The sequence below is a fragment of the Primulina eburnea genome, chromosome 1 (assembly GCF_022965805.1).
Source record: "Primulina eburnea isolate SZY01 chromosome 1, ASM2296580v1, whole genome shotgun sequence".
NCBI lineage: Eukaryota > Viridiplantae > Streptophyta > Magnoliopsida > Lamiales > Gesneriaceae > Primulina > Primulina eburnea.
Window position 1 is genome coordinate 55511124 of NC_133101.1, and position 72089 is coordinate 55583212.

Genomic DNA, 72089 nt, shown 5'->3' on the forward strand with positions numbered 1-72089 from the left:
TTGTGATATCTATCTTAATTTTTACATAAACTCCCTTCATATATGTTGCAGTACTTTGAAGAAATGAGAAAACCAACGCCTAAAGTGGAGGTGATGAAGTACTTGAAGAGCCAACAATACACAGATGCTAAGGATTTCGCTGGCGAATGCGAGTCTGTTGTCATGATCGCCAAAGGACAGAGTATGATCAACCTATTTCACACCCCTTCAGACACCAAAAAGTTTTCGAACTGTTGTTTTGAGTTAAATCTATGCATGATTTGTGCAGGTGTACAAGGAACATGCAAATACGGGACTCGAGTAGATTACATACTATCTTCATCAAACGCACCCTACAAGTTTGTTCCAGGATCATACTCAGTCTTATCTTCGAAAGGGACATCAGATCATCACATTGTGAAAGTTGATGTGATCAAAGGAGATAGCAGCACGCAGCAATGCACGAGCACCAAGCTCAGGCAGCAGAGCCGACAAACGGTTAAGATCACACATTCCTCTTCTCCGTCAAAGGGTATATGGAAAGTACATTCTTGAGAAAATTAGTCCCATTTTCTTCTTCGATCGGGTGTCTATTGTTTCTGTTCCATGTTAGTTTAATATAATGTACAGAGATTGTATAATCAATGTAGCTCTTTTCTTTACAGAAATGCATTGAAGAAATACCATTACTACGATGAATACTTCCGGCAACGATTATTAAAACAAAATCTCTTCCAACGGGACGAAGCAAAGAAATGAGATTGCTCATATATAACGATTATTCCTGAATTTATTTGAACAAGAAAGTAATTATCAAGAACTACATCGGATGATTTACATTGATTCCTGTCTTCTTCCTCGACTATTGATTTTCTTGAACAATTTTTGAATGAAATCATGTCTTGATATAATATCAAGATTTCCTCCGTGGCCTCATATATTGCATTCCTTCTTACATATTTGTGATCGGGAGTCGGAGCACACAATTTATATATGGGTATGTAATAGCATTTTTAAAAATAAAATTTAATAAATTCTTCCCATAACTAAAAAGAGGATAATCCAAGGTTCCTTAATAAATTAATAATTATAACAATCGTAGTCTCTTTATTTTTGTCGACTAACTAACTAACTGAATGATTATTATTTGACTAGGTCTACGAACTCATAAATCTTTATCTGTGATACGGGTCAATCCTATCGATATTCATAATAAAAAATAATACTCTTAGCAATACAAAATAATTTTCAAGAGTCCGAAGAATTTACTTCTGCTAATCCAACGTCAATTTGTAGGCATGATGATATGATATGTGAGTCTCTTTAGTTTTGGTCCAAGAAAGCAAAGCACCATTTTTCAGACACGTCTTGATCGGGTTGGACTCGGATCTATGTGAATGGGTCGGGGAGTACAATAAATTTTTAAAGGTCCGATTCAAATCCGATACATTCATGATCACCATTTTAGATTATTTTATTTTAGTCGAAAAAATAATTTAATTGTGGTCATAGATATCTCATTAATTTAAAAAAAAAATAAAACATAAATATTATCTGGATTAAAATAGTAAACATATTATCGTCAGTATTTGCCAAATTTCAACTCTTTAAGGTAGATCAAATTGTGCATTCTATCATTATAGAAGGTTTGTCTTATTTAGCTTAACTAATTAATAATAGTAATAATATTTTATTACGATTATAATTATAAAACTAAAATTTCAAAATAATAATATTATCAAACAAATTACTATCATTTATATATATAAAATAATTATGATAATATTAATAATTAAAATAATAACTTAATGATCATGTAATAATAATATAAAAATATATAATATAATAAAATAATTTGTCACGCCCCGAGACCGGGGATATTCGACATCGGCGTTGTCTCACAATCACATAATTGCAAAACAACAAGCCTCGTAGTAAATCAAAATAACCAGTCTTTTTCATAACCAATGATCGTCTTTACAATGCGATAGAAATAAAATGCGGAAGCGGAATACATGATGATAAAAATTAAAGACAGAATAAATTCGACTGGTCTCAAATGGAGTTTTCTTCATTACCATCCCCAAAAGTAATCTTGCTCTTCACCCTCGATTTGTTCCTCGTTCTTATCTGGGTGGGGAATGTAAGGGGTGAGTATTTTGGGAAAATACTCAGTAAATGGGGCCGATCGGGCATAACAAATATCGAGGATATACATACGAACAAATTATCGAATTTTCAATACTAAGCATGTTGAATCAAATAATAGCAAAATACGAATGTAGCACTGAAAATCATCTCATTTTCTATGGTTTTTACTGATCAGTCCCCTATATGTTACTCCTCTAAGGGGCGAGGCCAAAGGAACGGTTATTATAACCCACCGCATCAGGGCCTAAACAAAGCATATCAAAGTTCGGAATTTCCTTTACCATTTCTAAATCAAATCATTACAGTGCATTTCAAATAATTCAACATGCTTTCAAATATTATAGCGGATATCGAACAACGAATAATTTAGGGAGATTTTATACCAAATGAAAACGAATAAATTATGCCGATCGAATTTTCAAAGTCCTATTTAATTTATTTCGAATTATATTATGCTCACTTAAAGAGAAAATAGGTGAGCCAAATCCTTTATATAACAATTAATATATTCAAAAGTCCACTTTAAAATAATCAAATAAGTGAACCATATTTATTTAAAAGGTATAAATATCAAGTGACACTTAAATAAATATAAGTGTGCAATTTTTATTTAATAATATAAAACAAAAGGAAACAAAGGAGAAAACCCACTTACAGATTTTGTTTGGCTTAAAACGTGATAGAGGGTGTAAGAAATCGGACGATACTCGGACAACTCTTAGTCTCACTCTCGGTTGGCTCCACTCCAATTAATATGACCGAGAAATGATGAGCTTGTGGGGAAGATAATGGCTACTGGTCCAGGGACAAACACTTGCTGTGGAAGGCTTCGGAAGTGGAGGAAATCAAGAATTCAAACCGCTGCGGCAAAGCTTCGAACTTGGGGCTGAATTCCGGCTTGAATCTTGATCGAGATAGGCTGTTATCACCTTTGGAAATGGACCGAATCTTGGTCTGGAAAGTGGGCAGCAATTTGTTTCGAACCGTTGCGGAATTCTCGAGATTTTGGATGGCTTGTTTGATCAAAATCCTCGGCTATTTCTGGACCAACTTCGGGCAGCAACTTGGCTCGAACGAATGAGCAGGAACTCAGTTACGGCTGGGGTATTAACAAAGACCTCAACTGGGCATCGAAACACTAATACAAGACTTCGAATTTGGCCAAGAAATTGACTCGAGGAAGCTATTTTCCCAACAACTATATTACCGAATTCTGTAGGTACGGGGATGGAGCTTTTTTCTTTTTTTTTTTCTTTCAGTATGTATTATCCCTTCGGTTCACCTATATTTATAGGCTTGAATGATCAGCTCCAAGGCAAGCTCCCATCACTCCAAGATTTCTGCTGATAGCTTAGTCAACGGGTGATTACGCTTTCCTCTTCCAAGCTGAATGTGGCCCTTTTCTTGGTTCAAGTTCACGTCCGAGACTCATGCTGCAAATGGAGTGATTGTTGGCTTCTTTAATTGCAATAGGAGAGTGATTTTTGGGTTCTGAGGATTTCCCCCAAGACTGGTGCCTTCCATAATGCACGGTCTTCACATAATTGTTAAATAATAATTATTAGAATATTTTATTTGAGGATAATTATTCAATAAATAAATACTAATTATAAAAATAAAATTAAGATCAATAGTTATATTAATTTCATGATAATGATAATTTTATAATAATTAATAGAGCATCACTATTTATAATTTGGTTATTTTTTAATAATAATAATAAACATTTTTGAATATTTTGAAATTAAATTAAGAAATATTTGACAATTAAAAATAATTCATTCTATTCATGTTTCATATTTTTTATATAAATAATTTGAATATTCGCCGTCGCTAATTATTACGGCGTGCGCTTAATGTACGCCGTTACTATTTAGACACGATTTTTAAAATTTTTTATTATTATTAACAGCGCACATAAACCTGCACGCTGTCGTCTATATGATTTTTTAACAGCACGCATAAATGCACGCCACAGAAATTCACTTTCCGCGGCGTGCATTTAATACACGCCACGAAAAATCACTTTTCGCGGCGTGCATTTAATGCACGCCGCGGAAAGTGAATTTCTGCGGCGTGCATTAGATGCACGCCGCGGAAAGTGGTATTCGCAGCGTGCTTTTAATGCACGCCGTTGATGACGTGCTGCGGAAAACCATTTTTCTTGTAGTGAATGAAATAAACATATCATTCAATTTTTTTTTATCATTCTATTTCAAAGTTGATTTCATTCATATCTTATTTTATTCCAGTATACCAATCATGGCCTAAATGGCCGGTTAAGAATCACATGAATGATATTTATCATGATAAATAATGAAATATATAAATATTTTATATTCATACAATGTGATTATTGTCTTTAGTGACTCATGTAATTTTAATTTATTAAAAAATAACGACATCATCTTTAATTGAATTAAAAATATACATCAATTTTTGAATAATATTTAGTTGTAACATATATAATTAAATAAAATTATTCATCATTTATCATCTGGAAATATTTGGATATGAATAATTATATAAAATAAATATTTTATGCATAAAAATTTAATATCTTGATTATTTGTATGAATTAAAATAACTGAAGAGTAGCCACAATATCTTCGATTGAATTAAACTATACATAAATTATGAGGATCACATTTGGTCAGAAGAGATATAAATTGTGATTAGTTATGTTTGAACAATAAAATTTATCTCACATGAAATTTTATTATGTTAATTAAAATTAATTATGATATGATATTGAATTATTTTAGTTTACCTACATGGATTAAAAACATATAATTAATTTAGGAATTTAATTGAATTAAAAATATAGTCAACATGAAATATTTATATCAGTTATTCTGCATATCATTATTTACATGGGTAAAATGTGGCATATGATTTAATGTTTCATCTAGTAACATTAGCATCTATTTTATTTATTTATCTTGCAAGCATTTGTTCAATTAATTACTTCGATATCAATTTGGTAATACCCAATATTCAAAATTATAATTATAAGGTGCGAAAGGGGAATGTTATTTTTCATTTGGGTGATTTAATGAACACCATATATACTATTAGGAAAGATTAATCACATGTCATTACCGAAACCAGCTTTTTATATGGTTAATTATCTTTATGAAAAGTTGGAGATATATATATATAATTTCTTCTCAAATTGTTTCACAAGGAGCAAGATTTTTACTGGGATCAAGGGTTCGATCAAATAGTATGATAATGTCCATTCAATCACAAGTACATTAATTATATAGTTTTCATTGATAAAGCTCACCAGTATTCGTGGATTGTGTGATTATGTCATGTACATTAGGGATATACAGGCTCGGGTTGAAGCTATTGAGGTTGAGATGTCTTAAATATTTCTAGTTCACGATATTTTGAAAACTCTAACTCGCCATTATGTCTCATTTAAGTTTTTTTTTTAAAAAACATGTGAGGTTAAATGATCAATAAATGAGTTTTTTACCATATGTGTTTAAGAAGATGATGAATTGTTATGGAAGAAAGATAATGTTTGAACATGATTACTCAACTATTTTTAGTTATAACCCAATATGATCCATATTAATCATAACATTAAGCCAGTGTTTGGCTGCCTTGATTAGGTGGGTTTATTTTTTTTAACCTACCTAATCACTCGTTTGGTACGTTTTTTTATTTAACCAAGTCAGTCCCTCCTATGAATGATTAGGTTATATTAGGTAGGTTAAAATAATACCTCCTCAACCCCTAAGATTATTTATCACACTCTTAATCCATCCAATTTTTCCAATTTTACCCTTCTCCTAAATCCAAACTCACCACCACTTCCTTCCACCGACCGCCCACTTCCAACCCCTGCCGTCGGCCGACCGCCGCCTAAGTGGATTGATTTTGATTCTATAGTTCATGTTATCAATATCGTGCAAGGGTTGCAAGCTCAAGGAAGTCAGTAGAAAGTGACTCATGGATAATCTATTTAGTAAACTAGATGATTCTCACATATGGAGATTGTCGAGACTTATATTGTGGTTTTACATTATTGTTGAAAATACTTGTAATTCCAAATTTATATAGAAATTTGATTTCAGTTTCAAGACTGATATCGATGTATTTAATAGATATTTCTTAGTTCTTAGATTTGTCATTTAGTTTATTGAATAAATATGATATTTTTGGAAGTGATATTTTGTCTGATTATATTTTTGTATTAATTTATAAAATTATATTTATTATGGCATGTTCAAGAAAATATTACATCCAAATTTTTATTGGATTTGACGCTTGCTTGGACTTTATTAAGGATGAGTAGACCATTGTGCTTTAAAAATGTTAAGAGAGATTCAAACATACTGGAGATCATGCTTCAGGATATCTGTGATATGGATATAGACTCGTGTGCCCATAAATATTTTATTATATTTATTTATGATTACTCACTGCATGTATATTTCTACTTTCTTCATAATAAGTATGAAGTGTTTGATATTTGATAAAACATATTAGGTAGAAGTAGAGTAGCATTGTCCTAAGATGAGATATGAATAAAAAGTACTATGGTAGATACTCTACAAGAAAATATATGATCAACAACACTCATACGATAACGGTTTTATAAAAACCGTTGTGTTTTTTCTTTTAACAACGGTTTTAACAAAAACCGTTGTCGCAGACACATCAAAATTAACGGTTTTTAAAAACCGTTGTCTAAAAACCGTTGTATATGAGCTTTTTTTTGGGCTACAACAATGGTTTTTTAAAAACCGTTGTCTAAAAGCTTTTTTTTTTGCTACAACAACGGTTTTTAACAACCGTTGTCTATGAGCGTTTTTTTTGTCTAAGAGATTTTTTTTTGCTACAACGGTTTTAATAACTGTTGTCTATGAGCGTTTTTTTTAGACTACGACAACGGTTTTTGTCGTATTTTTAAAAACTGTTGTCTATGAGCGTGTTATTTTGGGCTACAACAATGGTTTTTCAAAACCGTTCTCTATATAAATTTTTTTCAAGGGTCAAAGACACGATTTGTGTAAACCGTCGTCTTTCGGATTGTTTTTTAACTACGACAACGGTTTTTTAAAACATTGTCTTTTTTTAGTGTTTTATTTGATTAACGACAACGGTTTTTGAAAAAACTTTGTCATAGTTTCTAATTTTTTTTTAAAAAAATTTGGTTAATATTTAGCGACGGTTTTAATTTTAAATTTGCGATGGTTTTAACGAAAACCGACGCTAAATACAGCGACGGTTTTCGTACAACCGTCGCAAATTTAAATTAGCGACGGTGCATAAAACCTTCGCGTTGTTAAATTCGTGACGTTTTAAAAATACCCATCGCTTCATTTAGCGACAATTTTAATAAAACTGTCGCAATTTTAAATTAGCGACGAAACAACCGTCGCTAATTTAATATTTGCGACGGTTATTTAAAAACACTACAAAAAAAGGGTGTTTCAAGAAGCGATTTTTGAGGAGCACTTCTAAAACCGCTCGTGCAAACTGAACAACAAAATCGGTTTTACTTAAACCGTTTCTATTTCCTTACTTTTAGGAGTGGTCGCATAACTGCTTTATTAGCGCAATTTTTAGTACCGATTTGTATCAACCGCTGCTATAAATTGCTCCTATTGATTTAACTATTAGAACCATTCTGGAAACTACTCTGATTGAATATTTTTAACAGTGGTTTCACAAAACCCGTGTTGTGGACTGCCCTTATAGCTCTTTTTAGGATTGATTTGAAAATTGCACCTATCAAATACATTTATAAAACCGTTTTTTTACATTGCTCTTATTGATGTAACTATCAAGATCATTCATGAAATGATTTAGGAGTAGTTGTCATATTTAGCGACGGTTTTTGCAAAAACTGTCGCTAACCGTCGCCTTGTTAACAATGCGACGGTTTTAATGACACCCGTCGCTATATCTAGCGACCGTGTTATCAAACCGTCGCTACATTTAGCCACGGTCGCTAAATATAGCGACGGTGTTACTAAACCGTGCTATATTTAGCGACGGGAGAAGCCAAACCGTCGCATGCATTCACTTAGCGACAGTTTAACTAAACCTGTCGCTAAGATTAGCGACGGTTTAAGCCATACCGTTGCTAAATATAGCGACGGTCAGAGATAAACCATCGCATAATTTGAATTTTGAAAAATCCGCCATAAATAGCGATGGTCAGAGATAAACCGTCGCCAAATTTTCTATAAATACATATAATACCGATCCATTTTTTTACACCATTTCACCACACTTAAAATTTTTCTCTCTTACACAAGTTTACCACTTCACGATAATAATTTTTTTTTACATGATTTTAATTTGGATTTAATGTAAATTTTTTCCCTTTAATTTTTGGAAAACTTTTAAGTGTTAGTTTAGATCAGGAATTATGTTATCATAGTAATATTGTAAGTTTTTTTAGATTTATCAATTTTTTTTTTTATTTTACCGAAAATATTAGCGACGAAAATTATGATATAACTGTCGCTAAGTTAGCGACATAATGGATGAACAAGGTGTCGCTAATTTTAGCGACGGTTTATTATTTCCGTCGCTAAATTTGTAGACGACGGTTTTTTAATATGTCGCTAATTAGCGACAGTTTATCATAAATCTGTGGCTAAACTTGTAGGCGAGGCGACGGTTTCTTATAAACCGTCGCAAATTGTAGCTACATTTTCACATAAAAACCGTAATGGGTACTGGGTACGAGCATTATCAAACCGCACCTAAAATAAACAATAGAATCGGTTCTTCAACTTGTACCACCGGTTGAAAAACCTGCTTCTATAAGATATAATGTCATCAATAAGAGGAGCGATTTTGAAACCGGTGGTACAAGTGCTGGAGCGGTTCAAAACCGATCTTAAAATTTAAAAAAATCGCTTCTGTAAGAATATTTTTTTGTAGTGAAAATAGTCGCTAATAGCAACGGCTTTAGCTAAACCGTCGCTAATTTATTAAATTATAATAGTAAAATTTTTATTTATTTTACGAAAAACAATAGCGACGGAAATCATATGAAAAACCGTCACTAATTAGTGACGGAAATTATGTAAAAACCGTCGCTAATTAACGACAAAAAATTATAAGAGCAACCGTATCTAGTTAGCGATGGAAATCATATGAAAAACTGTCGCTATTAACGAAGGTTTTTTTTAATGAAAAACTGTCGCTATTAGCGAATGTTTTTTTTTAAAAAAACCATCGCAAAATTTAGTTTAACAACGATTTTTCAATGCTACGACAACGGTTTTTCACCGTCGTCTTTAGACAAAAACCGTTGTCTTTGAGCGTACCCTTTAACCACATGGCCTTTAACAACGGTTTACCAGACCTACGACAACGATTTTTCACCTTCGTCTTTGACGTCTACGATAATGATTTTTCACCGTTGTCTTTGAGTGCACCATTTAACCACATGGGCTTTAACAACTGTTTTATTTGACCTATGACAACGGTTTTTAACTGTTGACTTTTGCTTTTTTTTTTTTTTTGTAGTGGATACTCTTCGGATAAACATGGTGCAGAGCATGATTAGCGGCTCCAAGTTGTTGTGAACTGAAACTCTTAGAATGGTTGTGTATATGTTATCGGATTTCGATTGAGGCTATCTATAAGACAACATTTGAATTATGAAAATTTTAAAAACCGAGTTTGAGACATATACATGTTTGAGTATGCTTGTCTAAGGTAAGACTTGGTATATATTTTATTGTCCATCACTGATCATAAGGCTTGTGGAATCAAGAAATGCGAGATTTTTTTAGAATGATTTGATTAGTGGAAGTGATCAATTTCATAATATTGATTATTATGATGCCCATCAACCCACACAAGTTAAAATGTGTGTTGTGGGACCAGTCAAACTAATTTCACATAATGATCATGTGGACTTTAATGTTCGTCAAGATACTGAGCATTCTGTTAGATTTTCTATCGAACTTCATTGGAAAGCATTTTGCAATATTCAGAAGATCTAGTGGAGTTAACAAAATCATCAATTCCTAGTGATTATATTGATTATTTGAATGATTATATTGATTATTTGAAATAATCTGACTATTCATTCTTGATCATGTAATGATCTTAATGTGTTTTCAAAATCCATAAGCAATGAGAAATCTAATGTGTGGTATAATGCTGTGAATGATGGATGAGTTCAAAACCATGTAATGGAATCTAAAATATGATCCAGTTGTCATTTATTGTAGATGAGTCTTCAACACAAAGAAAGTCTCTAGACAACACTAAACTGTTAGGAGCAACGGAATCCGGATATCTCCACACTAGTATGATATTGTCCACTTTGGGTTTTAACCCTCATGGTTTTGCTTTTGGAACTACCCAAAAGGCCTCATACCAATGGAGATATCATTCCATCTTTATTAACTCATGATCTTTCTCTAGATCTTCCAATGTGAGACTTTGGTTGCATCCCAACAATCCTCCCCTCAAACGAAGTTTCCACCATTATTCTCATGGTCCGAGCCTCCCCTCAAGCCTTATTCGTCCTCCAATCGAGGTTACTCCACTTCACTGTGTTGAGCGCACGCCTTACATGAATACTGGGAGCATTAACCACCTCGAGAGTTTAATCAATGATTTTTACCGGGAGCCCTCACCTCCTTCGTTTAGGTATCGAGGATTCCACCCACACGGCTCGATCTAAACCATGGCTTGATACCACTTGTTAGGACCAATGGAATCCGGATATCTCCACACTGGTATGAAATTGTCCACTTTGGGTTTTAACCCTCATGGTTTTTCTTTTGGAACCACCCAATATAGGCCTCATACCAATGGAGATATCATTCCATCTTTATTAACCCATGATCTTTCTCTAGATCTTCCAATGTGGGACTTTGGTTGCATCCCAACATAAACAATACAACGTTAGACTCATTACTAAGGAATTCATTCAAAGGAAGGAAATGACTACATGAAAACAATTTTCATGCATACAAGAAAAATTGTCTTCTTGTGATCATGACAATAATAGTTCATTTAATTAAGATTTACATAAGAAGGATATGAAAACAAAATTACTCAATGACAATATAGAGCAAGAAGATTATATGAAATAACTTTAAGGATTCTTCTTCAGTGATGATGAATATCTAGTATGAAAGACTAAGTAAGCTATATTTATTGAAATAAGTTTCTTATTAGTGGTATTTAATATTTCATAACGTTATCTCTTAATTGAGTTTTGTTGAGAAAAATATGTATAGCAAATGTTTAATGTGAGCATAATTTGTAGAAAATTAATCAGAGTAATCTAGGTTTTGACCGCTAGAAAGCTGCAAAATATTTTGGTTATCTTCATGGTAGTAGAGATTACATGTTTATGTATAGACAAACTAACAATTTTGAATTGATTTTTTTACTTCCACTATAGAATTTGAATTCATATCTTATTTTGAATCACTATTTTATGTATGACATATATCAAGGAGTTTTATTTTGGGCTTAGAATTAATGTGTTTTATATATAAGACATTAAGATTATATTACGACAATTCTGTTGCAGTATTTGTGACAAAAGTGGCAGTCGAATTAAGTATATCGACATAAAAGTATTTTAGCCATTAGAAAACTTGTTACGAAAAATAAAGTGGCTATTGAACACGTTAGCATTGAATTGATGATATTGAACTAAAGACATGAATATTCATTTGTATAAGGATCATGTTATAATTAATGATGAACTTGGTTCCTAAAAGGTTTTATTGTTATATACATTTGATTTTGATTTATGAAACTCATTCAGCTACGATATTTATCATATTCAATTATATACATATTCATTTATCTAAAGAAAAATACTAATTATGTTAGACCTAGAAATAAACAATTGGTTTTAGTCATTGAGTTATATTGAGGAATGTGAAACATGGAAAATAAGACTAAGTATAAGAGTACTCATCTCCATTATTCATGTATTTGTTAACTTCGGATGATGATTGATTTATTAATATTTAGTTATTTTAAATATATAGACCAAGTGAGAGAATACTAGATTATTTTATTTAAGTCCTTAAAATAATTTAATTGTGGCCAACATATTTCATTAAGATAAATATGAAAAAGGTTCGTATTTAAAAAAATTTAAATCAAGAATATTATCTAGACTAAGATGATATAATATCTTGATATTTTATTTACTACATCGAGGATAGATATCATCAAGATTTTCCAAATCTCGAGTCTCTCTATCATGGTTAGATAACGTCTATAAATAGCAATATTGATAGGATCGGATATTTGGTTAAAAGAGTGCTTGGAAAAGGGGTTTGAATAAATACTCTCAACTTTTCGAATCTTTTTGAAAGTTGAGTTCAGTTTAGTGATAAACTGATACTTGGAATCATGTCGGTCACTATCACTCGATTAACAATAAAGTACGGAATAAAACTGACTAATAGATAAAATAAAAACTGAAATAAGAACACAAGATTTTACGGATGTTTGGAGATTTCAAACACTCCTACGTCACTCCTTATATCACAAGGATATGATATTCACTAAAAAACTTTGATCGATACAAAAGTTTGTACATACCCACTTCAGTTTGGACTTAACACTGCCATTATTGAAACTCTTAGTTTACAAAATGCTTCACAGTATACAACTGAATTTAGCTCAACTGATCTTTTACAAGATCGAGTTTTACAATGATAACGTTGTGCTTTAAAGCTCGAAAGAGTACCCTTGATTACTATGAATATGTGCGATAAGCGTGGGCTTTTTATTTTCGAATGTAAGAATTAATTTCAGCAGGGTCACAACAAGCTTAATGAAATAGTAGGTCGATTCTTTTTCAACTGCTTCCCCTCTGCTATTTATAGGCTTCTCTTCAACGGTAATATTAAATGAAATTTGAATCTTTTTATACGTTGGTTTGTCATGTCAATATTCTTCTGACATTCGTACACTGTAGCTATATTGCAGCGTTCTCACTATCTCTTGCAGTCTGCTTTTGTACTATTGTCAGTTGAACGTCCTTTTCGTTGATGTGTACAGCTGAAGGATCAGCTGATAGATAATAGCCGATAAGCTCACGGCTGAAAGTAGCAACTGATCAGTTGGAGTTGTCTGCGTATGTTCAGTTGAGTTGGTTCAGTTGCCTTCGTTAACTTGCGCATTAATCTTCAGTTACGACAACTGTCAGTTTGAGTATATTTGTTCAGTTCCTTGATCAGTTCATTCGATTAAGCATTTCGTTTGTCAAACACCGAAATTTAGTTTCCAAAAAATATACAAGGTCTCTAAAATCAATGTCATTATTCACCTACACACCATCTCTCATAAATTGCATAGAAAATTCATGTTTTCAGTGTTTGTGGGATTTTATCAGTTCCAGTCTCAAATTCAATATCAATGGAATGGTAAGAGGTTGGAATTCGTTCTTATTTATATTTTCGCATATCGATTTTTACATGGTATGTTTATGCATAACAGCATAAATAGATGGACTTTAGTTCGATATTTTATTAAATTTCTATCACAACATACATTATTGTGCCGAATCTTTTCAATGCTAAGAAGCCCAGAAAGAATTATGTTTTCTTGATGTTTAATCGGATTCAGTGTCGTTGATTCTGTCACGTCCCGATACCGGGGTGAATTGACATCCGGCGTTGTTTTACAATTAATCAATCGTAAATCAACAAGCCTCGTAGTACAGTGTACAACCAAACCAGTCTTTTTCATAATACATACATTGTCTTTACAACGTAATCAACTTAACAAATGAGTGCGGAAGCGAATAACGTAAAAATAAAAAATAGCCAAATTTCAAAGTCTGTCTTGATCAACTGAAACCTTGTTACCATCCCCAAAAATGCATTTGCTCTTCTTCTTCAACTTGTTTTTCATTCTTATCTGGGAGTGAGAGGTGTAAGGGTGAGTATTTTGTGAAATACTCAGCAAGTGGGGGCCGATCGATCACAATAACACAAGGATATATATATAAATCTTAACAATTCGAAATTTTCCGTGTCTCAACAAACGTCGGAACAATAAATAGTCAAAATGATAGATACGACATAACTTATATATATTTATGTAAATATTAAATGAATTTCATGTCACAATAATTATTCATAACATAATCAAGACATGATATTAACAATGAGCAAACATAACTTATCATAAGCATATAGACATATCATATATTATTCGTATTGCACTGTTATTTCATCTTATTATCCATGGTGTTACTGATCAGTCCCCTATATGTAATTCCTCTAAGGGGTGAGGCCATATATCGGTTATTATTACCCACCGCATCAGGGCCATAAACTTGTCATATCTTATCATGTTTTAGGAAAATTTTCTTTTTTTACCATTTCTAACTTGAATCATAACAGTGCTTTTAAACATAATTTTTAGAATACACCAAATTGGTGTTTAAGAACATATACTAGAATATAACATGAAACGAAGACAACATAATTTTGAAACGAAAAGAACATCCACTTGAAATTGATTTAAACATGCTTAACAATTTATCGAAACGAAATATTCATATATCAAATCGAAGGAATATATCATGTCGATCGAATTTTCGAAAACATACTTAAATACTTTAAAACATAAGCCCACTTACCGAAAGGTGCTCCTAAATTATGGAAGAAACAAGCTGGAAGTTAACGTCCGAAAATCCGTAAAATTGCTAAATTCGCTTGAATTCCGAGCAGTATTTTTGCAGATACGTTTCCCAGAAATTGAACCGTTGGATGGGGCCGAAATTTGGATATGATGTTTAAAACATATGAAAGTGTATTATGAACGGTGAGATCGGATTCTGAGGTCGGGAGTGATGGGACGAATTTTCAGAAGTAGAACAGAATTATTGCTCCTAAATTTCACTTCAAGGAAGGTTGATGGTTTCAAACTTCAAGCTTGCTCTAAATGAAGAGGTTTTGGTGTGATTTCTCTCAAACTCAATACATCTATTTATAGGTAAGATTGGAGAATAATTTTTATAATTTAATGCATGCTTTAAAATATTTTAATTATTTTAGTCAAGGATTTGGGCACAATTGTTTTTCAATGTTTTGAACTCTTGTTTTTTCAATGTTTTGAATTCTTGTTTTTCAATGTTTTGAGCTCATGTTTGTCAATGTTTTGAACTCATGTTTGTCAATGTTTTGAACTCCAAAATAACCAATAAATATAATATTAATACTAATAAAATAATAAATCATATTCTTACATTCCTCCCTCCTTGTTGGAAGTTTCGTCTATGAAACTTGAGTTTTCTATATTCTCGAACAGATAGGGATATTGCTCGAACATCTTCTCTTTTAGTTCCCAAGTAGCTTCTCTTTCGGTATGATTAGACCACTGTATCTTAACATAGGAAATGTTGCGTCGCCTTAATACTTGTTCTTTGGTGTCCAAAATTCGAATTGGAACTTCGTCATATCTTAGTTTTTCATTCAGATTACTTTCCATCAGGAGCGGTCCAGTTTCAAGAACATGACTTGGATCTGGGTTGTATTTCCTCAATTGTGAAACATGAAATACATTATGAATTCTTGACATATCTGGTGGCAAAGCTAGTCTGTATGCCAATGTTCCGATTCTTTCTAAAATTTCAAAAGGTCCTATATATCGAGGATGTAATTTCCCAGCTTTATTGAATCGAACAACTCCTTCATGGGAGAAACTTTTACGTAAGCTTTTTCTCCAACGGTGAACTCCACTGGTCTCCTCTTTAGATCAGCCCAACTTTTCTGTCGATCTTGAGCAATTTTGAGTCTTTCTTTAATGATTGTTACTTTGTCCACGGTTTCTTGGACAAGTTCAGGTCCAGTTATGGATTTCTCTCCTACCTCATCCCAGTATAGAGGTGATCGACATTTTCGACCGTACAGAGCTTCGTATGTAGCCATTCCAATACTACTATGATAACTGTTATTGTAAGCGAACTCAATTAAAGGTAGATATTCACTCCAATTACCACTGAATTCTAAAGCACATGCTCGTAGCATATCTTCAAGGGTTTGTATTGTTCTCTCTGTTTGGCCATCAGTTTGAGGGTGATAAGCTGTACTGAGAGTAACCTTAGTCCCCATAGCTTGTTGAAAACTTTTCCAGAACCGAGATACAAATCTTGGATCTCTATCAGACAGAATGCTTGCCGGAACTCCATGTAATCGCACAATATTGTCAATGTATATGGTAGCCAATTTTTCCAGATTATAATTCATGCGGACAGGTAGAAAATGTGCAGATTTGGTGAGTCTATCTACGATTACCCATATTCCATTATGACTTTGCCTAGACTTTGGTAAACCTACCACAAAATCCATGAAAATATGTCCCCATTTCCATTCTGGAATTTCCAAGGGTTGAAGAAGTCCTCCAGGACCGTTGATGTTCAGCTTTAACTTGTTGACAGACCTGGCATCTAGAGATGTATTCTGCTATAGGGGTGAAAACGAACCGAATCGAGCCGAATAATAGTAAAAAAGTCAGGCTCGAATTCGGCTCGAAATAGGTATATTCGAGTTCGAGCTCGATTCGAAGTTCGATAATTTCAAATATTTGGGCTCAAGCTCGGCTCGAAATGAAGTTCGAGTTCGAGTTCGGCTCGAAATATTCGAATATATTCGTGAACTATTCGAATTATTGCTCGGATATTAAGGTTTGAAAGCTCGAAATGCTCGAAAAGTTCGAACGTGTTCGAGTTCGGCTCAAATTCGATAAGTTCGAATACGAATCGAATATTTATCGAGCCGGCTCGAAAAACTCGCGAACATGTTCGGTTTGTTTGCAGCCCTATTCTGCTACATCCTTCTTCATTCCGCTCCACCAAAAATTTTTCTTTAAATCTCTGTAAATCTTTGTACTGCCGGGGTGGACCGAAAATTTTGATTTATGTGCTTCAGACATTTCTTCCTGTCGAAGATTCTCTATGTTTGGTACACACAATCGTCCTTTCATCCACAGAACTCCCTTCTCGTCTATATGAAGATATTGTGACTTCTTTTCTTTGACTTGTCATTTAAGTTTTGTCAAAGTAGGATCTTGATTCTGTCTTAACTTGATTGTTTCTTGAAGACATGGTTGTGCAGAAAGTGAAGCTAGGATCACTTTACCCATGTTTTTCCTACTTAAAGCATCAGCTACCTTATTTGCCTTGCCCGGGTGATAGCATATTGTTAAATCATAATCTTTTAACAATTCAATCAATCTTCTCTGCCTCATGTTCAATTCTTTCTGTGTGAACAAATACTTGAGACTTTGATGATATGTGAAGATCTCGCATTTGGCGCCATAAAGATAATGCCTCCAAATTTTTAAGGCAAAAACTACCGCAGCTAGTTCGAGGTCGTGAGTAGGATAATTTTTCTCGTACGGCTTCAATTGTCTTGATCCATATGCGATTACTCTTCCTTCTTGCATGAGTACGCATCCTAAACCCTCTTTTGATGCGTCACTGTAAATGGTAAAGCTTTTGTCCTCAGTGGATAGAACCAGTACTGGTGTAGATGCAAGCTTTTCCTTGAGCATTTGGAAGCTCTTTTCACACTCCTCACTGTAGTTAAATTTTGAATTCTTTTGTGTGAGTTTTGTAAGAGGCGTAGTTATTGAAGAGAAACCTTCAACAAATTTTCGATAGTAACCTGCCAATCCCAGAAAGCTTCGAATTTCAGTTACTGTCTTAGGTCTCGGCCAGCCAGTGATTGCTTCCACCTTTTTAGGGTCCACAGATACTCCTTCTTTTGAAATGATATGGCTTAAGAAAGTCACACTTTTTAGCCAGAATTCGCATTTCTTGAATTTCGCGTATAACTCTTTTTCTCTTAACATCTGAAGAGTCAGTTGAAGATGTTCTTTGTGATCCTCTTCACTTGGGGAATATACGAGAATGTCATCGATAAATACCACCACAAATTTGTCGAGAAATGGCTTGAATACTCTGTTCATGAGATCCATGAAAGCTGCTGGAGCATTTGTCAATTCAAATGGCATTACCGTAAACTCATAATGACCATATCTTGTTCTGAGAGCTGTCTTTGGAACGTCTTCTGGTTTGACCTTCAGTTGATGATATCATGTCCTCAAATCAAGCTTGGAAAATATTGTGGCTCCTTTGAGTTGATCGAAAAGATCATCTATCCTTGGAAGAGGATATCTGTTTTTGATTGTGATCTTGTTGAGTTCTCTATAATCGATACACAATCTCATACTTCCATCTTTTTTCTTTACAAATAAGACTGGAGCTCCCCAAGGAGAGACACTTGGTCTGATTTGTTTCTTGTCTAACAACTCTTGGAGTTGTTCTTTTAGCTCATTGAGTTCAGCTGGAGCCATTCGATAGGGTGCCTTTGATATTGGTGTAGCACCTGGTACCAAGTTAATCTCGAATTTTATCTCACGGTCCGGGACCATTCCAGGTAACTCTTCTGGAAAGACATCCGAAAATTCTTGTACCACTGGAATATCTTCTATCTTGAGCTCGACTCCTTCGTTTACTTCATTTACCATTGCTAGATAGACTATTTCTCCAGACTTCATGGCTTTCCAGGTTTGAGATGCAGAAAGGAGGGATTTACGTTTCTTAGCCTTGCCATGATATGTGATTTCTTTTTGGCTTGGAGTTCGGAGTTTGATAATCTTACGCCGACAATCTACTATTGCATGACTCTTGGATAACCAATCCATTCCCAGAATAACGTCGAACTCCACCATGTTAACTTGAATCAATTCAGCGTTGAATGTGTGTTCATTGATATATACTATGCAGTTCCGATGTATCTTATGTGTTTCAATTGTTTAACTGGTGGGAGTAGCAATTCTAAAAGGTTCAACAAGTATCTCTGGTATAAGCCCTAGCTTCTTAGTGAATCTCTTCGAAATAAATGAATGAGTGGCACCACAGTCAAACAACACATAAGCTGAAATTTTATTGATTATAATGGTACCTGCCACGACATCGTTTGCATCATCTACCTCTTCTTGAGTTATGGCAAACATACGAGCATTGGTCTTATTCTCCTTTGGTTTGTTGGGGGTAGCATTAGTGTCTGGCCATGTCATTTTCTTTAATGGTTCAGGACAATTAGAAATTCGGTGTCCCATCTTCCCACAATTGAAGCAAGCACCGGTGTTCCTTCGACATTCTCCAATGTGTCGGTAGTTGCATAATGGACACGGTTTTATGCTTGAGAATGTCGTAGTTGAATTGGAAGGAGTTCCCTTGAATGGTTCACTTGATTGGTTTGACCTTTTAACTGGTTGTTTACCTTGAAAAGATTGTCTAGTAAGAGGTCGTTTATTTTTATTTTCATCTTCTCGGCGCTTGATATCAGTCTCATCTCTAATGGCTGCTCCCATTAAATCATCAAAACCTGTGGGTTGGTAAACTACCAGAGCTGATTGGATACGGCTGTTCAGACCACGTTTGAAACGATGCATCTTCAGGATATCATCTGCCATGATGGCAGGAGCATATGTTCCAAGGGAGTTGAATTTAGAAGTGTACTCCACAACAGACATATCTGGGGTTTGAGTAAAATTCTCAAATTCACTCAACAATTTTAATCTCAACTCTGCTGGATAGTATTGTTTCAAGAATGCTTCTCGAAATCTTTTCCATGTGATTGGTCCGACTTCTGTCATATTTGCTGAGATTGTCTCCCACCATTTGGCCACTTTGTCTTCTAGGAATGGTGTCACCACAGTCACTTTTAGTTAATTTGGCACTTCAAGCAATTGAGTTGTGTCTCAATATTCTTGAGCCAGCCTTGACCAAGTTCTGGGTCAGGGTTGCCGTCAAACGTTGGGACTCGATTCCTCCGAAGAGATTCATAATGGTGTTTGATTCCATTCGGTGGTGGAGGTGGTGGTGGCTGATTAGTGTTGGTATTTAAATGGCTCATTCTTTGGAGGGTTGTTCCCACAATTGTTGCTATGGCCATTAAATATTCTCTGCTAAGGCCAACTCTCGCTGGTGGTGGTGTATCTTCGTTGTTATTGTTGTTGCAATCATTGTTGCGATTGGCATATCGCGGGTTGCGGTTGCTACGATCGGGTCTCTCTGCCATTTCCTACACGCATGAGAATTTCTAAGAGGTTTGAATAATTATGTACAAAATATTGAAGATTATCTCAAATATGAAATCAATAAAGGAATAGATCAAATAAACTTTTTATTGATTCCAATGAAAAGGAAAAGCAATACAAATCAAAGTTTTCAGAAGTGCAATGATAAGAAGTAAAAGAAAGGAAATGGATTATCAATCCTTATTACAAATAGTCACGACACTAGATACTCAGTCATCTAAAATCTCGCCATCTCCTAGTACTTCATCTTCCATCTGTTCTTTTACCGGTTCTACTTCCGGCTCTAATGCCATAAAGATGGCATCCTCAAGATGATGAACATGATTCTGCAATTGTTCATTTTGCATAGTCAAATTCTGCACCGAATTCTGCAGTTCTTGAATGGTTGCCTCATCTTGCTGACGGCGTTGTTTTTCCATTAGCAACATCTGTTGAATCTGAGACTGTAGTGCTTGGGATTCCTCTAACATTCGCTGGCGTAATCCATCCATTTCAAGGGCTATTGTTTGGGAAGCATCTAGTTTGTTCTTGGTCATTTCGTGTTGTTTTTCTTCTGAGTTAAGATAATAAGAAAACCTTTGTACGTCAGCCTGAAGATGATCTTTGATATCTTCTAGTTCTTGTTTTTCCTTCTTCAAGTTTTCATATTCCAAATCTTTGGCTACAATTGATCATGATATTTTTGTTGTTCCTCGTAAATTTGCGCTCTAAGATGCGCCATTGCAATTTCGTGGTCGCTAAGGGCGAGTTCACACATACGTTTGGGTATTTCAGCGCGAGTACGGGGAGCCATTTCCTAAAATAATACAAATGGAAAGGCTTAGAACAAAGAGTTTTGATATTCACGATTATTACCAAAAACGGCAAAACGTGATTTTTGGATGCTTCAACAATAGAATTTTGCCATTTTCAGATGTCACGATAAGAATAGTGAATATTGTTCATTGGTAGGAAGTCGCTAGGGTCTTGCCAAAAATTGACCTTTGTAAAATTTCCTATGGCAATTTCCCAGCCGGATTATGAACCTGGAGGGCTCTGATACCACTTAAATGTCACGTCCCGATACCGGGGTGAGTTGACATCCGGCGTTGTTTTACAATTAATCAATCGTAAACCAACAAGCCTCGTAGTACAGTGTACAACCAAACCAGTCCTTTTCATAATACATACATTGTCTTTACAACGTAATCAACTTAACAAATGAGTGCGGAAGCGAATAACGCAAAAATAAAAAATAGCCAAATTTCAAAGTATGTCTTGATCAACTGAAACCTTGTTACCATCCCCAAAAATGCATTTGCTCTTCTTCTTCAACTTGTTTTTCATTCTTATCTGGGAGTGAGAGGTGTAAGGGTGAGTATTTTGTGAAATACTCAGCAAGTGGGGGCCGATCGATCACAATAACACAAGGATATATATATAAATCTTAACAATTCGAAATTTTCCGTGTCTCAACAAACGTCGGAACAATAAATAGTCAAAATGATAGATACGACATAACTTATATATATTTATGTAAATATTAAATGAATTTCATGTCACAATAATTATTCATAACATAATCAAGACATGATATTAACAATGAGCAAACATAACTTATCATAAGCATATAGACATATCATATATTATTCGTATTGCACTGTTATTTCATCTTATTATCCATGGTGTTACTGATCAGTCCCCTATATGTAATTCCTCTAAGGGGTGAGGCCATATATCGGTTATTATTACCCACCGCATCAGGGCCATAAACTTGTCATATCTTATCATGTTTTAGGAAAATTTTCCTTTTTACCATTTCTAACTTGAATCATAACAGTGCTTTTAAACATAATTTTTAGAATACACCAAATTGGTGTTTAAGAACATATACTAGAATATAACATGAAACGAAGACAACATAATTTTGAAACGAAAAGAACATCCACTTGAAATTGATTTAAACATGCTTAACAATTTATCGAAACGAAATATTCATATATCAAATCGAAGGAATATATCATGTCGATCGAATTTTCGAAAACATACTTAAATACTTTAAAACATAAGCCCACTTACCGAAAGGTGCTCCTAAATTATGGAAGAAACAAGCTGGAAGTTAACGTCCGAAAATCCGTAAAATTGCTAAATTCGCTTGAATTCCGAGCAGTATTCTTGCAGATACGTTTCCCAGAAATTGAACCGTTGGATGGGGCCGAAATTTGGATATGATGTTTAAAACATATGAAAGTGTATTATGAACGGTGAGATCGGATTCTGAGGTCGGGAGTGATGGGACGAATTTTCAGAAGTAGAACAGAATTATTGCTCCTAAATTTCACTTCAAGGAAGGTTGATGGTTTCAAACTTCAAGCTTGCTCTAAATGAAGAGGTTTTGGTGTGATTTCTCTCAAACTCAATACATCTATTTATAGGTAAGATTGGAGAATAATTTTTATAATTTAATGCATGCTTTAAAATATTTTAATTATTTTAGTCAAGGATTTGGGCACAATTGTTTTTCAATGTTTTGAATTCATGTTTTTCAATGTTTTGAGCACATGTTTATCAATGTTTTGAACTCCAAAATAACCAATAAATATAATATTAACACTAATAAAATAATAAATCAGTATTCTTACAGATTCTGTGTAAAATGTAGAGCACTTTTTGCTTTAGCATGCTTGGAGTACGTTGATTTTGCTTTTTCAAAACATCTTGTTTCTGGGATACTTTAATCTCTCTTTTCAGAGTTATCAGATTGCATAAAGTTTCTTATTTCCTCTCCAGTCTAGCAAAAAACAAATCCCATTTTACAGCTGTTCCCAAATTACATTCATCATCAATATATAACATCCACAAAAGCTTGTAAGAATTTATAGCGATAATCAAAATATGTAAAAACTGTAATATATTATGTTTTGTCAAAGTAAAATAATATATATTAGTACTGTTAGGGTAAGAGCATTGCCAGCTAAAACAAAAACCGTGCGTGGACCAAAAATGGAGTCATGAAAAAGGAATACTACTGATAGTTAAACGTAGCATTTATTCCTGAGTATATTAAAGTTCCATCACACTCGAGCACACAGGGAATGGCTGCTCCATTTAATTACAAGCACGCCATGTTCCATCTTGTTCATCGTCTGTATATATGTATATAGAAACAAAACAATACATGTATGTAAATATGAAGGTATGTGGACACCTAGCTAGCTAGCTATTTCAGAAATTGTATTAAATTGTGTAGCTGTGTGAAAGAGACTTGATACCTAAACTCTATCAATACTCACACATGACACCACTTCAACCTCAACCAAAAAAAAAAAACAAAGAAATGGGAATTCAAGTTTTCACTATCCAAACATGACGACAGTAGAATATTGGGAAATACCAAATGCGATGAGCCCTTTTAAATTTGCATGAATTCATCAAGAGTAGAATCTGTTCACAGAAAGGTATCATTCACAAGCCATTTATTTATTTATTTATTTATTTATTTTATGAATAAATTAATAAAATGAGCTAGTATCTCTAATTGTACATGTATATATATATTTATTTTCAAAATTAATTTATTAGAATAAAATGGATTATGGAAACGAAATTTAGCCATAACATGTGCTATCCATAGGTAGAGTTTGAGCACCCTTGTATTGCATATGATGAGATGGGGGTAGTTGGGATTGTTGAATGAGCGCACATTACCATGCAATAACTCAGTGAAAGGACCATTTGAGAGGGCTGGGTGCCACGGTGCCAACACACGCATTTCTTTATGTTATAATTAGTAGTATTTTAGCATTTGCATAATCAGAACACGATGTCAGCTCGTGAATATGTTTGGTAATAGACTCACGAGCTGGATCTCGACTAGTTTAGGTGGTTAGCATACATGTTCATTTATACGACTCGCAAGTTTAAGCTTGGGTTCGACTCATTTATCTGGTCCAAGTATGGTTCGTATACATATTTGTTAATATGCTCGTATATATGACTCGTGAGCGAGCTCGAGCTCGAGCTTTAAATAAAAAAATTAAATCTAAATTCTATTATTCTATATTATGACGGTGAATTAAAAACTTATTTAATAAACTGATATGTCATTCGACAATAATATTTTAAGTTAATGATATCTAATTTATTATGATTAAACTTAGCATTATGAATTTGTTATCCAAAATATGTAAGGAGACAGAAAGGTTGACTAAAAACCAGTGAGGTAAAATCGTGAACAAAACAATAGCACAATGCATAAAATAAAGCAAACCGAGGTCTGTATGAAATACAGTGTCCTTAAAACAGATTCGTCCCCTCCGGGATGTGCTTCGAGGATGAACTTGGACGTCTGTTTCTCAAGATACAACGGAACAACCAGCAGTACCTTAGCACGAGGTACTACAACGGCGAACTGAAATGTACCTGAACTTTATCACGGGGGCAGAGGAACGACAGAGGAACATCAACCGGGAAGAAGCAGCAGCAGAGACAACAGAACAGGCAAAGCTTCGAAAATATAAGAATGCAGGAGAGTGTGTTGGTTGTCTGAAGGACTTGAGGCTGCTCCTATATATAGGCAATCTGGTTCCATATGGACAGTTGCGGTTGGCCATCCGAAAGGCCAAAAGTCAGCCCAGCTGGAGCACCAAAGGTCAGTCCAGCTGAAGCACCAAAGGTCTTTCAGTTTAGAATACCAAAGGTCAGCTGGAATACCAAAGGTCTTGGTCCATAATTCCAATTTTCGAAAATAAAAAATAGCAAAAGCCAGGTGAACCTTGGTGGGAAATTTTGCCTTGATTGGTCCGACATTCGACGCACCTAGGTCGCGCTCGTACGCTTGCACACAAGTCAAGCCTTTTTCCACTGCAAATCGGGCCCATGATTAGCACCCCCCTGCGCCGGCGTGCTCGAGAGAGAGCCTCTTGACCAGTCATTATTACACCTCTATAAAGTGCAACTCAATATAAGCTCACCAATGCTATGTTCATTTTCCAATGTGGGACATTTTCCACTTGCCTTATACTAGGCCTTGCTTGCTTGTCCAATTTCCCATTCAAAGATCAAGCCCAATAAGCCAAGCCTCTAAGTCCAACAATCCCCACATGAATGGAAATTGAAAGATATTCAACGATTTTCGTGATAAAATTCAAAAGTTGAATCTTGCATAAGATAGGTAGGTATTACCCTTTGAACCTTCCCTCGTGAAAGCATAATAATTCACTGGTTGACAGTAGACATGATGTCTTTGAACTGTACAGCCGTTTGTGTGAGTTAAGATATACTTCACACAAGACTCTTCCTAATACTATTCAGTTCTCATGATTGTGTTCGTTTTGGCCATGAACACACTCCTGGTTCTGCAAGAGGGTCTAGAATTGAGCCCTGCAATTCCTTCAAAGCGGCCCCACATCTCTCTCACATAGGTGATTCTATATTGCTTCTTATCAGAATCATTAAAAGCCGTAAGCTTATCCTCAACATTCACTGTTTCATAATAGGAATGGATTAGGGATAACCCCCACAGTGATTCTCCAAATTCGTGCGATTAGGTTGTCCCACTAAACCTATTTCTTGGGATCTCCAGTCAGCGTAGGTTGGGTTTTCCTTCGCACCAATTTATTCTATAGGCTTGAGCCCCATTCCCCTTGACATTTTCGTAACTAACTCTCTGTTTAACCCTTGGGTTAGCGGATCCGCTATATTATCCTTTGACTTTACATAGTCAACAGAGATAACTCCAGTTGAGAGTAGTTGTCTAATGGTATTATGTCTACGACGTATATGCCTAGACTTACCATTATACATTTTATTTTGTGCCCTTCCAATCGCAGATTGGCTATCACAATGTATGCAAATAGCCGGCACAGTTTTTTCCCATCCTGGAACATATTCTAAAAAGTGACGCAGTCATTCAGCCTCTTCACCACACTTGTCAAGAGCTATAAACTCAGATTCCATCGTGCATCTGGCTATTACAGTTTGTTTGGAAGATTTCCACGCAATTGTTGCACCTCCTAAAGTGAATACAAATCCACTTGTAGATTTTGAGTCTTTCATATCAGATATCCAATTTGCATCACTGTATCCTTCAATAACAGCAGGATATCTGGTATAGTGCAGCCCATGATCATGAGTGTACCTTAGGTATCTTAGCAATCTGATAATTGCTTTCCAGTGTTCAACTCCTGGATTACTCGGGAATATACTCAATTTGCTTACTGCATAGGCTATGTCTGGTCTTGTACAACTCATTAAGTACATCAGACTTCCAATGACTCGAGAGTATTCTAATTGAGACATACTCTCACCTCGATTCGTTGATAGATGTTGACTGGTATCTATCGGGGTTCTAGCCAATGCAGAGTCATCGTTATTGAATTTCTCAAGTATTTTATCAACATAATATGACTGACTTAGGACTAGCCCTTCTGATGTTCTATGGATTTTAATTCCAAGGATTACATCGGCTAAGCTCAAATCTTTCATGTAAAATCCTGAGTTCAATAACTTCTTGGTGGATTTGATCATCTTATCATTACTACCAATGATAAGTATGTCATCTACGTAAAGACATAAAATGACATATCCCATTTCATTGTTCTTTATGTATACACATTTGTCACATTCACTGAATTTAAATCCATTTTCCATCATGGCCTTGTCAAATTTTTCGCGCCATTGCTTTGGTGCTTGTTTTAAGCCATACAGAGACTTCACCAGTTTACATACCTTATTTTCTTGCCCAGTCGCAGAAAATCCCTCAGGTTGTTCCATGTAAATTTTCTCTTCTAAATCTCCGTTTAGAAAAGCTGTCTTTATGTCCATTTGGTGTACTTCAAGATTCCGCAAGGCGGCAATCGCAAGTATCACACGAATAGAGGTTATTCTCGATACATGAGAATATGTGTCAAAGTAATCAAGTCCTTCACGTTGATGGTAACCTTTAATTACAAATCTGGCTTTATACTTATCTATGGTTCCATCTGATTTCATTTTCCTTTTGAAAACCCATTTACAGCCTAGTGGTTTGCTTCCCGGAGGAAGATTTACTAATTCCCACGTATGGTTTTGTAAAATTAATTCCATTTCGGAATTGATTGCCTCTTTCCATAGAGGTCCCTCAGATGAACTAATTGTTTCCTTGAAACTTTGAGGTTCACTTTCCATCATGAAAGTGATGAAATCCGGACCAAAGGATTTCTCAGTCCTAGCTCTCTTACTACGTCTAGGTTCAATATCTTGATCAAGCTCTTGTCCTTGATCAATTGTCTCATACAATCTTTTGGATGAACTTGGTTCTTCCTTAGATTTGTATGGAAACATGTGTTCAAAGAACGAAGCATTTCTTGATTCCATTATCGTATTCTTATTAATATCAGGTATTTGAGATTAATGTACAAGGAAACGATACGATGTACTGTTTTGAGCATATCCAATGAAAATGCAATCAACAGTTTTTGGTCCTATATTTATTTTCTTTCGAGTGGGTACTGCTACCTTGACAAGACACCCCCACACTCGCAAGTATTGGTAAGAAGGACTTCTACCTTTCCATAACTCGTATGGACTTTTATCTAGCTTCTTTCGGGGTACCTTATTTAAAAGGTAATTAGCTGTTAGAACAGCTTCTCCCCACAAGTTCTGTTGTAAACCAGAACTTAATAACAACGCATTCATCATTTCTTTCAATGTGCGATTCTTTCTCTCTGCAATGCCATTTTGCTGTGGAGAATAAGGTGCAGTTCTTTCGTGTTTGATACTGTGTTGAGCACAAAACTCAGCAAATGGTGATTCATATTCACCTCCACGATCACTTCTTAGCACCTTAATTTTCTTGCTAAGTTGATTTTCAACTTCACTCTTGTATTGGACAAATTTTTCAATCGCTTCGTCCTTACTTTTAAGGAGATACACATAACAAAATTTTGTGCTATCGTCAACAAAAATGATGAAGTATTTGTTTCCACCACGAGTTTGTACACTTTTTAGATCACATATAACACTGAATTAGATCAAGTGGTTCACTATTTCTTTCAATAGTTCGAAAAGATGATCTTGTTAGTTTTGCCTCAACACAAGTTTCACATTTGTGTTGTTTATCAATTTGGAATGCAGGAATGTTTTTCGTGTTAATTATTCTACGAATTGTATCATAATTAACGTGTCCAAGTCTACCATGCCACAAACAAGAAGACTCAAGCAAGTAAGCAAAAGTATTAACTTTATTCATCACGGGCTTAATAGCCATTACATTTAGTTTGAACAAACCATTACAAGCATACCCTTTGCCAACAAACATTCCACTCTTAGACAAAACCACCTTATCTGACTCGAAGACAATGTGGAAACCATGCTTGTTAAGAAGCGACCCGGACACCAAGTTCTTGCGAATGTACGGTACATAAAACACATTGTTCAGAGTCAGTTCTTTTCCAGATGTCATCTTCAGAACAACTTTCCCTTGACCCTTGATTTCAGAAGTAGCGGAATTTCCCATGAATAGTTTTTCACCATTCTCAGATTGCTCAAGAGTAGCAAACATTTCCTTGTCCGAGCAAACATGGCGAGTGTCCCCAGTGTCGATCCACCACTCCCTTGGGTTCGAACCCACCAAATTAACTTCTGATATTACAGCGCAGAGATTCATGTTCGAAACCTCTTGAGATATGTTCTCGACCAAATTCACCTCTCGGTTCCTCTTTGGCTTCTTACACTCAGATGCCTTATTACCCATATCATCACAGTTGTAGAATTTTCCGGAGAACTTTTTCTTCGAAATGCCTCCCTTGGGTCCCATGTTCAACCTTTTGTTGGAGGAGGAAAATGTTCTCTTTTTCGAGCTTTGATCATGCTCGACAACATTTGCCTTAACGGCAACAGGAGAAAACAATCGTCTTTCCGAGCTTTTGTTATCTTCCTCGATGCGAAGTCGAACAATGAGCTCTTCAACATTCATCTCCTTTCGCTTGTGCTTCAAGTAATTTTTGAAATCCTTCCAAGCTGGTGGTAGCTTCTCAACAATAGCAGCCACTTGGAATGATTCGCTCAAAGTCATCCCCTCACCGTGAATCTCGTGAAGAATCACTTGGAGTTCTTGAACTTGGCTGATAACCGACTTTGAATCCACCATTTTAAAGTCCAGAAAGCGACCAACAAGAAATTTCTTGGCCCTGGCATCCTCGGTTTTGTACTTTCTGTCAAGGGATTCCCATAGCTCTTTAGCCGTTTTCTTTTCGCAAAACACATTGTAGAGCGAATCGGCCAATCCGTTTAGTACATAGTTTCGGCATAAGAAATCGGAATGATTCCATGCCTCAACCGCACTATCAGATTCAACATCTCTCTCACCCTCGTTGAGTTTAGGAGCATTCTCAGTAAGGAATCTGGCCAGGTTCAGCATCGTCAAGTAAAACAGCATCTTCTGCTGCCACATTTTGAAGTCCACACCAGTAAACTTCTCGGTTTTTCACCGTGACTCGCTGGAACAGCAACCGCAACAGCACGTGGGGTACCATGAGAGACAACTTGAGGAGGGACAACATGACCAGTTTCCCTTTGCACGTTGATTTCAGTAGCCATATCTGAAACAACACGTAATGAGTATTCTGTTTTAAGATTGTTATCCAAAATATGTAAGGAGACAGAAAGGTATACTAAAAACCAGCGAGGTAAAATCGTGAACAAAACAGTAGCACAATGCATAAAATAAAGCAAACCGAGGCCTGTATGAAATACAGTGTCCTTAAAACAGATTCGTCCCCTCCGGGATGTGCTTCGAGGATGAACTTGGACGTCTGTTTTCTAGGATACAACGGAACAACCAGCAGTATCTTAGCACGAGGTACCACAACGGCGAACTGAAATGTACCTGAACTTTATCACGGGAGAAGAGGAACGACAGAGGAACAGCAGCCGGGAAGAAGCAGCAGCAGAGACAAGCCTCTAAATCCAACAGAATTCACTATCGTTTAACAAGATGAAGTTTATTATGTGATGATTTGAATGAATACAAATCTTGCTAAGTTATTGTATGATGACATAATAATATTTTTATGTTTAATATGTCTAATGAATGTTAATTCGATCAATAAATTTTCAAATGAAATGAAATAAAAATTCAATTTAAAATATCTGAACATAATTAGAACTATATATATATGATGAATGATATTTTAGACTTTAAATAAACGAAACTTGTTAATATATTAAAATTTAACTAATATGATAATATTTATATTTTTTAATGAATAAAATAATAATGTAATTTAAAATATAAAAAAACTTGAATCATATAAAATTATTGATTAATTTGGTAATTAAAATAAAATTATCCAACAAAAATTTACACGCAATATATGTATATGCATAGCATTTTTGTGGTTTTATTGTAGTGTTGTGAGATATTTGGTAATGGATTTTATGGTGGTGTTATTTTATTTGGTATTTGGAAGATGTACGTAGTATTTTAGAATGTTCAATGTGCCGAGTTTATGTTTTTTAGTTGTCAGATTTGTTTTTATTATTATTATTATTTATGAATAAAATTACTCTTTCCCGTCTTAGTTTACAATTAATTTATAGAGATACATTTTATAGTATACTCAAGCTCGATTCTATCTTTAACAATCTCGAAAACGATATCTCTCACCAAGTCGAGCTCGATTCAAACTCGTTAAATATGATAAACGAACTATTAATGTATCGAGCTTGAGTTATTCATGACTTTCAAAATGAGCCGAGCTCGAATCTTATGATAAAAACTCAAATCGAACTCGATCCTTTATATATCTTAAAAGAGTCGAGCTTGAGCCCAATACTGTTAGACTCGACTTGATTCGTTTACATCACGTTTATATCACTAGATATACATGATCGAATAGTGTTGAGGTATGAAGGAAATTACTCTATTTAGAGCATATACTAAGCTCGAATTTTGGGAATATAGTAATTATTTTGTGTTGCTAAAAAATAAACATTATGTTGTGAAAAAGTAAAAATTTATGGTAAAAAGTAAAAATCTCAAACTCTCAAAATTTACCAAACTACACACTTTATAATATTTTTCTCTCTACTCAATTGTGATTTTCTTCACAAATGAGAGATCTATTTATAGGAAATCTTTACAAATAATCCAAAAATAAAATACATCATTACCTACATCATCACACACTAATTTTCAATATTTACAACTCTTATTTTCAACATTCAAATATTCAATACACATATTTTAAATATATTTTTCAACATTCCCCCTTGTGATGATGATCATAATGATTGTCTTCATTACGTGTTTTTATACTGTCTCGTTAAAAACCTTACTAGGAAAAACCCATTGGGATAAAAACCATAGTAAGGGAAAAAGAGTGCAGTCACGTAAACTCCCCCTGATGTTGACATGAACAATTCTTCACAAATTTCGTAGATTGCGCATCCCAATATTATATATGTGCTTTCTGAATATTGTCGTAGGAAGTGCCTTTGTGAAGAGATCTGATGAGTTTTCACTTGATTGAATGTGACGAACATCAATACATTTATTCTTCTCTAGCTCCTTGGTGAATGCGAAGAACTTAGGAGGAATATGTTTAGTTCTGTCGCTTTTTATGTATCCCTCTTTCATTTGAGCAACACATGCAGCATTATCTTCATATAGTATCACAGGTTTCTCGTCGAATGATAATCCGCATGAGATTTGAATATGTTGGGTCATTGATTTTAACCACACACATTCACGACTTGCTTCATGTAGTGCAATAATCTCGGCATGATTTGATGAAGTTGTTACGAGCGTTTGTTTCTGTGAACGCCAAGAAATTGCAGTGCCTCCCCGAGTAAAAACATATCCAGTTTGGGAACGTGCCATTTGTGGATCAGATAAGTATCCAGCATCGGCATAACCAATTATACTTGGATTAACATCTTTTGAATACAAAAGTCCCAAGTCTGTCGTTCCTCGTAGATAACGGAATATATGTTTAATTCCGTTCCAGTGTCTCTTTGTTGGATATGTGCTAAATCTTACCAACAAATTTACGGCAAAAGATATATCAGGCCTTGTACAATTTGTAAGGTACATAAGGGCACCGATAGCACTTAGATATGGTACTTCTGGACCAAGAATATCTTCATCTTCTTCACATGGACGGAATGGATCCTTTTCTATGTTTAATAATCTAACAACCATTGGAGTACTTAAAGGATTTGATTTATCCATATTAAAACGTTTAAGGATCTTTTCTGTATAATTTTTCTGGTGAACAAACATTCCACATTCTTTTTGTTCAATTTGTAAACCCAGACAATACTTGGTTTTTCCAATATCCTTCATTTCAAATTCTTCCTTCAAGTATGACACAACTTCTTGAATTTCCTTATTCGTTCCAATAATGTTTAAATCATCAACATATACAGCAATAATTACGCATCCGAATGTTGTTTTCTTAATGAAAACACAAGGGCATATTGAATTATTTACATATCCCTTTTTCATCAAGTGATCACTTAGTCGATTGTACCACATTAGACCGGATTGCTTTAACCCATATAATGATCTTTGTAATTTCACAGAATAACATTCTCTGGGTTTTGAACTTTGTGCTTCAGGCATCTTAAATCCTTCAGGGATTTTCATATATATATTACTATCAAGTGATCCATATAAGTAAGTTGTAACAACATCCATAAGACGCATTTCTAAATTTCAGATACTGCCAAGCTAATCAAATACCGAAACGTAATTGCATCCATCACGGGATAATACGTTTCTTCATAATCAATTCCAGGTCTTTGAGAAAAACCTTGTGCAACAAGTCGAGCTTTATATCTTACTATTTCATTTTTCTCATTTCGCTTTCGAATAAAAACCCATTTGTATCCAACAGGTTTTACACCTTCAGGTGTAAGGACTATAGGTCCAAAAACATTACGTTTATTTAGCGAATCCAATTCAACCTGGATGGCTTCTTTCCATTTTATCCAATCCTGCCGATTTTTACATTCATCAAAGATTTTGGTTCATGATCTTCATTATCATTTATGATGTCGATTGCCACATTATAAGAAAATATATCTTTTCGGTTCCATATTTTTCCAATATTAGTATAATTGATAGAGATTTCATGATTCTCGTCAGTTTGTGGTTCTGACAGAATATTTTCATCATCATGTGTTTCTTCAGGAACACCATTCTCTATTTTGTGATCATCATGTGTTTTTTCAGGAACATCATTCTCTATTTTGTGATCATCGTGTTTCTCTATGAATTTTTTTTTCGAGGATTTTTATCCTTGGAACCGACTGGGCTTCTACGCTTCAGGCGTTTTACGACATCATGACTTTGTCCAATTTGTTTCTTTGGAATTACAATTCGAGCAGGAGCATTTACAGCATGTATATATGATTTACTTACCCCTTTTGCATCTGTAAATGCATCTGGTATTTGATTTACTATTCTTTGCAAGTGCACAATTTGTTGTACATCTTTTTCACATTGTTGTGTTCTTGGATCCAGATGTAACAATGATGATACATACCATGTAATTTCTTTTTCGGTATGTTTCTGTTCTCCCCCTAACATTGAGAAGATTTCCTCATTAAAATGACAATCAGCAAAACGTGTTGTGAACACGTCGCCTGTCTGAGGTTCAAGATATCGAATGATTGATGGACTATCATAACCGATATAAATTCCAACCTTTCTTTGAGGTCCCATTTTCTTTCGTTGCGGTGGTGCAATAGGCACATACACCATACATCCAAAAATTCTCAAATGAGAAATGTCTGATTCTTTACCAAATGCAAGCTGCAATGGAGAGTATTTATGATATGCACTTGGTCTGATGCGAATTAATGAAGCAGCATGTAAAATTGCATGTCCCCATATAGAAATAGGGAGCTTTGTTTTCATAATCATTGGTCTAGCAATCATTTGCAGACGTTTAATCAATGATTCAGCCAATCCATTCTGTGTATGTACATGAGCAACATGATGCTCAACAATGATTCCCATAGACATACAATAATCATTGAAAGTCTGGGAAGTAAATTCACCAGCATTATCAAGTCTAATTTTCTTGATTGTATAATCAGGAAATTGATTCCTCAATTTTATTATTTGAGCAAGTAATCTTGCAAATGCAACATTTCGAGTTGACAATAAATATACATGTGACCATCTGCTGGAGGCATCAATCAATACCATAAAGTATCTGAATGGTCCACATGGTGGATGGATTGGTCCACAAATATCACCCTGAATACGTTCAAGAAACATTGGTGATTCAGTTTGGAATTTGACTGGTGATGGTCTTATAATAAGTTTTCCAAGAGAACATGCTTTACATTGAAACTTATTATTCTGAAAGATCTTCTGGTCTTTCAGTGGATGACCATGTGTATTTTCTATGATTCTTCGTATCATTGTTGAACCAGGATGTCCCAATCGGTCATGTCAATTTGTTAATATTGAAGAATTATCAACTACCATGTTTGATTCAATGGGACTTATATGTGTATAATGCAATCTAGTAGGGAGCATTGGTAGTTTTTCAATCTCATATTTCTTTCCTGATTTATATATGATAAGACACATATATTTCTCATTCCCTTCATTCATTGTTTGAGTATCAAACCCATGGGAATATATATCATTAAAACTCAACAAATTTCTTTTCGATTGTGGTGAACATAAAGCATCATTGATCAAAAATTTTGTACCATTAGGTAACAAAAATTGTGCTTTACCACATCCTTTAATCAAGTCTACAGGACCTGATATTGTATTCACCGTTGTTTTTATTGGTTTTAGTTCCAAGAAATATCTTTTATCTCAGAGGATAGTGTGCGTTGTACCACTATCGGGTATGCAAACTTCAGCTTTGCTCATAGTATTTTCCATATTTGAACTTCAAAAAAATATGCAATGAAATAAAATTACTGACAATACATATATAAATATAACACATATCATAATTGTACAATAAAACATTATTATTTGAATACATGAAAAACAAATTATTGTACATTTATATTCTACCACTATATTGTTCATTTTCAGAAAAATCATTGAGAAAATCTGCAGCATCAATATTGTTCATTTCTATCCCACCAACATGTTGATCATTTCCAGAGAAATCATTCATAAAATCACCAACATCAAAATGAGTTAAATCACTCAAACGGTCACTGCGTTCAGTGAAGTTGGTCTCCTTTTCTTTCCCCTTTAATGATTCTTTATAAAGTTTGCAAAGATGCTCAGGGGCTCGACAAATACGGGACCAAGGTCCTGGAGTACCACATCTGAAACAAGAACTTTCATATCTTTTTGAGTGATTCTCATTAACACTTGTATTCTCATGATGCATTTTCGGTGGATGGTTTGGGACGCTCTTTTGAGATGAGTTATAAAAATAACTATCTCTATTGTTTTCAAAACCACGGCCTCGACCACGACCACGGCCAATTCCACGTCCACGTCCACGTCCACGTCCACGACCTCGACCTCGACCAAAATCTTGTCTTTGAATTTGATTTTGGTTTCGAGGTTTAAATTCATTTTTACTTACAGCATTTTACTTCTGGAAATGCTGTTGATCCAGTGGGTCGGGACTGATGATTTCTCATTAATAGCTCGTTGTTCTTTTCCGCCACAAGAAGACAGGCGATGAGTTCAGAATATCTCGCGAATCCACGTACTCTATATTGTTGTTGTAGAGTAATATTTGATGCATGAAACGTGGAAAATGTTTTTTCAAGCATCTCAGATTCCGTGACCTCATGTCCACAAAATTTTAGCTGCGAGATTATTTGATACATCGTTGAATTATAATCATTGACTTTCTTAAAATCTTGGAATCTTAACATATTCCATTCATCACGGGCAGTCGGAAGTATAACTTCCCTTATATGTTCAAATCTTTCTTTTAATCCTTTCCACAGAGCCATGAGATCTTTTTCGATGAGATATTCACATTTTAATCCTTCATCGAGATGTCGACGTAAACATATTATAGCTTTTGCTTTTTCTTGTGACGAAGATATATCATTTTCTTTAATGGTCTCGCTTAGACCCAATGACTCAAGATGCATTTCTACATCTAGAGTCCATGGCATATAATTCTTTCCCGTGATGTCGAGCGCAACAAATTCGAGCTTTGTTAAATTTGACATGGTGGTACTAAAAAAATTACGATACATTTTATTAGTTAATGAATATTGCAATACAAAGTAATGGATAAAAAACAACTACAAGCATTTGTAAAAATAAAGAAAACACACGAGGAGGATATTCTCCGATAAATACAAGACTCGTGAGTATGATAACCAAAATAATTAAAAATAACCTTGAGAAAGCCATCTTCTTTTTTTTTCAAAAAATTTGATGAAGAATATTTTTTAGAGAAGAAGAGAAAGTTGGAGTGATTGAATGTGTTTGTGAGATGATATTTATAGGGCAAAAATTAGCCGTTTGTTGCCGTTTATGACCGTTGGTGTACAAAAAATAAATGTATGTATTTCTATAATTTTATGGTAATAATATGATGTATATAATATTAGACGTGTTTAAATAATTATGTATATCATATCACATTATTATAATGAAGTGTCATAATTTATTTTATTTAAAAATCTTGTAGGCTTTTATACTTGTCGTACCCCTTACCGGGGTATGGGATGTCGTCTTAACATCCTCCCAGGATTTGTAACAAGTTTTTGAAAAATTTATTTTTATTATTTCTAATAATAACATTATATTATATACTAAATAAATACACAATAAATAAATAACAGTAAAATAAATATTATTACTTTTGTTACATTTTTCTTCTGTTTGGAGCTTGGAAAAGTATGTAGGACTTTTAGAGCTTCGTGCTGATAACGTGTTGTGAAAAAGTAAAAATTTATGGTAAAAAATAAAAATCTCAAACTCTCAAAATTTACCAAACTACACACTTTATAATATTTTTCTCTCTACTCAATTGTGATTTTCTTCACAAATGAGAGATCTATTTATAGGAAATCTTTACAAATAATCCAAAAATAAAATGCATCATTACCTACATCATCACACACTAATTTTCAATATTTACATCTCTTATTTTCAACATTCAAATATTCAAAATTCAAATATTCAATACACGCATTTTAAATATATTTTTCAACACATTAGTTGTTGTATGAATCATTTAATTTTAAACAAAAACTCTTAAGAAACTATCTCACAGCTTAATTTTGTGAGATAGATCTCTCACTCGATCCGATCTATGAAAAATATTATTCTTAAGTAAAAAATATTACTTTTAATTATATGTATAGATTGAATCGATCTGTCTCACGGACTGTGATGAAGTTAACGTAGGCTCAGTACGGGCAGCTTCCCACACTAAGTCTAAAAAACAATAGTTTTTGTAGGCTCGTGTGGAAAGCTACCCGCACTTGGCCCAATTTATTTTTCAAAGATCGTCATCTAGCTGATTACATAGAACCAAAATCATGGCTGCAGACATGATCATATCTATGAAATATATATTTAAAATAAATTACAAGATAATAATATTGGAGTTACAATTTTTTGCTTCAAAATTCATACTTAAATTTTGTTTGATTCTGCGTGGCTTTTGCACGAAATAATGGTGTGCAAGAAAAGTGCATTCTTTTTTCTTCTTTTTTTTTTGGTCAAAGGAAAAGTGAAATATTCTGTTAAAAAAGAAAATTGGTACTTTTTGGATACCTAAAGTAGTGAAAATAGGTTTGGATGCTTAATATAATTCTTCTTTTTTCCCACTCTTTATTAAAAACGAATGTTCCCCTTTGCATACATACCTATTAATTAAACTCGGGTTTCAAAAGTAATCGACTAGGTTATTCTTATTTATATACCCAAATATATTTTATATATATATATATATATAATATACATATATCTATATCCCAAAAGTTATATTTGTCATTTATTATTGATATTTTGAAAGAAAAATGGGATATTTGCATGAGATGGATAGTTTTTTTGTTTTAAGGCAAGGGCGATACTTTATCCATGGAAATCTTGGGTACGGTGCCGTTCACGTGGCTTACCCTTTTTTGGTTCCACGTATAATTGTCAAACTTTACTTGTCCTCTTAATTAAAACGAAACTGCCTACTTTAATGTATTTAACCACATTCGATATTACTTTCCAAAAATAAAAAACCACATTCGATATTACTTTCCAAAAATAAAATAAAATAAAATAAAATAAAAAACCCATTCATTTCCAAATTCCAAATTCAAGAGGGTCATAGATATAATTGACCCTAACTTATGATTTTTTATATATATTTTGACTAATTGACTAAACACGACGACAATGACTTGGTTTCATTATATATTAGTATTTCGATGGACGCATATTGGGCTTGTGTTATAATTAATTTGTTTATATTTAAATGAAGATCGAGATGTAATTATAAAAAATAGTTAGGAAATACATTGCAATTTTCATATATGAATTAAAAAAATAAGGAGTGAGTCTCATGTGAGACCGTCTCACAGATACTAATCTGTGAGACGGGTCAACCCTATCCATATTCACAATAAAAAGTAATACTCTTAGCATAAAAAATTATACTTTTTCATGGATGACCCAAATAAGAAATCCGTCTCACAAATTCGACCCGTGAGACCGTCTCACATAATTTTTTGCCAAAAATAAATAGAAAAAAAGGAAAAACAAAAGACCAAGTAGGAAATGAATATACAACTTGATTAGGGGTGAGCATTCGGTCAATTCTGTTACCGACCGAACCGAAATATTTAGCCATAACCAAACCGACCGAATTAGTTTTCATAACCGATGAAAATCGAACCAAATTAAAATCAGTTAATCGGTCGGTGACTGTAAGGCCCTGGCCCTGTCCTCAGATCCTGCAATCACAGTTCCTGGACTCAGAGCAGCTTGCACTTACTCATCGGACTTCTCCACGCCAGGAAAGTGGAGTTTGTGCCTTCCCAGGATTCGACCCCTCAACCTCCTGGCATATAGGTATATTGGATACAATCCAATTACAAGATCTTGATAACAATGAAATATAAGTTTTTGTGATATGGTTAATTTTGTCATTACAATTAAATATATAAATTTAATCACTCTTGTTAAAATCATACCAAACATTCAACATATTATCTTATCATTATATTTATCATTTATTTATCTTTATACTATATATCCCTTACTTATCATACCTTATGTATCAAACCGTACCTAAATGTCTATCTAATATAGTATATATGCCAAACTAAATACAATTAAGTAACAATTTATGTATTGAAATTTAAAGTTTCAGCAAATTAGTAATTGTAGCACAATAGTGGTAATATAGATGCTGCCTCTACGGGTACTGCCCTTAACCATTTATTAGCTGCCAAGTGGCAATTAATTTCAAGCTTTTTAAATAAATAAAAATTTATCAAAACTCATATGTTATCTCAAAAAGCCGGTTCACTAACCATGTCACTAACCATGGTTCAATTTTTTTAAATGATTTATTTTTAAAAAAGCATTTGACCTTCATCCATTCTTCCGCCGTCATCTCTCAAAAAAGCAGAACAAGACTTCCACCACTTTGCTCTATTTTGCAGCTTTCTGGAAAAAAATTAGGTTTTTATTTTTTACTTTTTATTAATCTAATTTTGTATGTCGGTTCTTTTTTTACTTATTGTTGCTTCTTGTTGTATTCGATGATTTAAGGACAAACAAGGGGATTTTTTATGCGTTTTTTCATTTTATATTATATTATATTTTACTAATTAAGTTTTAATGATTGTAATTTCTTTTAAAGTAAAATACAGTAGAGTATCCTCTTGTTTATGTCCATATTTTTGTAATATGTGGTACTTGAATATATGTATGTTTCCTTCATCTAATTTGTTTTTTTTTTTTTTAAATTAGATCCAGTTGGTCTTTTTTTTGGGAAATGGAAGATGACAAATCGGATGCATTTGAAGAGTTGGAGGAAGACTACGGGGAAGAAACCGAAATTGATCAGATTCCAAAAAAACAACATGGACTCCCTAATTTTTCTATGCAAGAAAATGGAGAGGTACAAACTGAAAACTTCATTGTCAATGTTTTGAAGAGCAAATTAGAAGTGGGTAAGATTGTGAACACTCTTGAAGAAGCTTATTTATTGTATTGTCAATACGCACATGCCAAGGGATTTAGTGTAAGGAAGGGTGAACAACGATGTTTTTCCCATACGGATGAACTTCAATCAAAGGAATTCAATTGCTCATGTGAAGGTTTGAAAGATGAAAAAAGATCTAGTAAAAAGATTCCAATTTATCAAAAACTGCTCACTAGAACTAATTGTAAAGCCAAATTGAAGATTTCAAGAGAAAATGGGGGACAATGGATAGTGAGTAGATTTGTGGAAGAGCATAACCATGAGATGTTTGCACACGATCAAACTCACTTGTTAAGATCGGCACGCAATATATCACATGCAAAAAAGTCTACTCTAGAAGCTATGGTAAATGCTGGAATATCTGTCTCTGCTGCTGTTTCTTTCATGGAAAATGAAGCATGTGGGTCAGAAAATTTGGGTTTTACTAGAAAGGATGCATATGATCATATGAGTCGACTGAAAAAACATACCAAAGTGGATAATGGAGATGCCACTGCGCTTATTAAATATTTTATAAATACAGCGAATAAAGAGAATTACTTTTACTGGAACGTGCAATTGGATGATGACGATAGGGTGATGAACTTTTTCTTTAGGGACTATAGAAGTGCGGTTGATTATGAAAATTTTGGTGATGTTTTGTCGATTGATACAACATATAGAACAAATAAGTATAATTTGATCTGTGCTCCATTTGTTGGTATAAATCACCATATGCAGAATGTGATGTTTGGCTTGGCCTTTATGTCAGATGAAACCGAAAGTTCTTTTGAATGGTTGTTTACAACATTTCTTGATTCTATAAATGGAAAGCAACCTCAAACTATTTTTTCAGATCAATGTCAAGCTATGATGAATGCCATCGAAACAGTTTTTCCACATTCACATCATCGTTTATGTCAGTGGCATATAAATCAAAATGCTCCTTCACACTTTGGGAGTTTAAATGGAGATTCAACTTTTAAACAGTTATGGTATAAATGCATGACTTATTGTGAATCTGAAGATGAATTTGAGGCCACATGGAAATATATGATTGATACATATAATTTGGATGATCATAGATGGTTGAATGGGATGTACAGACTCAGGGAAAAATGGGCTACTGCCTTTAGTAGTGGAAGGTTTAGTGCGGGACTTTTGGCTACTTCGAGGAGTGAGGCCACAAATATGACTTTGAAAAAGGCATGTAACAAATTGAGTTCTTTGTATGAATTTGTGATGAATTATGCGAAAATTCAAAATGATTGGCGGAATAAGGAAAAGACAGAGGATACTCGTTGTCGTCATGGTAAGCCTGCACAGATTTTGAAAAATCATCCATTGTTGATTAATGCTGCCGAGGTTTACACGATTTCCATATACCAGTTATTTGAAATTGAATTGGTTAATTCTTTGAATTGCAAATTTGTTGAACCACCATCTTGTTTTGGCAATGATTGGAATTTGCTTGAGGTCAAAGTAAAATCTCATGATGAAAACTCGAGGGTTAGACATGTGGTGTTCAATAAGCAGAGTCATGAAATAAAATGTAGTTGTCATAAGTTTGAGACAATGGGGATTTTGTGTAAGCATGCTTTGATGATGTTTAACTGTATGGATGTCACTGTTTTGCCCGATAGTTATATTTTGAAAAGGTGGATGAAGAATGTAAGAAATAGAATTAAATATGATTTTGAAGAATGTTGTAGTGGTGGTGGTGGTGATCATGTATCTGAGATGGTGTTTGTCAACCAAATAATGAGATCGATGTATGATCTAACTCAACTGAGCAAACCTCAAGAGGATGCGAGAAAAATATTATATAGATTGGTTGCCATAGCAAAAGATGAAATCTCTAATCTTGTCCAGAATTTGAGTGTCGATGATGAGACACCGTGTGATGATATTACAAGTAATGGTTACATGGCTAAAGTATGCGTACGTAACCCACTTACTGCTAAAGAAAAAGGAGTTACAAATGCAAATATCACACGACACTGGGATACTAAGAGAAACAAAAGAAAAGAAAAGGAAAAAACTAAAATTTCAAGTAAGTTTTCATTTCATATACTTGTTATATAGTTAATATACTTTTAAGTTTGTAATTTTCTTCTATTTGCTAGGCACAAAAGGAGCCAAAAGAAAGGGGCAAAGTTCACATTATTTGTTGAACAATAATGTAATCATATTTTGTGTCTGTTTTCCCGATGAAATCTGTTTTCTTACCAATCAAAATATTAAGGTTCAAAAAAACAAACCTTTCATTAAAAATTATTGAATTTGCCGTCATAATTATTTTGCCTTATTTTATTTTCTTGTTATTTATATATTAATATTAACAAAAAAAAAGATTGAGAAAAAAACTTAAAAATAAAGGTGGAAAAAGGAGCCTCGAATTTGACGAGTTCTCATTTTTAAAAAGTAAACCATGGTTAGTGAACCGTTTTTTGAGATAACACTTAAGTTTTCATAAATTTTTATTTATTTAAAAAGTTTGAAATTAAGTGCCACTTGGCAGCTAATAAATGGGTAAGGACAGTGCCCTTAGGGGCAGCATCGACGAAGCCCACAATAGTACTGGCTTGCATCGTGAAGTGCACCATACCGCGCGGAACGAAGCAAGCAACCAACCCCCCAGACAGGAGCCTAGTTATCTTGTTTCCCACGTAGGCTCGGACAACCGTTTGCCACTTTGGCCTTACCTATTCCTAACCCAATAAACAATAATGTGATATCCTCGTTAACGTTAATATAATAAAATAAAGAAGGCATAGAGTGTCTTAGCACTTGCGGCTGCACATTCGGTACTCTACACTGCAGTCAATCGCCATTTCCAGTTTTTTCATCTTCTCCAACAAGCTGAAGAAACGTTGAAATCAGTCAAAACCCGTATTCTTCCATTTTTGATTCACTCTTTTTGCCTTTTTTTTCCTCTCTCTCTGTTACCTTTCATGTGAAGCCACTCGAGCTCCCACTATATCTGTTCACCTATCTTCAACTTTTTCATGCTGTCTCCATTAAAGCTTCACGGAAAAGAAGTTCCGCAATCCCTTTATACAGTCCTCCTCCTGCATTGTGTTCGGCAGTAATTATGTTGATGAAAATGAAGTACTTGATATTGAAGGTAATCAACATTTACGGTTTCTTGTTTCTAGCGAATTCCGTTTTCGCGCGTGCGATGCTGGACCCGATTGATTTCTTGGCGTTGCAAGCTATTCGAAAGAGCTTAAACGATCTGCCGGGCTCGCATTATTTTGAATCCTGGGATTTCACTTCGGATCCCTGTAATTTTGCCGGTGTTTACTGTAATGGTGATAAAGTGGTTGCTCTAAACCTCGGGGATCCCCGGGCAGGTTCACCGGGTCTGATGGGCCGACTGCACCCAGACATCGGCAGACTATCTGCACTAGCCGAGTTCACCATTGTTCCGGGTCGGGTCATCGGGACTTTGCCTCACACTTTGTCTCAGTTGAAGTATCTTAGATTTTTAGCAGTCAGTCGAAATTTTATCTCAGGCGAGATTCCGGCGAATTTGGGCCAGCTGCGGGGGCTGCAAACTCTGGACCTTAGCTTCAATATTCTCCACGGAAGCATTCCATCTTCCGTCGGAACGATACCGGCGTTGTCCAACGTCGTCCTCTGTCGCAATCGGCTCACGGGTCCGGTTCCTACGTTCATATCCCATACTCTGACCCGGCTGGATTTAAAGCACAACGATCTCTCCGGTTCTCTTTCGCCGCTCGGACTCCCTCCCTCTCTACAGTACCTCTCACTGTCAATGAACCGGCTCACTGGCCCAGTAGACCGGCTTTTATCCCGATTAAACAGGCTAAACTACGTCGACCTTAGTATGAATGAGTTCTCGGGCAACATTCCTGGGAAGATATTCAGTTTCCCGATCACCCGCCTGCAGCTTCAGAGGAACCGGTTCTCCGGCCCGGTGAGACCGGTTCATGATGTGAGAATCCCAACCATTGATCTGAGTTTCAACCGGCTGTCCGGCGGGATATCTCCCATGTTATCGACGGCTCAGAATCTATACCTGAACAACAACCGGTTCACGGGTAAGATACCGAGCATTTTCGTGGACCGATTACTCTCTGCAAGCATACAACTACTGTATCTGCAGCACAATTATCTGACCGGCATGGAGATTATTCCAACGGCTGGGATTCCGCTCAGCGCCTCATTGTGCCTGCAGTATAATTGTATGGTCCTTCCCCTGCAGACGCCTTGCCCTTTGAGAGCTGGTAAGCAGAAGACAAGGCCAACTAAGCAGTGCACACAGTGGGGAGGGTAAGATGGGGAATTCACTCTTTGGACAAATCAAGATTCAATTTTTAATTAATAAAGTCAAACTGTTGATACAAAGTATAAGATTTTTGTGGTTGATTTGTAATTAACATTCAGACTTATAATTTTATATATATATATATATATATATATATATATATATATATATATATATATATATCATGTCATTCATACAGCACAAATGTCTATTAATTAATTATTGTTGTTCTTGATTTTATTCAGTACATCATTCCATTTCTTTCCTTCAAAATCATTCTTCTTTTCAAACGTATCTTATAGTTCAGTTGGTCTCACTTGTTGTCTTTTGTCCCTAGACTACAATTCGAATAACATCCTCCTTTGTGCCAAAAAAAATCAGTCTTCTTTTGGCATTTGAGATCACATCGAGGTACCAGAAGACGACATGAATTGTCGATATAATTGATAGTAACATTCAAATTAGTTCTTTTCTTCGAGGAGAAAAAGACGACGATAAATTTTTAGGGTGTACTGGATATGCCCCTTTTGTCTGAATCATTTGTTAATCAAAGATCTTGATGGTAAAACAAAGCTAAAACAATAACAGAATTTAACTAACTGAGCATTTGTTTTATGTTTGGCCAATGGGTAGGGGCCTCGAATGATGAGGAAACGCTGTGTTCTTTTTGGACTTCCAATCAATTTCTGATGGTCCTTTTTCAAACCCATCTTAAAATAAGGTATTTTATATACTCAAATCTCAAATTTTGTCCATCGCAGTCTCCTTTTGTCGGGGCATTCATTCAATCACAGAAATACAAGAAACCCGTTTGTTTCTCCACACCAATCACTACTGAATTTTTGGAGGGATTCTTCAGCTTTAATGCAAAAGCAAAAACTTGTATGAGACGGTCTCACGGGTCATATTTTGTGAGACAGATATTTATTTCGGTAATCCATGAAAAAGTACTACTTTTTATGCTGAAGTATTACTTTTTATGGTGAATATGGGTAGGATTGACCCGTCTCACATATTGAAATCCGTGAGACGGTCTCACATGAGACCTAGTCTAATGCAAATACGAGATTTAAAATTCAAGGTTTTCGGATCCTAACTTTGTTCAGATTACTAAACAGTAGAACATGGGTCATGTAAGTTTCAGTTTATTATATAGAAAATTACATATGCAATCTACATGATAAAATTGTATAACAAGACACGGTGGAGGTCACTCGTTTGATATAGTTATTGCGGAACCTACACAGGATGGAATACTGACGCACTCAACACAGTAATAGTCATAGAAATCTCTCCTCGACATTTTCTAGGTTGCGGGTGCTGGCGCCTTTTCGTTCCCAGGGAATTCCCATTTAACGACGTCTCCATCCCAAGATGAGCTCACAAGCATTGGATAATTCGGATGCCAACTACAATCCCTCACCGTTAATTTATGGTGTTGCAGCTTCGCAACTTGCGCTCCGGACACCTGGAAACACAAAGTCGACACATGTTTATTGTCAACAAATTAAGTGCAGAAGTAGCTAAATATTAGTTTTTCATTTAAAATAGACAGTGTTAGTAGACATATAGAACCTACCAAGTCATAAACATAAATGCAAGAATCATGGGATCCTGTGTAGATGTACTTCTGGCCGGTGCTGTTAAATGGTAAAAACGAAATGATCAGGAGGCGGATTGATATTCAACACCGATTAGAGAGAAGAAATTGGAGAGTCAATGAGTAGTTCTATGCATGGCACTCACCTATACTCGGGTGAGAAGTAACAACGAATCAAAGTACGCAAGACTGAGTGCCCTTTATATGTAGAAACTGATTGATCATATGGATGCTTCAAGTTTCTAGCTTGGACTGGATAATCCATCCATCTGTAATCCCATTCATAGTTTCTGTATGCTTGATAGCTGAAAACGAGAGTCAAAGAAAGATTAATTTAAATGGGTCTTTAAACCCATTTATCAAAATAATCAGGTTGCTGACTGTCAGAGCCTAAAAAAAATACCCAGTAGAGTTAGATGACATTTTCCGTATATCCCACAGTTTGATGGCTTGATCTTTACCATTGGATATCATGTAACGGCCATCTCCTCGGCTATCAATGAACGTAATGCCTTCAAGATGGCCCATTAGGATCCCCACAGGCTTGCTTTTGGTTAAAAAGCAGCGTCTGTCCCAAACCTACACGAAATAGCTAGTTGGATATAAATCGATAGTGTATGTCCGAAATTTACTTTGGATCTGGAATTCCTGAGTACAAAATGAAGAAAATTTATTTTTCTGTACCCAGTTTCAAAATATGACACAAAGGAAGCGCTCGTGCACACATAATAAGATGAGGCATCTTTCAAATAACACATTCATTGAATTCTAAATACGATCGCATTTTAATGAAATTCTCACTTCGGAAAACAAGAAACCACAATCATATATCGATCCCAAGTTCCTTTTTCCCCTTTTTTCTATTAAACCGTGGATTAAAACAATGCATAAAGGACATAGGTGTCCTTTAAGATGGAAGACTGATGATGTTCCAGTCATCAGAGCATAATATCACAATGAAGAGAAAGGAAAAAGATGAAGCTCGGCTATTTTTTCACATACAGAGAAAAGATATACTCTTACAGTAGCAGCCACAGCCAATCAACATATTTGTTTGTCTATACATGTGCAACAATTAAATGGAAATCATAAGGAGGTGTTAAGCATTTAAATTTCCGCTATTTTTTGTACATTAGGCTTAGAGTAACGAATAAATTATCACCTTAACAAAATTGTCATCGCTTCCAGAATAAAGTAGACAACCACTTTCATCAGCAAAACATACCGTGTTGACATCAGACTGCACAGAAAAAGAAGTGAGCAATGGCAACAATTTAAAACCAAAATACCACTACCTACATGAATATGTTTTCATTACCGAAACCAATCAGAAACCACTCATAAAAATAGAAAATCCACTGAGAATGTGTTCAAGAATTTTTTTTATTGCCTACGGGCTAGGTTGCTTGAACGAGAATAGAAAATGAAGGGCATATAGTTAGCAATGAAAACAGTACCGCATGGGCTGGAATTCTAAGAGTAACTTTTTTGGCTTCAAGGTCATAAACATAGATATCCTCATCGCTACTTCCAGCAACAATTTCTCGCCCATCAGTTGAAAATTTAAGAGAGAAGATTCCAAAGAATATCCCCCATCGTCTGGCGAAGAGAAATCCAAGCCATCATGAAATTCCTGGATAGCAAAGAATCTAGCTAGACTTGAGTGCTTCCAAAACTTAAAATTCCAGAAAATTCAAATTAATAGTGCGACTTAAAGAGGAATGAACATCAGCAATTAGACATGATCAGGATGAAATATGAAAAGCTCAATTGCAAAATTCTCAAAGAATATGACTGTTTTATTTTCATTTTTTCCTTTCCTCGAAGAAGCCCAAGCTGTCACTCCTTGTGACAAACCTGGTATTATTAATATAGTTCATTTGTCAGCCAAGATAAACCAATATGATAGGGATTGCTAAAAAAACATGAAAATAAAATGAGCAATGCATACACTAAACATGATGTGTGATGTTAACATTTGGAATACAACAAAATAAAAAGTTACTTGAATTTCATACAGTGATGTTTGCTAGGGATTCTTTTGTTGAAGATCCAACGTTGATAATATGTACAACAGGTGACATGCTAGCATAGATCTGCAATAGCATCAGTTGAGAAAATGAGATTAATGCCAACAAAATAAGATGTGCACAAAATTTCAATACAAAATAAAATCACTAAAAATAAAATGTTAGGTGCACCGGACCAGAGATGGAATGAATACGATTAACTATTGTTATACCCTTATCAACAATGAAACCCCTCGAAAGCTTTGTATCTGATTTACAACAAGAATTAACATAGTGCACATGACGAGAAAATACTATTAACTGATTCTTATGTGAGGAAGAATATGATCAAAGATCTGAGTATAACTCGATGCATAAATATTAATCAGGTTCATAGGAACCTGCAGTCACCTGCAGCCAGAAAACTTACAAGGTGCCGTTGATCAGGTGAAAGGGAAGTATCAGTGATTGTCCATCTTAAGCTTCTAGCAAGAATGTTCTTCCGGACTTTCCATCCTCTTTCAACATCATATATTCTAATTTGACTTCCCTGAAACAGAAAATATCAAAAGCCTCAAAGTAAACATTTTTAGACTAGAATAACTATTACATTCAAGAAGCTTCCTTAGAAGACAAATTCAGGGTAATTTATGTTTAATTATATCATCAAAACCTATCTCGGAAGCCAAAAATCAACAGGCACTTTACCTCAAAAGCTACAATACCTGAAATGCAGCGACGAAAAGGGAACCGTCAGAAGAAAACTGTGATACATATGCCCTAGTTGACATCCGGTCCACAACCCACGGACCATTAACGGGCATATATTTACTCAGAACATGACGGCAATCTCTTGACGAGAACCTCCCTCTTCCAGAAAGATTTGCCTCTCGACCCGCCAACATCTTCACTGTAGGAACAGGAAACTCATCCTTCCCTGGAAAAACTCGCCTCAACTTCTCATGAGGCCCAGATAGCAGCTTTGTTAGCTGAGAAATATCATTATCTAAAGTGTTCGACTCTTTAGTTGGTGGAGAAGTACCACCACCAATGTCAGTGGAACTAGAACCTTCAAGATGTCCTGTTTCTGCCTCCAATTTACTAAAAGCATAACCCATATCCTTGGTGGTAGTGTCTCTAGCTACAAACAACATTTTACACCACAGTAGCTGCAGAAAATTCTGGTGTTGGACGTACCAAATACAGTTGCCTCTTCATGTCATCTACAATTGAATTTAGTCCATGTCGAGTAGAACCAGAAGGACCTGTTGGCTGTTAATTGAGTGACCCAACCACAAAAAAGATACTTCATTTCTATGTATGAGCACATGGAGTAATCATAATATAAGCATATTCGAGTAAAACATACATGACTGTGCGATCATTTGACTTTGATCAAAAAAGCTCAGAGATTAAACGAAGCATTAAATCATATAAAAAAGAATATAACACACTGCTGCTGGATAAAGTTATCAATTATCCCAGTAAAACGCGAATCTACAATTCTTCGCAGTTAGCGTGACCAGAACCAAAGGATCCTAGAAAAACCAATTAATTACTATTCTAAGAATAGTAAACTCGCAGAGTTAATTCCATAGAAATCAAGAAATTCTATTTCGAGCAATTCAACCCACAACATAATTCAGTAAACAAGAATCCTAACGGAACCAATCACAAAATTCTGAAGTATGTACACAGAACCAAGTATAAGAAAACCCCAAAGAAAAGAATAAAGCTTTCAATTACTCATCGTAAGTTGACTCACGGACCTCGAACTAAACATCGCCAAACTCCCGAGAGTGATTTCCACTTAAAATAGGAAACCAAACTTCCTACTTCCTTGTGTTGAATGAACACAATCAATTCAGTGGATTAAAAAAATATTAAAAGAAAAAAAAAAGATCCCTTTCCCACATTGAACAAGAAAAACTCGTCGTTTTGTGAATTTGCGTCGTCTGAGGACTGAGCGTGGCGGACTCCAGCTGGCTCGATGCAGTCAGTAATCCGAAAAGTCCACGTGTCACCATCACAAGAATCCGTACACCGTTGTCAACAAAACCCGGTGGAGGTGATCTTGGATCATGAATGAATCGGGCCAACATAACAATTATTGTGCCTACAAGGAGAAGCCCAATGGGTACTGTCTGTGAACTCAATCTTTCAAGAAATGAATTGCTTTAATTTAAGGGTGTAAACAAAAGTGCAAGTGTACTACTCCATATAAGTCCAGCCCAACAAATATATATTTAATTTATTTAAAAATGTACATTTATCAAGACATACTTTTGAGTAGGTCTTTTGTGAGACGATCTCACGAATCTTTATATGTGAGACGGGTCAATCCTATGAATGTTGACAATAAAAAGTAATATTTTTTCATGGATGATCCAAATAAGAGATCTATCTCACAAAATACGATCCGTAAGACCGTTTCACACAAGTTTTCGTCATTTTGTCATTAAACAAACCATCTACATCTTTATTAATAAAGTGAAAAAGAAAGAATAGCAATAGGACAATGCCAGAACCTCCAATTCCACGACAGGGAAACAGCAAACCATTTCTTCTCATGACAAGACATAACAAAGGAGAATAATCATCAATATACATATACACAAGATTCAGCTTTTTCTTGCCAAAGGGACACGTAAAAGTCAATTATCAAACAGTAGGAATCGTGGGTTCTTATGCATTTTCATATGTGTCGCTGTCCAATCTTAGCTGTTTGTATTATTTATTGGACATTCAAACTCCCTCAAAATGCAAACCCAACCACTAAAAATAAAATAAAAAAAATTATGTGGGATTTTTCAAAGTGGTCCCGATTTCGAGTAAATAAAGCATATTGGTAAATCACAATCAATCGACAGTGTCACACAAGCGACAACCTTTTTTTTTTTTTTGTGTTTTTGCCCCCAAATCATCGCACACCATCTATACAACGTAGCAGTAAATGCTAAGTAAGGTTAGCTGCATTGATAAGTCAACAAATTTGTTCCACCGGAAGAATCGATCGATATGTTCAGGGACATTAGTTTTTTTTTTGTTATACAAAGGTTTTGCATTGTCTTTTTTGTATACCAAAACTTTATCTAAGAAAATGGATCGCTAGTCTGGTCAATGTTGATTGGTGCGATAACTTGCTCGGTGCATATCATGCAGCAAGAACTTCGGTGAACTTCTCAGTCAATTTACTTACACATCCACAATCACCACGGGATTGGACGGTACCTCCAGTTGACCATTTGCGTCTGGATGTCGATGCGGCTTACAACATCAATTCCAACAGTTATGCGATTGGGGGGATCGTGCGGAATCATGAAGGGCAGCCTGTGCTAGCATTTGGAAAGAAGATTCACAAAACACCATCGGTCACTTCCGCAGAACTCGTTGCCATTGAGGAAGGTATCCACACGACACAACATCATCACTTACGGATTAATCAGCTTACTTCCGATTCTTTACTGACAGTACAAGCAGTCACTTGCCCAAAAGAGGATCTCAGTTATAATGGCGCCTTTGTCACTAGTATCCGTCGCTTATTGGCACAACAACCCCAGTTACAGTTGGAACACGTTAGGCGTACGGCTAATACTGTGGCACACTCTTTAGCTTCTTTTGCTATTTCCTCCTCTTCACCTTTTGTGTGGAAAATTAGGGAGTTTCCTTATTGGCTAGTTAAGCTTGTAATTACTGACCTCGTTTCATCATGAATAATATTACAAGTTTTTTGTCAAAAAAAAAAAAAAAAAAAAAAGTTGGATTGACCGAATATATATATAGAAACGAAAAAAGAAATGATGCGTGTGGTTCCTTGTCGTGTTGGCTTTAAGGTAGTGATAGTGACCATTGTGGGATACACTAGAAAAGTCAGAAAAATCAAATGTTAAGGAAATGAAATACATACAGAAGGGGTGGGGGCGGGGGCGGTGGTATCCTCGAAATAGGCCATCAAGATTCATGCCGATTAGGGAATCATGGATATGGTGGGTATGAGTGAAAACAAATAACCTGAAAGATACTAAAATTGCTAATGACAAGATTTTTGCTATGTTTCGTGGCCAGACCGACAAAGGAATCGGTCCCGTGCTTTCGAGTGCAAAGTCATTGTATCGTGTCGAGCCTTGTATTTGTATGTATTGAGGGACTAATATTTACGTATCTGAGGATCCAACTGCCCTTGTCTTGTTTTAGAAATTGCCACCGAGGTCGGATAAAAAGTACTGCAAATCTCAAACGTGCGCTACACATGAACCTTATGGCTAGAGAGATCATTATGCTTCCCTAAAAGTGGGTTTTACAGAATCAGATGCTCAAGACAAAAGACATAAAAGCTCCATTGCATTGTACGTATAAACAACAATATTATATATATATTATATATATATATATAAATATATATATAATATATTTTTCAGATCACAAGTATAAAATACAGATCGTAACCACATGGATTTCCTCAACCCATGTACTGAATTAGCTTCTATAGTAGCGTCTAACATAGATCGGACACTGACCTATCCGGCATCCCGTAGAACCCAACAGCCTTGAACCGGATCCTCCGTGTACAGGAGTGGATAGACTAATCTTGAAATCAAGTTACCGTGTCAACTGAGCAGCTGAAGCGAACACAGCACCAAAAACGGATACCCGACGATATGCAAAATAGTGTATCATGCCTAGGTTCTACTCTCATCATATGACTAAATACCACTGCTTGAAAGAAAGGGGGGGATTGACCCTAGGCATATGGCTTTGGCTACCGGTAATTGGAGTCAATAACTAAAATATTAACAGTTAAGAGTGGATGAACCTCGTTATTTCATCCATTAGGCAATGGAAATGGTCGTTGTTAGGCAAGAAATAGAACCCAATTGTTGCTTTTTCAAGATAGAGAAGACTGACTACTTTCCCGGATTTCTGGAGCCCTTCGACATAGCGCAATTGCCAATCCTGGAGAAGATCCAATCCAGCCACAACCACCAGACTTTTCGGGAAGTGCAGTCCCTCGAGGGTTCTACTCCTCGGTCCGAAAACATTACATGCAGGATGGTCCCTATCCTCTCCTTCTGGTAAATAAGCTCTCCAATACCAATCCCTATCCTGAATGGTCACAAAATATTTACCATCTAATTGATTTTCAGATTCAGTCCTCTCCTGACCACCAAACATCGGGTGAAGAAGAATATTTCCCAATACATCAACACCCTCTTCTGCTGCTCTTACAGCAACATGATGTGCAATATTTCCACCCGAACTATCGCCTGCCAAATACACATGAACCTTAGAATCATGCCCACTTTGAAGCCATGATCTAGAGCGAACCCACTTAAGAGCTGTCCAGCCGTCATCATAAGCACAAGGGTATCGATTCTCGGGAGATCTACGATAATTCACAGACACAACAGCAGCCTTGCAAGTATTGACCAGGCGGCGGCAGAAAGTATCATAGATAGCAGTATTGGCTGAAGAATGAACAAAGCTTCCACCATGGAAGAACAAAATTACAGGTACTATCTCAGTAGTACTCAAGGGCTTTTCAAGTTCCAAGATCCCCCAATGAGTCTCGTTATCTCGGGCAGCTAAATAAACCCTGTTAAGAAGGCTCGTGGCCCGATCAACTACATCGAAAGAGTAAACCCCATCAACCGGGTTCGTGTTTGCCGGCACTTTCCTGTCAAGAAACTCGTTCAATTCACGGTTAAATGTGCCATCAGGCCGCCGGAGCATGGTATAAGCAAGCTTGAAGTTGGAAATAAGGATCCATGTGTTAAGAGGAACCACCCTCTGCATAAAACAAGAACCATCGATTACTCAATCCATAAATTGCGACACAAAAATGTAAGTCAAGATAACAACACGTGAGAAAAATCAATTGATTAGACATAAAAGAAAAATTCTCAAATCAGATCAACATTAATAGGCCAGTAAACAAAAATCTGAAAACGGAAAAAAAAATTCACATTCTTAAAGAGAAATGAACCAAGAGAAACACTTTACAGGAGTATGATATCATTTCGTGTAGAGTGCCAAATACAAGGTGCGTGTAATACAAAGTGAAAAAGGAAAAAAAAAAAACACAGAGATAAACAGAGCCCAAACCCGGTAAAATAAAAGTAAAGATTCAATCTTTCAGCGTAAATATCAGACCTTTTTCTACCAAAACCAACTCTTTCTTGAGAAAGCCCACCCTCCAAGATTAACCCAAAAAATTCACAAAAAAACAAACAAAATAATAAGATAAAAAAACCCTCGTCACAAAAAGACCGCAACACCAAATCACAAATCGTAAACAAAGAATTTTATTAACATAAGAAAGAGAGATGAATAATTTACCTTTGATTCGTTGGCATTTACTTCATTACTGCCTGCCATGAGGGATTTATTTTTGAATTGAACCTTACACAACGATCTCCTGCTCAACAAATGAACTTTTTCACCTCCAAGAACACACCCTGTTATTCAAGTTTCTGCAATGAGACACCCTTTCCTTCCCTTCTATTGATTTTTTTTCCTAACAAGAAACTAACCAAAAAAAGGGATATATTCCAAAACCAAGCAAAGACAGAGCAGAGTAGAACAGCTTCAGATTCCTTCACTCCACAGAACAAGAAAGCTCAAAAACAGAGAAAATACAACAACAAAGACATCGATGGGAGGGGAAAAAATAGAATAATTTAACATTACAGACACAAAATGAATTATGGTAGGAGATATAAAGAAGGTAGAACAATGAGGATGGCGTGTGAAATTACTTAAAAAGACAGAGGAGAGAGAGAGAGAAGGAGGGGGGTGATGGGGATGGAGTCAAAACGACGGTGCGAAGGCAGAGCCGAGAGAGTCGACAAAGGAGACGGCCGAATTAAAGCAAATTAGGCAGCCCCACCAATTTTATTATTCAATAATAATACTCACATACTTCCAATTCTTGTCATTATTATCGTATTCAGTATATTATATATACTTGCAATTATGAAACACTTATTATATGTGCTTTTAAATAAATTTTCTACAGGTAATAATTCGACTATTTCTTGTTTCAAAGTTTAAAGCTTGGCTTTTGTACACTTCGATTTGGTTTCTGCTGGCAAGAATTGTGAATGTACACCAAAAAGTCAATATCGTGGACTGATTATTTTAATATGTTGTAAAGCAACATGCATTTAACTAATGGGCATAGACCAGACCCTCTTTCGCGTTTGTCCAGGCTCTGTTTCGACAGCTACATTTATCATTTCTTTCTTGTTTTTTCTTTCGGGCTTGCTTTGCCCCAATTCCTTGTTTTGTATTTCATCTTTCTTTACAGTAGTGTTTTGTGTTTCCAAGCCATCCAAAGCAAAAGACAAGGCAATAGGGGGGTTTGGCATTACCACTTTGAAAGCAATCGAATCCTGTATGGATATCATTATGTGTTTGGAAAAGATATATGTGATACCCTTGTCCCACATATGAAAAATTAAAGATTTAAAATGAATTTATAAAGGGCTACAATGGACTTCTAAAAAACTTGGTTAATCATTTTCGTAAAGCGAGGACGAATACGAAATAGTTGTTATAGGGGTCCATTGTGCAGTCACACAGGAGCGGGCTCGAGCTCGGGGCGTGACAGAATGGTATCAGATCCGGTCACCGGCATGGAACACCGAGAAATAAGAGCTATGCGGGGCAAAGTGCCACGTGCATGGGAGCCACCTCTTGAACCTGCGGGGCAAAGTACTACGTGACGGGAGCTACCTCTTAAACATGTAGGAGACACCTCTATATTCTCGGTGCTGGTGGATCGAGTGGTCGCGTTCTGAAGGAGGGGTGATTGCGATACCCTTGTCCCACATCTGAAAAATTAAAGATTTAAAATGAGTTTATAAAGGGCTACAATGGACTTCTATAACAATTTGGGTTAATCATTTTCGTAAAGCGAGGACGGATACGAAGTAGTTGTTATAGTGCTCATTGTGCAGTCACGCAGCCGCGGGCCTAAGCTCGGGGCGTGACAATATACCAAAATGTATCTTTTTGAGACGATATCTCGTGTTCGAAATTCAAATGTCGATTGAATAATATTAAGAGGCTTGTAAATCTTTTTTTAATTTGAGTTGGCAACCAGTCACTCCTACTCCACCTTATGTGTGTGTATATATATATATATATATATATATATATATATATATATATGAATTGGTGTGTTTTAGTTAACAAGTGGTGACAAAAGATTTGCATGTGAAGGGGGGATTGCCGAACACTGCCTTCAGGTCCACAGGAATTGACCAAACAACCCCCAAGCTTTCCTCGAAACCATAAGGCACAGTAGCGAGACACGTGTTTTGTCAGGTAGTGTGATGACATGGTTTTTTGTCAGAACGCGGTAGGACCCACGCTCCGGCTTTGCGCTGGGGCTTTGAATTTTGTCGTTCTCTGGTTGGGCTGTACTCATTTTCATCTCCCCCGAAGCCCACTGACTGACGCGCGTTCCGGGCACGTGGAGGACCCACGGGGGCTTCTATTTTTAGAGGTGATACTAGGATCGATTAGCCTCGTGATTATGCATATCGAAGCGTGGCCAATTTTTCCATCAGTCGTCTTTGCTACATTCTTACTCTCACAAATTTTTCTCTCTCTCCATTTATTTGGATGGAAATTTAGATCAAATCTATCTATTTAAATATACTTTTAATTTTTTTTTATTGTGACGTCGTCTGAAAAATCAATTTAATTTGACAAATTACAAAATTAGCTCGTGGAAAAAAATTCATTTTTATGTTAAAAATATTTATTTTCGTAATAATTATAGATCGAGTCAATTCATTTCATTAATAAAATTCCGTAAGATCATCTCAAAAAAAAAAAAAAAACCCTACTATTTTCATTGCATGAGTGATATATTTTTGGTATGTACTCTTTGACCATCACAATTTTTTTTAAAACTCCTTGAAAATGAAAATTTGAGTATGATAGAATGTTTATTAAACTTTTACTGATAAAAAAATTAATGAAATCCACATTTATTTCATTTGCAATGTTACACCATGTTGTCTGCTATTGGATGTTCAACAGACACTTGGTCGCATGTTAGTCGTTAATAAAATGACATTTATCTAAACTAGATGTGATTATGTCATAATGAAGGACGATTTTGGCACTCTCATTCTCAAGTCAATGTATTTTAATAAGCGGAATATTTCATCCTACTTTATGAGACACTGTCCCTATGAGAAGATCAAAGGCTCAAACTTAACCACACATATACGAGGTCCACCAATTCATATGCGGGGTCCACCAATTTCTTTAAAATCAACGGTACAGATCCTGCGGAGCACTGCCCCCACAGGTCGAACTTACCTTAATAAGCAATGTTAAACCATAGTATTTGACGTTCAATACCTATACTTAATCACGTGATTAGTCGTCAATATGGTGACATTTTCTTAAACTAGGTTGATTATGTATTTATGAAGTACGATTTCAAGCGATTCAAGAATGATTACAGATAAATCGAGTACAAAATTTTCTAATTAAAATACAATGAAAGTGGGACAACGTAAGTACAATCTCTCGTTAAAGTTGTACATGTCTAATGTCCATTTATGAATCATGATAATGGACACAACATTAGAACAAGAGTGTGTCTCATGTGAGATCGTTTCACGGATATTAATCTGTGAGACGGGTAAACCCTACTCATATTCACAATAAAAAGTAATACTTTTAGCATAAAAAATAGTACTTTTTCATGGATGACCCAAATAAAAGATCCGTCTCACAAATTTGACCTGTGATATCGTCTCACACAAATTTTTGCCTAAAAACAATTACATGAATGATAACATACTATGCGACCCTAACTCAGATGGTGGAACAATCCGTTACTATATAGATATATTATGTGCAATCCTAGAATGGGTGAACTCTTCATAACCACTACATGTTGGCAATCCACTTTATTGTCCGGTCAATATACTTGGTCACGTGATTAGTCGTCAATTAGGAGACATTTTCCTAAACTAAATATGATTATGGCTTAATGAAGTAAAATTTTACACGATTCAAGAATGATTACAAGTGCATAGAAATATCACAAATATAGAATAATTTTACCTCTCAAAATTTGTGTTACCCAACTCTCTTCGTATTTATTTGCTTCCCTCAAATGAATTATGCCGAGCACATACCAAATGAGGTTTGATACTCACGAGAAATTTAGGGTCTGATTCCAGCAAATACCACCAGTCCAGACGCATGTTTCAAAATTGCCCCGATCCTGAAATCACGAATAAGACCGTTAGAAAAGGGCCAGGAGGGTGTCCTAGCGTAACTCCTCCGACACTCAAGTCAGAGACTGAGGATATAAGTGGAGAGCAGCTAAGGGTGGTGCTGAAAAACAATATAGTGAATGAAATAACTGATTACTCAAACCTGATATTTACAGGAGAATACATAGGTCTTTGATATGCTTGTCTTCTATTTGAGCTAGGGTAGTGGGCTCCTCCACGGATTATCAAGGAGGAAATTGTACTTTTTCAACCAAGAGAGTTAAAAAGAGAGAAATCAAGAGAATGCAGACAAAAAAATATCTCACCAGGTCTGAATCAAAATAAAATTTTGTGCAGAGGGATTTCACCCCAATTAACACAAATTCTAATGTACTGTACCATGTTCCGATTTTTAGATATTTTCCCGCAACAAGTGCACATATGTAAGACAGATCGATATGCCAAAAGTTTATAATTATAAGATTCTTTGGTGTGACTAATATTAGCAATTAAATGGCCTCCACGCACCTTTTGTAAACCCGAGATAGTGCTCCCGTTTTTCCTTTGCTCTTCTTTCAATACGCATTTTCTTATGTCAAAAAACCAACTAGCCCTAGACTGGGTGTGGATTCAGCGGTATAGTCGATCTGATACCAAAATTCGACGAGCACTCGAGTTCGAAATCCAAATGGTAATATATTCTTCTCCAAATACAAATAAAAAAAAATAGCAGCTTTTTTATTTGGTAAATTCATAATAAAAAAAAAATAATAGTATATTATTATTTATAGGAAAAAATTGTAAATTTGGTCGTTTCATGTTGTATATTTGTGAAATTGGTTCTCAATATTATCAAATTCAAGTTTTTGATCGCAATCTTTGTTTTTTTATTCTTCATTTTTTGTCAACTAATTTTGATGTTGCGCTGATATGATGTTCATTTATAAATTTTCATATAAAATGATTAATAATACAAAAACGAGATAACAAAATTGTCAAAAAGAAAAGTATAATACAATACTTAAATTCAATTCAGAAAACGCACCATACGAAAAATCGAAAAACGTCAAATATAAAAGACTGAAAAATAATTTTCCAATATGCATGTTGCAAGATATTTATTATCACCACATGGTTAAAACTTGTTGTTTATTTTATAAGAACCAATGAATCTTGCATCTATTGTGTTAACGTTGACCGATTAATTATATTGGTGAACATTAGTGATTGACCAATTTTTTATTTTTATTATTTTTGTGCAAACTTTTGAACTCCAAATCAGAATTAAATGATATGGCGTATGCAAGTAATTCACGGAGAACATGATTCTGATGCCAAGTACTACCCGCACATGCCTGTTCTCATTCTTAATTATCTTTTATCACCAACAATAATTATAAAATTTCTTGAAAACATTATCATGTGGTCCATCTCATTCATTTCTATTTTTTAAAATGATATTTAATCTGAGTTCGTTACAACTGAGTGTACCTACGGGCCAGAAGACAGTCTCTGATAGACAGTTTTTATAGAGCATAGGCTTCCCAAAATGTAGAAGAGGCGTGCAAAAGTTTCATCGGCCAGACAGAGATTGGCCCTCGAGTGCAAAGGCAGAAAAGAGTTTGATTGCATGACCCATCCGTCGAGTAGGGATGAAAGTCGGCCTTACTGCCTTAGTGATCTAATGGTGCCGAGTAGAAGGGCGGTCGCTCAATGCAGAGGCGGAAGTACATGCAATGATACCTGGGCTAAAGACCGAGTGGCCCAATTTTTTTTTAAAAAAAATTATATGTAAATTTTGTATAATTTTGGAATAATACGTTATTAGCCCGGGTAAATAAATTTAAAATATTAAAAATATTTAGAGTTTAAAATTCTAACCCGGAAAGAGCCATATTTCTGGCTCCGCCACTGGTTCAACGGATAAAAGTTACTCTAAGGATACCATGTTGATCTTCGAATCTATTTTATCGTCTCAAACTTGAGATGTTCATATTTTATTTGTCCCAATTGTTAGATCTATGTAGGAACATGGATTGGATCAAACATTTTAATGATATTGTATTAGTGAAACATCCCCCAATTTACATTAAAACACAAGTGTGGTGCATGTTCTCTGTTCTGACGGACTTAAGTGAGGTTGTCCCCAATTAAATTAATAAATATAAACAAATGTACATGCATGTGTTACGTGGAGTTACATATGACCCGTTGTTGATTTTTGACTATAGAAACATAAGACAAATAAGTAAGTAAATTTTGTCTGAAATCTATATATAAAAAAACAGATTTGTCTGCTTAAATTTTCTATCTTTTTGGGGCACAATTTTTTTAGAATATATTAAAGTTTTTCTGAATATTTTTCTCAAATGTGTTAGTTGATGATTGCTTTGGTTCAAACCAATGAAGGCCTATTTTCTGAATGTTAATGCATGTTTTGCTGTAGAAGATTTTGTTGGAAGTGCTTTAATTTCATTTGTTAGAGAATCTTGGTCTCAAAGTCTAATAGTAATATGTTATCAATTTTCTTGGATGGTATACATTCGTAGAGCTGGATAGCTACTTCTTGAATAATGAAAATTTAATTTGTTAATTTTGCTCAATTATTTTGAGACGTCCACTACTCGTTTTTCTTAAAAAGTACTAATTTTTTTTCTTTTCTATTAATTCAGCCAAAAATGCATCCATACGTATATTTCTATATATATATTTAAAATAACCTTGCACCATTTAAAAATAGAACAAATGTTAGGATCGATTAACGTATCAAGAGTGTTTAGAAGGGGAGGTTGAATAAACACTCACAATTAAAACTGATCTTTTCGAATTTTGAGTTCAGTTTGGTGACAAACTGATTCTCGGAATCTTGTTGGTCAATGTCAATCAGTTAAATTGAATAAGTTGCGGAAAATAACTGAATGAAAAATAGAATACAAAAATAAAAATACGCAAGGGTTGTTTCTGGATGTTCGGAGATTTCAATTACTCCTACGTCACCCCTTATATCTCAAAGATAGGATATCCACTAAAAGACTTTGATCAAATACAAGAATTGTACTGACCCACTTCAATTTGGACTTAACACTGCCAAAAACTGAAACTCTTAGTTTAAAAGAATGTTCTCATTGCGTAACTGATCTTAGCACTATCAAATTTCAACGATGTACAACTTGCTAGTGAGCTCAAATTGTAGCATTAAGTGCTACGAATATACCAAGTAAAAGTGAGCTAAGATTTTGACAAAGTGACAGTAAGCTTGTTAATCGAGTTATGTCCTCCAGCTGTTCTTCTGTCATATTTATAAGCTTCTTTTCTCCAACGGTAACTTGAGATGAATTTAAATCTTTGTATCCGTTGATTTCTACTTGATTTTTCCTTGGACATTGTTTGCTTCATTTATTGTGATGCGGCGTTTTAATTGCTTTCGCCGAAATGCGTTCTTCTAAGCTGTATTGATTGAAGTGCGGCGTTGCAATCTTCTATGTCTCTTGACGGTTGATTGTTCTTTCACGAGACATGTTCAGTTGAAGGGTGCTTAGCATACGGCTGAATATATCAACTGATCAGTCAGTTGATTTCAGTTATGAGTCCAATTGTTGAATTTTCTTGTGCGTATCAGTTGGTTGATCAGTTGTTCCAAGTTGTATTGATTGAAGTGCGTCATTCCACATTAAGTTGCAGTCTTTTTTGTCTCTTTGTCGGTTGACGTGTTTCAGTTACTGGTGAGGAGAATAACTGAATTTTCAGTTGCATGGATTCAGCTGCTGAGTTCAGTTTTTTCGATAAGTTGGTTTGTATTTTCGGTTGATTCATATTTTGTCAAACTCCAGAATTTAGTTTCCAACAACAACCAACTATTATTTGAAAATTCAAGAGAACTCAATTTAAAACGTAAAATCGTAAATCGTCGACAACCTAAACTAACAATATTTCAAAATAAACTTAACTCTAACATCCTCTTAAAAATCACTCAAAACAACCTAAACTAACAATATTTCAAAATAAACTTAACTCTAACATCCTCTTAAAAATCACTCAAAACCATCTTAAGTCGTAAAAATATTTAAAGTAAACTTAAATTATAAATTTAATCTAATTTTGCGGAAAAATAGTGCTGGTCCTCGGGCTATACGCACCTTCAGTCCAGCAAGATCAATCATCAAGTCCTTCAACAACATCAACATAATGCTCACTTGGATCGATCACACATAGTAAATCTATTGGAATTAAAACAAATACTTTGAGTACTCTTTTCTCTTGCATTCCCTTGTATATCAATGAGACATATAAAAGCCTCTGATATACAAAAAAGTGTATTCATACATAACATGAATCATATGGAAGAGAATAGCATTTTAAAACCATTGAAATACAATACATATACTTCATGTGAGCACAAGGAATGAATTCCACTTACAACCAATGGAAAGCTTGATTCTAATTTCTTCGTACAAATTCTACAACAATAAACTATGTATTGAACCATCAACAACTTAATAATCAAATAACCATATCATAAAACTCATAAAACCAACACAATCATAATTTCCATAATTTTCCCCCAACACCACAATCCAAAAATAACTAAACCACAAGATTACCTTAGCTCCTTAAACCCAAAATGATCTTGCTCTCAATTCAATAACCCAACAAGAAGCTTGAATCGAAGGAACAAAAGAAATAATTAAGAACCCTAGCTTCCCCTTGAGCTGAAGAACCGAGAAGAATGGAGGAAATGAGAGAAATGAGGGCAAACTCTTGAATTTAATCACTTAAAAGAACAAAACACGACTTCACTGTTCATCGACCGCGGGTGCGCTAGCCTTTGGACCGCGGGTGCGCTTCGCATATTGTACCACATCCCAAAATTTGAAAGAAACGACCGCAGGTGCGCTGAGTTTCCTACCGCGGGTGCGATGGCCATATTGTCCAATCACAGTGGGTGCGGTATCTTTTCTGGCGCGGGTGCGGTGTCCTCTGAAGCCAACAATAAACTTTCCAAATAAAATCGAATCGCAACGTCGCTTCTCCTCATATTTTGGCAATGCTCTCAACAATAAAGTTGGACCTCTATGTCCTATCTAACCACTCCAATTGGCATCATACCAATTGGCTCAACATATAATTTATCATGAATTTAATCGTAACGACGCTACAATATAACTACACATCATCTATAATCAACAATACTATAAATCATATATCGCAATTCTTAACATCAAAACTATACTTAAACTTGACCAAGTAGTCAATAAACACAAGTAATCTTAAACTGTACCGTTCACCAAGCTTGGATATTACAATCTCCCCTCCTTAAAGAAATTTCGTCCCCGAAATTGACGTCACTACTCAAAAAGCTCGGGATACTTTTCTTTCATCTCATCCTCTGGTTCCCATGTGGCTTCTTCAATCAATTGATTCCTCCAATGGACTTTAACAATACCGATCTCTTTGTTTCTCAATACTTTAACCTTGCGATTCAGAATCTGGACTGGAATCTCTTGATACGTCAAATTTGGCGTCAAATCCAAAAGCTCGTGGCGAAGAACATGGGAAGGATTCGCAATATATTTCCTGAGCATGGAGACATGAAAAACATTATGAACTCTATAAAGATCTGGAGGTAGAGCTAACATTTAAGCTCGATCACCGACTCTGTCCAAGATCTCAAATGGGCCAATGAATCTTGGACTCAACTTTCCCTTTTTGCCAAACCCCATCACACATTTAAGAGGTGCAATCTTCAAGAACACGTGATCGCCAACCTCAAACTGCAACGGCCTTCATCTTACATTAGCATAACTCTTCTGTCTTGACTGTGCTGTCTTCATCTTTTCTTGAATAACAACAACAACATCAGCTGTCTGTTGGACCAACTCTGGACCCAACATCTTCCTCTCACCAATCTCGTCCCAATACAAGGGGGATCTACATTTTCTGCCATAAAATGCTTCATACGGTGCCATGCCGATCGTCGCCTGGTAGCTATTATTGTACGTGAACTCAACAAGAGGCAAATTAGAATCCCAGCTACCAGGATAGTCGATAGTACAAGCTCTGAGCATATCTTCCAAAATCTGAATAACTCTCTCTGATTGACCGTCGCTCTGGGGATGATATGTTGTACTTAATGCTAACCTTGTACCCAATGCTCTGTGTAAACTCTTCCAAAACTCTGAAGTAAATCTAGGGTCACGATCAGACACAATCGACACAGGAACACCATGAAGTCTGAAAATCTCTGCTATGTACTCTTCGGCATACTGGTTCATGGAATACGTCGTCATAACTGGAGAAAATGCCCTGACTTGGTCAACCGATCAACGCTAACCAAAATAGAGTTATAGCCTTTCTGCATTCTAGGAAGACCAATCACGAAGTCCATTGTAATGTGCTCTCATTTTCATTGAGGAATCGGCAATGACTGCAATGTCCCAGCAGGTTTCTGGTGTTCGATTTTCACCTGCTGACAAGTTAGACATTGAGAAATAAACATAGCAATATTCTTCTTCATACCTGGCCACAAATAGAGTCTTCGAAGATCCTGATACATCTTGGTACTACCTGGATGTATCGAGTATGGTGCGGTATGTGCCTCTGTCAAAATGTATCGCCGAATATCATCACCAGTAGGAATGCATATACGGCCTCTGAATGTCATCAAACCATCTCTATTCATCTCAAACTCTGAATTACCTCTCTCTTCTGTTCTGGCTCTCATCTCTATCAACTGTGCATCATTGGCCTGCTTTCTACGGATCTTGTCCGTCAATGTAGCCCGAACGATCAACGCTGAAAAGCGAGCGATGGTTCCCGGTACCACCAAAGCTATCTCTTCTCGTTGCAAGTCTAACAACAACAACTTCTAGATCATAGAACTCAAAGAGGAACTTGACTTACGGCCCAATGCATCCGTTACAACATTCGCCTTCCCAGGGTGGTAACTAATCATCATATCATAATCTTTGACAAGTTCTAACCACCTTCTCTGTCGCATATTGAGTTCTTTCTAAGAAAACAAATACCTTAAACTCTTGTGATCCGTGAAAATTTCACACTTTTCGCCATATAAATAGTGTTTCCAGATTTTCAGGGCGCATACCACAGCTGCTAGTTCCAGATCATGATTAGGATAATTTTTCTCGTAGTCTTTCAATTGACGAGAATCATAAGCTATAACCTTTCCACGTTGCATCAGCACTGCACCAAGGCCCTTCTTCAACACATCGGTATAAACAACAAAATCTTCTGTACCACTGGGTAGTGTAAGTACCGGATCTGTCGTCAACCTATCTGTCAACTCTTGGAATCCACTTTGGCATTCATTGGACCACTCAAACTTTACAGTTTTCCTCGTCAGATTGGTTAACGGCAAGGCAATTTTGGAAAAGTCTGAAATAAAACGACGATAATAACCCGCCAAACCAAGAAAAATGCGTACCTCTGATACAGTATTAGGGATAGGCCACTTCTGTATTGCCTCTATTTTTGCTGGATCAACAGCTAAACCATCCTTCGAGATAATATGGACTAAGAAAGAAATCTGCTCCAACCAGAACTCACATTTATTCAATTTAGCATACAGCATTTTCTCTCTCAACAACTGAAGAACGACTCTGAGGTGCTCTGCATGAAGCTCTCTGGTCTTGAAATAGATCAATATATCATCTATGAAAACAATGACAAAGCTATCCAAATACGGCTTGAACACCCGGTTCATAAGATCCATGAAGACTGAAAGAGCATTAGTCAAATCGAACGACATAACAATAAATTCGTAATGATCATACCTGGTCCGAAACGCCATCTTAGGGTTATCAGACTCCCTAACTTTCAACTGGTAATAGCCAGATCACAGATAAATCTTCGAAAACACTGTAGCCCCCTGCAGTTGGTCAAAAAAGTCGTCTATCCGTGGCAACGGATATTTATTCTTGATTGTCACTTTGTTGATTTATCTATAATCAATACATATCCGCAAAGACCCGTCTTTCTTTTTAACGAAAAGAACCGAAGCTCCCCAAGGCGAAGAACTCGGCCGTATAAAACCTTTATCTAATAGATCCTGCAACCGCGTCTTCCATTCTTTCATCTCTGTTGGGGCCATTCTGTACGGAGCTTTGGAAATAGGAACCGTCCCCGGAACTAGATCGATCACAAACTCTACATCTCTGTCTGGCGGTAAACCGGACACATCATCTTCAAATACATCAGGGAACTCTCTCACAACATTAATATCATCAATATTCAACTTCACAAGTCTATCCGTATCAACAATCGAAGCCAAAAACCCATCACAACCTCTAAACAACAACTTCTTAACCTCAAGACACGAAATAAAAGGAAGGACCAGCGAAGTACCTGCACTGGCGAGCAAACATTCCTTATTTTCATCATCTGCAAATTTCACCTTCTTGGCAACACAATCAATCACTGCACGGTAAGTTGATAGCCAATCCATGCCAAGTATAATATCAAACCCAACCATCGGAATAACAATTAAGTCGGCATAAACCACTCGCTCATCAATTTGAACAGAACACGCATACATAATAGACGTCGGGCATAACACATCCCCAGAAGGCAATACAACATTAAACTAGAGGGGAAGAACAGGAAGAACTAAACCCAAAGATATCAAAAATAGTTCAGACATAAAAGAATGAGTAGCACATGTATCAATCAATGTCGTAGCTACTCTGCCTGAAATTAAGATAGTGCTAGAGATCACAGAAGAATTAGGGTTTATACTTTCCTTCGCCATGGTAAAGATGCGACCATGAACCTTCCCTTTATTCGATCCTCTCGGACAGTCCTTGGCGATATGGCCTGCAGTACCACATCGGTAGCAAGTGTGAGTTCCAAACTTGCACTCACCCCTGTGAGGCTTAATGCACTTGGGACACAACAGCTTCTCTGGATCAAATGGGACTATTGGTGCTTTAGAACACGGCTCCATCTTGCATTTCCCTTGTAACTGCCTTTTCCTCTTTGGCTCGAACCTTGACCTCTTTGATCAATAGCCTGCTGCCTCGCCTGTCTCTCTCTAGCAATATCCTTCTCATCTTGCTCGGCTAACAATGCTTTAGCCACAATCTCTTTAAATGTCACCGCCTTAGACATATTGATGTCCCTCCTGATCTCTGCTCGAAGTCCTCTAATAAAATGAGCACCCTTGTCTTTGTCATTTGAGGCAATATATAGGGCAAACAGACAGCCCTCCTCAAACTTCAAGATGTACTCGCCAACATTCATACTTCCCTGACGAAGCTCTAAAAACTCAGTCACCTTCCGAGCTCAAAGTGCATCTGAGAAATACTTGTCATAGAAAATATCTGTGAAATCTTGCCACTTTAATGCCGGAACATCAACACATACCTTAGTGGCATTCCACCAAATACGTGCAGCTTTGACTAGCAAGAATACTGCACAATCAACTCTGTCATTGTCTTCATACTTGAGATTATCAAATATCGCCTCAGCTGCTTTAATCCACTCTACAGCCAACAATGGATCAGTGCTTTCTGCAAAATTAAGCGGATCCAATTTCTTAAAAGCAGTAAAGATCCTATCAGTCTCAACTGCTGGAACCACTTGGTCTCTTCTTTGGCCTCTACCTTGACCTGAACCTTGCAAACAAAGCAACTGTTGAATCTGTTCACTATGAACCTTGGCTTGCTCTTTCAGTAATTTGCCGAACTCGTCGACAACTCTTGATGAGGAACTATCCTCACCCTCTGAAGCTTTTCTCTTGGGAGGCATTAAATCCTACAATGTGCTCACATAATACATATCAACCAATAACAATAAATAGATATAGGAGAAGACATACCCGGACTACTGAAAATAGACGAAGTCATATGCACTGGTCCGAATAACGTTGCTCTGATACCACTAAATGTAACGCCCTCGATTGATTTCATAAAATAACAGCGGAATTTTAAATTTTCTTAAAGGAAAGAAGGAATTAAAATTTTCTTGACATAAATACTTTTCAATATATAATCAAAAGTATATACATGACCAATAAAGTGATGTATCAAAATACAAAATATCATTTTGATCATGTAAAAATGCTAACAAAATATTTTCTTCCTTCCATCTCTTGTACATATGACTTCGGCTCCAATCAACGTCTCGGCTCGTCACTCTTATCTGCATCACATGAAATAACTGAAATGAGTATAAAACTGAGCAAGTGGAACTCTTACATAGCAATCTACATATATCATACTCAGTAAAACATGACTTTGAAATCATTAAATATCATATAACTCTTGAAACATTGAATAACATAGTATAACATAATCATAACGACTGTACCTATATCCCATCGATATAAATCGATTACTCTGTCGGGATACAAGCCTATGGTCGTTGATCAACTAATTGCATGCAATCTCTGACTATCTATTTATCAATCCAATAAATCATTTGAACTCTCTCTTGAACATTAAAACAAACACTTTGAGTACTCTTTTCTCTTGCATTTCCTTGTATATAAATGAGACATATAAAAGCCTCTAATATACAACAAAGTGTATTCATACATAACATGAATCAAATGGAAGGGAATATCATTTTAAAACCATTGAAATACAATACATATACTTCATGTGAGCACAAGGAATGAATTCCACTTACAACCAATGGAAAGCTTGATTCTAATTTCTTGGTACAAATCCTACAACAATAAACCATGTATTGAACCATCAACAACTTAATAATCAAATAATCATACCATAAAACTCATAAAACCAACACAATCATAATTTCCATAATTTTCCCCCAACACCACAATCCAAAAATAACTAAACCACAAGATTACCTTAGTTCCTTAAACCCAAAATGATCTTGCTCTCACTTCAATAACCCAACAAGAAACTAGAATCGAAGGAACAAAAGAAAGAAATAAGAACCCTAGCTTCCCCTTGAGCCGAAGAACCAAGAATAATGGAGGAAATGAGGGAAATGAGGGCAAACTCTTGAATTTAATCACTTAAAACAACAAAACACGACTTCACTGTTCATCGACCGCGGGTGCGCTAGCCCTTGGACCGCGGGTGCGCTTCGCATACTGCACAACATCCGAAAATCCGAAAGAAATGACCGCAGGTGCGCTGAGTTTCCTACCGCGGGTGCGATGGCCATACTGTCCAATCACAACGGGTGCAGCATCTTTTCTGGCGCGGGTGCGGTGTCCTCTGAAGCCAACAATAAACTTTGCAACTAAAATCGAATCGCAACGTCGCTTCTCCTCATATTTTGGCAACACTCTCAACAAGAAAGTTGCACCTCTATGTCTTATCTAACCATTCCAATTGGCCTCATATCAATTAGCTCAACATACAATTTATCATGAATTTAATCGTAATGACACTACAATATAAATACACATCATCTATAATCAACAATACTATAAATCATATATCGCAATTCTTAACATCAAAACTATACTTAAAATTGACCAAGTAGTCAATATACAAAATTAATCTTAAACCGTACCGTTCACCAAGCTTGGATATTACATAACCCACGCTGCAAACTTTTGACGACAACAAGCCGCACAATTTCCTTCCCTTGGAAGCTAGGACTCCTAGCTCGAACACCACCCGAGCCCAGCTACCCGAGACCCTCTCTGGACCATCTTAAGATGCTTTCTAACCATCCTAACCAAGCCCTGGCCACCCCGCTACGGCAGCCCCTCGGCCGCAAGCTCTAACGCATGGGGAAGAGTCCTATCTTGCATGGACTTCTTCCCTTGTGCTGCACACGAGTCCTAGCCATGCTAGGAATCTACCTCACCTTCGGCCATGTCCAGCCCGAGCCCTGCTCAAGCCTTGGTCGAGCCGTAAGTTGGTCATCACCTTAACCGAACCCTTGAACACCAACATGCAATAATTCGATCAAGCCTTGTTCTTAACGTGTGCAGCCGTGGTATGTGCTTGTCTAAGCCCTTAAACCTTCCTAAATACGTGCGTGTGTACTGTGTTTGATGGCTGCCAAGAGTCCTTTGTGTGTGTGTGTTTGTGTGTGTGTGTGTGTGTGTGTGTGTGTGTGTGTGTGTGTGTGTGTGGGGGGGGGGGGGGGGGGGGGGGGGGGGGGGGGGGGGGGTTAGGATTATATATATTAATTAAATCACGAGTACATGCTAGGCTCATTAACATGGTTAAATAGGCCCATTAAGCCATTAGTACATATTTTAAAAAAAAAAATTGTGTAGGAAAGTTCGTGAAAATATTAGCCGAGTTCTCCTAAAATTCATTTTTCGTCGAAAGTCGAGTACCGATTAAAAACATGTCGCGGCGTATAAAATCACATCAAAACTCCTTATTGTTGAAATATCATACATCATCAACCTTATTTTAAATAATTAAAAACAATTATTTAAAAAAAATATTTTCTTTTTTTCAGAATTCGGTCTCCGTTACTCGATCGCATCTCAAATAACTTTTAAAATACAGTTTCATGCATCCATATAGAAACTACATCCTAACCATATAAACATATCTAACATAATTAATTTAAACAATTAAAATCATTTGCTTAGCTATTTTTCATTTCCCCTAGATTTGCATGCAGTTGAATTACATCGTCTTATTTTTGGACCTTATATGTTTGTTGTTGGATCAAATTAAATTATATTATAATTTATAAGTGTTAGAAAAAAATTTTGAAGTTATATTAACTGTTGTATTATTTTAAAATCATGAAATTCTCAAATTAGTTTTAAATTATATTGCATAGAAAATCATTTAGATTTCTTGTTTTGTTATTACTTGAATACTTGTTGATGAGGCATTGAATGTTGAATTCTTGATTATTTGTTATTGAGTCATTGATTGACTGTTACTTGAGTATTTTTTATCGTTATTTTATTACTTTTTTAGTGATATATATATATATATATATATATATATATATATATATATATATATATAACTTGAACTATTTCAAAATGTAATATCAATACACTGCAAAGAAAGGAAAAATGTAGACATTCTCTTTTTTTAAGAAGAGACATCTGCAAGCTATTGAAAGCACTTCAATTCCTACACTCCCTACAATACAACGTCAATCAATGAAAGTCTTCCAATTCTCAAAATGCAAAATCCTTCAATTTCCTCTCTAGGAAATGCTCATCAGTCATTCTATATTTGTATAAAATGAAATCCTAGAAAAATAAAACAAATATGTGAATACCATGTTAACGTACGAGACGAGATAAAGTTCTATATTTAGATATGGAACTTTATCAACCAAATATGTTAGAGTATCCGGGCATAAATTTTGGAAGTCAGAATCGTCGATTTCAGAAATCTCATTATTGTCAATATTGTCACTTATTATACTAAGCGCATTAATGAGTTACGTACTGCATAAAGAAATGGAATTGAACATATGTTGGCAAATGGACAATGTTATTATGGAAGTAGGGCCAATCAGATTGATAATTTGCAGTGAGTAAGATCTATTCGTTGGAGTTCTCACTATGATTCAGTAAAAATCTTGATAGACATGTACACTGCAACTTGCAAAGTTTTGAAGTTCTTAGTGACTATTCTTAAATGGAAGAAGTAAGGCTGAATTTAGAGAGATTTA

At 35.6% G+C, this 72089-nt stretch overlaps 8 protein-coding genes across 9 annotated transcripts in view; 4 read left to right on the top strand and 4 right to left on the bottom strand.

Annotated features, from left to right (window-relative positions):
• Positions 1-860, top strand: part of LOC140832071 (uncharacterized) — a 2452-nt gene extending 1592 nt beyond the window's left edge. The window contains exons 3-5 of one of the 2 annotated variants that reach the window (XM_073195880.1): positions 52-181; positions 269-511; positions 645-860. In XM_073195880.1, the coding sequence (XP_073051981.1) occupies positions 52-181; positions 269-511; positions 645-655 (384 nt within the window). In that variant the 3' untranslated portion in view covers positions 656-860. The other variant, XM_073195874.1, reaches the window with a different exon arrangement.
• Positions 861-15354: 14494 nt separating this feature from the next.
• LOC140808548 (uncharacterized) lies at positions 15355-18846 on the bottom strand. The gene is made up of 5 exons (XM_073165644.1): positions 18373-18846; positions 17542-18192; positions 16249-16574; positions 15796-16059; positions 15355-15709 (listed from the first exon to the last, which is right to left on the bottom strand). Exons 1-5 carry the CDS (start codon positions 18844-18846, stop codon positions 15355-15357), a joined length of 2070 nt encoding a protein of 689 aa, XP_073021745.1.
• Positions 18847-18930: 84 nt separating this feature from the next.
• Positions 18931-19776, bottom strand: LOC140808564 (uncharacterized). Its single transcript, XM_073165645.1, has one exon. The coding sequence runs from the start codon at positions 19774-19776 to the stop codon at positions 18931-18933; it is 846 nt and encodes a 281-aa protein (XP_073021746.1).
• A 21161-nt stretch (positions 19777-40937) lies between these two features.
• LOC140808589 (protein FAR1-RELATED SEQUENCE 5-like) lies at positions 40938-42511 on the top strand. Its single transcript, XM_073165673.1, has 2 exons — positions 40938-42272; positions 42464-42511. The coding sequence occupies exons 1-2, from the start codon at positions 40938-40940 to the stop codon at positions 42509-42511; spliced, it is 1383 nt and encodes a 460-aa protein (XP_073021774.1).
• Positions 42512-42989: 478 nt separating this feature from the next.
• LOC140812705 (uncharacterized) lies at positions 42990-44778 on the top strand. Its single transcript, XM_073171053.1, has one exon. It carries the CDS (start codon positions 43432-43434, stop codon positions 44638-44640), a length of 1209 nt encoding a protein of 402 aa, XP_073027154.1. The 5' UTR covers positions 42990-43431; the 3' UTR covers positions 44641-44778.
• A 982-nt stretch (positions 44779-45760) lies between these two features.
• LOC140832107 (LEC14B protein-like) lies at positions 45761-50188 on the bottom strand. The gene is given in 11 exon segments (XM_073195929.1): positions 45761-46099; positions 46211-46271; positions 46378-46536; positions 46635-46810; positions 47394-47471; positions 47689-47816; positions 47819-47864; positions 48250-48327; positions 48671-48790; positions 48966-49512; positions 50010-50188. Coding segments are annotated over 10 exon segments (1437 nt in total). The 5' UTR covers positions 49395-49512; positions 50010-50188; the 3' UTR covers positions 45761-45937.
• A 1005-nt stretch (positions 50189-51193) lies between these two features.
• Positions 51194-51953, top strand: LOC140808593 (uncharacterized). The gene is made up of 2 exons (XM_073165688.1): positions 51194-51205; positions 51297-51953. The coding sequence occupies exons 1-2, from the start codon at positions 51194-51196 to the stop codon at positions 51951-51953; spliced, it is 669 nt and encodes a 222-aa protein (XP_073021789.1).
• A 610-nt stretch (positions 51954-52563) lies between these two features.
• On the bottom strand, positions 52564-55077 carry LOC140832086 (gibberellin receptor GID1B-like). The gene is made up of 2 exons (XM_073195892.1): positions 54577-55077; positions 52564-54027 (listed from the first exon to the last, which is right to left on the bottom strand). The coding sequence occupies exons 1-2, from the start codon at positions 54613-54615 to the stop codon at positions 53038-53040; spliced, it is 1029 nt and encodes a 342-aa protein (XP_073051993.1). The 5' UTR covers positions 54616-55077; the 3' UTR covers positions 52564-53037.
• Between the last annotated feature and the right edge of the window lie 17012 nt (positions 55078-72089).

What these genes read in the sequence shown, in the direction of transcription:
- LOC140808548 (XM_073165644.1), bottom strand. Translation starts at nt 18,846, where the DNA reads ATGGTGGAGTTCGACGTTATTCTGGGAATGGATTGGTTATCCAAGAGT. An exon ending in TACTCATGCAAGAAGGAAGA is followed by an intron (nt 16,575 to 17,541) that starts GTAATCGCATAT and finishes TCACCCCTATAG; the next exon opens with CAGAATACATCTCTAGATGC. An exon ending in GTTTCTCCCATGAAGGAGTT is followed by an intron (nt 15,710 to 15,795) that starts GTTCGATTCAAT and finishes ATTGGCATACAG; the next exon opens with ACTAGCTTTGCCACCAGATA.
- LOC140808564 (XM_073165645.1), bottom strand. Translation starts at nt 19,776, where the DNA reads ATGACAGAAGTCGGACCAATCACATGGAAAAGATTTCGAGAAGCATTC.
- LOC140808589 (XM_073165673.1), top strand. Translation starts at nt 40,938, where the DNA reads ATGAACTTTTTCTTTAGGGACTATAGAAGTGCGGTTGATTATGAAAAT. An exon ending in GTAATGGTTACATGGCTAAA is followed by an intron (nt 42,273 to 42,463) that starts GTATGCGTACGT and finishes TCTATTTGCTAG; the next exon opens with GCACAAAAGGAGCCAAAAGA.
- LOC140812705 (XM_073171053.1), top strand. Translation starts at nt 43,432, where the DNA reads ATGTTGATGAAAATGAAGTACTTGATATTGAAGGTAATCAACATTTAC.
- LOC140832086 (XM_073195892.1), bottom strand. Translation starts at nt 54,615, where the DNA reads ATGGCAGGCAGTAATGAAGTAAATGCCAACGAATCAAAG. An exon ending in TAAATGCCAACGAATCAAAG is followed by an intron (nt 54,028 to 54,576) that starts GTAAATTATTCA and finishes TGTTTTATGCAG; the next exon opens with AGGGTGGTTCCTCTTAACAC.